General features: G+C 44.0%; 3 protein-coding genes across 4 annotated transcripts in view; 2 read left to right on the forward strand and 1 right to left on the reverse strand.

The window, feature by feature from the left end:
* LOC120055022 (cytosolic phospholipase A2-like) overlaps positions 1–3,782 on the forward strand; it is a 53,301-nt gene extending 49,519 nt beyond the window's left edge. The window contains exons 17-18 of the mRNA XM_039002866.1: positions 932–1,089; positions 1,797–3,782. Coding sequence (XP_038858794.1) covers positions 932–1,089; positions 1,797–1,934 — 296 coding nt within the window. The 3' untranslated portion in view covers positions 1,935–3,782. The remainder of the gene's footprint in view (positions 1–931; positions 1,090–1,796) is intronic.
* Positions 3,783–22,553: 18,771 nt separating this feature from the next.
* arpc5b (actin related protein 2/3 complex, subunit 5B) lies at positions 22,554–30,290 on the forward strand. The gene is made up of 4 exons (XM_039002015.1): positions 22,554–22,808; positions 27,693–27,765; positions 27,994–28,170; positions 28,588–30,290. Exons 1-4 carry the CDS (start codon positions 22,669–22,671, stop codon positions 28,648–28,650), a joined length of 453 nt encoding a protein of 150 aa, XP_038857943.1. The 5' UTR covers positions 22,554–22,668; the 3' UTR covers positions 28,651–30,290.
* A 1,893-nt stretch (positions 30,291–32,183) lies between these two features.
* On the reverse strand, positions 32,184–55,905 carry LOC120055023 (hemicentin-1-like). 2 transcript variants are annotated; one of them, XM_039002867.1, is made up of 22 exons: positions 55,829–55,905; positions 55,352–55,621; positions 54,310–54,480; positions 54,043–54,213; positions 53,727–53,897; positions 52,552–52,722; positions 51,727–51,897; positions 47,902–48,072; positions 47,636–47,782; positions 47,256–47,393; positions 46,899–47,020; positions 46,368–46,605; positions 45,413–45,475; positions 45,011–45,130; positions 44,509–44,643; positions 42,338–42,451; positions 42,001–42,126; positions 41,649–41,777; positions 37,062–37,403; positions 36,774–36,893; positions 35,914–36,040; positions 32,184–33,677 (listed from the first exon to the last, which is right to left on the reverse strand). In XM_039002867.1, the coding sequence occupies exons 1-22, from the start codon at positions 55,887–55,889 to the stop codon at positions 33,311–33,313; spliced, it is 3,645 nt and encodes a 1,214-aa protein (XP_038858795.1). In that variant the 5' UTR covers positions 55,890–55,905; the 3' UTR covers positions 32,184–33,310. The 2 variants fall into 2 exon arrangements, with proteins under 2 accessions (XP_038858795.1, XP_038858796.1); XM_039002868.1 differs by lacking the exon at positions 37,062–37,403.
* Positions 55,906–72,089: the final 16,184 nt, after the last annotated feature.

A 72,089-nucleotide genomic window follows, 5' to 3' on the forward strand; every position in this document is an offset into this window, starting at 1 on the left:
GATGCAGCCACCACCATGCTTGAAAATATGAAGAGTAGTACTCAGTGATGTGTTGTGTTAGATTTTCCCCAAACTTAACGATTTGTATTCAGGACATGAAGTTAATTTATTTTCCACATTTTTTGCAGTTTTACTTTAGTGCCTTATTGCAATCAGGATGCAATATTTGTATTCTGTACAGGCTTTCTTCATTTCACTCTGTCATTTAAGTTATTATTGGAGAGTAACTACAATGTTGTTGATCCATCCTCAGTTCTCTCTTATCACAGCCATTAAACTCTATAACTGTTTTAAAGTCACCATTGGCCTCATGGTGAAATCCTGAGTGGTTTCCTTCGTCTCTGCCAACTGAGTTAGGAAGGACTCCTGTATCTTTGTAGTGACTGGATGTATTGATACACCATCCAAAGTGTAATTAATAACTTTACCATGCTCAAAGGGATTTTGAAAGTCTCCTTTTTTTTTTACCCATCTACCAATAGGTGCCCTTCTTTGTGAGGCATTGTAAAAAACATCCTGGTCTTTGTGGTTGAACATGTGTTTGAAATTCACTGCTCGACTGAGGGACCTTACAGATCATTTTATGTGTGGAGTACAAAGATGAGGTAGTCATAAAAAAATTATGTTAAAAACACTTATCTGTGAGTCCATGACTTTTTAAGCACATTTTTACTCCTTAACTTATTTAGGCTTGCCATAACAAAGGGGTTGAATACTAATTAAACTAAAGACATTTCAGCTTTACATTTTTTATTAATTTGTAAAAATGTCTAATTCCACTTTGACATTATTGGGTGTTATGTGTAGGCCAGTGACACATCTCAATTTAATCCATTTTAAATTCAGGCTGTAACACAATAAAATGTGGAAAAAGTCAAGAGGTGTTGATACTTTCTGAAGTACATATCATCCTGTTGCTGTGTGTTTGAAGGAGTTCCTCGTGAGACGGAAAAGGAGAAGGAGATGGCTGACTTTGACATCTTCGACGACCCTGAGACGCCGTACTCCACGTTTAACTTCCAGTACTCCAACCAGGCCTTCACACAGCTCCACGACCTCATGGAGTTCAACACACTCAACAACATCGAGGTACATTACACCTTCAACTGCATCACCACTGGCTACTGTACATCCATTTCTAAATATGTTAGAAGGTCGGACAGTCTTTGGAAGAGTTAGATCGATTAGGAGCTCTAAAAAGGGGGATGTCGATATGGAATGTTCAAACATCAAGGTCAATTTGAATGCTGGAGCCAATGCTGGAGCCACATTCAGTTGTTCTGGCTCTTATGCACTGTGTGTGGCTGTCTAAAAAGATCCCACGAATCAAAAGGTCAGTTCAGTCGGTCAGAACTAATATGCCAATGACTAAAGGGGTTTCTCGAAATGACAGAAATACTGTATGTAGGTAGATACTGATTCCTGCTCCTGATTCCTGCTCAAACCACCCTCAACAAAGAGGTCAATTCGGTTAGCCAGAACTAATGTATGTAAAACAATATTCCAACAACGTAAATGTCAGTTCAGCCAGGCAGATGTAATGTATGTAAAACAATCCAGCAACATCAATGTTTGCTCAATTATCCGTCAGTAACTAGGGGTCCCCCGGACATGGAACGGACATGGAACTTCAAACATCTGTGTAGGCCTATGCTAATTGTTTTTTTATCTAACCTCTAACCACATTTCAATTAATTATGATTTCTTGTTAACGGTCAATTGACTAACCACTTGTGTAGGTTAATACAGAGTGTTTTATCCATTCCACCTCCTCCATCCACCTCTCTCTTGACCAGGTGATAAAAGATGCCATTAAGGAGAGCATCATGTACAGGAAGGAGAATCCATCCCGCTGCTCCGTGTCCCTCTCACTCAACGAGATCCAGAACAAAATGTTCCTGAAGCGGGAGACGCGGGAGAAACCCCGGAAGTGAGAGCCGGAATGCCGGGAAGAGCAAGGTCAAGCTATCAGACGAAACTGTGGCATTGGAGAGTGGAGATTTTCCTATATTTTTACATTTTTTCATTAGGGAAACTTTGTTGGTTTGTTTTGTCCATCTAATGTGAATGAAGAGGGTTTGGTGTAAACCATGGAAACCTGTGGTGGATATCACTGAACAACATGACAAAGACTTGTTCTGGACCCTAAAGTTGAGTGATATAAAGTCTGAAGAGATATCCCAATAGCAGTAAACTAAACTCAAGGTTCCTTAATTGACTTTCCATTTTTATAAGTGCTACTCATGTATGTATTATGTGTTTTTAATGTAGCAGGGTTTTCCTATAGTATAGTTGTAAACAGTTGTTACTGATCTAAACAAGTGATCTCATAGGAAACCATGGAAACCATAGAAGAAGAGGCGTCCTTAAACCATCAGGTTGTGTTCGATGCCAACTACTAAAACACAGCCAAGTGCAACCGTCTGAATTCCTCAAACATCTCAATTATGTTTATTCAACGCTGGGAGTGGCTCCAACAACAAACAACACTCAACACCATAGAAACGGCCTTTCTGTCTGCCTCCTTTATAGTCCTCTCTCACGTTAGAGTGTGTTTATTTTCCTGACTGTGTTATTTCAGGCTTCCCCTTATATATTCGGACCAAGTTTTTTTTGTTGGGGCAGAGTAGTTTCCTCCCACCGTGACCCCTCCTCACCCCCACCATCCTCCCATACACACCAGATATGGTCTGGTGTGTCTGTGCTGAGGTGGGGTGAGGGGGGTGGGGTGTAACCCTGGAGAGGGTGTGGTGTGATGGCTTCACGGCTCTTGTCGGCACACAATGGAATTTCAAACACTACACCTACACCTGCAGCAGCGTCTGAAGAGAAGTATCTGACATACTACACCTACACTTGCAGGGGTCAAAGGGTATCCAGTGTGCTGTGGAATTTTACACAGAACAGAAAACCCTGTCTGCTGACCATGGTCTGCCTGAGCTCACATTTCAGCCTAGTTTTTAAAACAATGTTATGTAAAAGAGGTGATTTTCTTAAGCTTTTATCACAGTAGCCCAAACTTAAATTATTTCTAGCTGGCAACTTGTTTTTTTGTGTGTTTTTACTGTGTATTTTCTTTTGTGCAAATTAATATTTCTGCATTCTTTGACCCTTTAACCTTATTGTTTATTACTTTTAGGTCACAAGAGGTTGGTGGCACCTTAATTAAGGAGAACGGGCTCGTGGTAATGGCTGGAGTGGAATGGTATCAAATACATCAAACACATGGTTTCCAAGAAACCTTGGTTTCCATGTGTTTGATGCCATTCCATTTGCTCTGTTCTAGCCATTATTAAGAGCCGTCCTCCCCTCAGCAGCCACCACTGCTTTAGGTCTCCCAGAGATTGTCATATTGTTGTTGGCTATTTTCAGACTGAATTGCATTTCATACTGAACTTTGTGCAACGTCGCACAAGCAATGACAGTCATACCGCTTGATCTTTTCAGGACACCTGTGTGGCACCTTTTTATTCAATGGATGTTATTCTCTTAGGTAGAATGAGTATATGGAGAGTAGGACATATGTCTTTTTTTCATGTAAAGCTGTCTTGGACTACAGTAAATAGTCTTGTTTTTTTTGTTTTTTTGCAATTTTTACAATTATGGGAAATAAAGTGTTAAAATGATTTCAAACTGAGAGGACCCAAGTAGTGTAGTCATACACTTCTGCTTTTCTTACTATGTCCTTTTTATTATTTTAACCAATAACATACACCATGTTTATGTACAACGTACATGTAATTGAATAAAAGTCCAAGTTGTCTTCTTTCTCGGTAATCCAACACCCACTATACATGTTATTGTGGCTTGGAAAAGGGAAGAATTCCTGGTTGTAGAAGTACTTGCCAACACTATTCATCTCATGCAATGTTTCCACTATAGAAATGGCAATTTGATGCTTGAATTCACGACCATGTAGACCCCGGAAATCAGAGGTTTAACACACACACACACACACACACACACACACACACACACACACACTGTAACTTTCACTGGACTGGAAAACATATTTTAGGCTTATGAAAGGAAATGCCTTGGCCAGGCCTAGATGACCTAGATCTGGCTGTGTCTTTTTCATAGGTCTGCTACTATGAGAAACCCCATCACAACAAGGACAATGTGGCCACAGTAAAATAATCCACCTGAAACCTTCATAAAATGAAGCCCAGGCAGTTTCTTAGCAGAATCTTCCTCCAGCTACAGAACTTAACCGTAGCCACCCACAGGCTGGTTAGAGACCTGTTGAAGCACATCGCACAGTAAATCATTACATTTTCCAATTAAATCATCATGCAAAAGTAATATTCCCATCATGTGAGAGTACTAATTATGTGCTTAGGATAGTTTGCTGCGGTGCACGTCTGAGGGTGCCTCCTCTCTGGCATGAAAACCACTCGCCTAACGCCCTCTGGATTGACTTTAACGTGCTCCGTTTACTGTAGCCTAGCTGCACAGCACAGCCATGCCTGGCAGACACAGACAAACATTCAGAAACCTTCAAGGCCTTTGAAGGCTACACTCAAAAGCCTTGTCGCCCTAGAGTGCTGTCTGCCTGTCTATCTTAATGTATGTGAGGTGAGAATGATTTCCATATTGGCGTGTTATTATGTTATTCTCACACACCACACGTAAGGGTCATGTATGTGCCTGCATGTTTTCTTCTTGATGTGCTGAGTCACTCTCACCGCACACAGACAGGCTGTGGTGCACCCCAGTAACCAAGACGGGGCTGCTCTGGAGGAACGCACGCAACCAGACACACACAGGCCTCTACCATCATACAGTGTGCTGTGTATCAACTATAGAACAAATATCATTATGGAGAACAATTTACTATAACCTATGTTAGGTTATAGTGTATATTTATTTCATAGTAAATCTAACATAGGTTATAGTGTATATTTATTTCATAGTAATTCTATGTTAGATTTACTATGAAATAAATATACACTATAACCTATGCACACTTGCAGGCATCAAACTGTGTCTGGTACATATCAGGTCAGTCAGACTGTGTGTGGTACATATCAGGTCAGTCAGACTGTGTGTGGTACATATCAGGTCAGACTGTGTGGTACATATCAGGTCAGACTGTCTGGTACATGTCAGGTCAGTCAGACTGTGTGGTACATGTCAGATCATTCAGACTGTGTGGTACATATCAGTTCAGTCAGACTGTGTGGTACATATCAGGTCAGTCAGACTGTGTGGTACATATCAGGTCAGTCAGACTGTGTGGTACATATCAGGTAAGTCAGACTGGTACATATCAGGTCAGTCAGGCTGTCTGTGTGGTACATATCCGGTCAGACTGTCTGGTACATGTCAGGTCAGTCAGACTGTGTGTGGCACATATCAGGTCAGTCAGACTGTGTGTGTGGTACATATCAGGTCAGTCAGACTGTGTGGTACATGTCAGGTCAGTCAGACTGTGTGTGGTACATGTCAGATCATTCAGACTGTGTGGTACATATCAGGTCAGTCAGACTGTCTGGTACATGTCAGGTCAGTCTGACTATGTGTGGTACATATCAGGTCAATCAGACTGTGTGGTACATATCAGGTCAGTCAGATTGTGTGGTACATGTCAGGTCAGTCAGACTGTGTGGTACATATCAGGTCAGTCAGACTGTGTGGTACATATCAGGTCAGTCAGACTGTGTGGTACATATCAGGTCAGTCAGATTGTGTGGTACATATCAGGTCAGTCAGAATGTGTGTGGTACATATCAGGTCAGTCAGACTGTGTGGTACATATCAGGTCAGTCAGATTGTGTGGTACATATCAGGTCAGTCAGACTGTGTGTGGTACATATCAGGTCAGTCAGACTGTGTGTGGTACATATCAGGTCAGTCAGACTGTGTGGTACATGGCAGGTCAGTCAGACTGTGTGTGGTACATATCAGGTCAGTCAGACTGTGTGGTACATATCAGGTCAGTCAGATTGTGTGGTACATGTCAGGTCAGTCAGACTGTGTGTGGTACATATCAGGTCAGTCAGATTGTGTGGTACATTTCAGGTCAGTCAAACTGTGTGTGGTACATATCAGGTCAGTCAGACTGTGTGTGGTACATATCAGGTCAGTCAGACTGTGTGGTACATATCAGGTCAGTCAGACTGTGTGGTACATGTCAGGTCAGTCAGACTGTGTGTGGTACTTCTATCTCAAGGCCATCAGACTGTTAACAGCCACCACTAACATTGAGTGGCTGCTGCCAACATACTGACTTAACTCCATTCACTTTAATAATGGAAAAATGTATGGAAAAATGTATCACTAGCCACTTTAAACAATGCCACTTCATATAATGTTTACATACCCTACATTACTCATCTCATATGTATATACTGTACTCTATACCAGCTACTGCATCTTGCCATCTTGATGTAATACATGTATCACTAGCCACTTTAAACAATGCCACTTTTATATGTTTACATACCCTACATTACTCATCTCATATGTATATACTGTACTCGATACCATCTACTGCATCTTGCCTATGCCGTTCTGTACCATCACTCATTCATATATGTTAATGTACATATTCTTCATCCCTTTACACTTGTGTGTATAAGGTAGTTGTTGTGAAATTGTTAGGTTAGATTACTCGTTGGTTATTACTCCATTGTCGGAACTAGAAGCACAAGCATTTCGCTACACTCGCATTAACATCTGCTAACCATGTGTATGTGACAAATACAATTTGATTTGATTTGAACAGAGTCACACACCCAACACAGTCACACACCCACACCCAACACAGTCACACACACACACCCAACACAGTCACACACACACACCCAACACAGTCACACACACACACCCAACACAGTGAGTAATCCTTTCTCACTGTGGACCAGGACTTGGCGGCCTGTCAGATACAGTGGTGTGTTCCATCATGTCTGACCCAGTGGTGAGATCCATCATGTCTGACCCAGTGGTGAGGTCCATCATGTCTGACCCAGTGGTGAGGTCCATCATGTCTGACCCAGTGGTGAGGTCCATCATGTCTGACCCAGTGGTGAGGTCCATCATGTCTGACCCAGTGGTGAGGTCCATCATGTCTGACCCAGTGGTGAGGTCCATCATGTCTGACCCAGTGGTGAGGTCCATCATGTCTGACCCAGTGGTGAGGTCCATCATGTCTGACCCAGTGGTGAGGTCCATCATGTCTGACCCAGTGGCGAGGTCCATCATGTCTGACCCAGTGGTGAGGTCCATCATGTCTGACCCAGTGGTGAGGTCCATCATGTCTTAACCAGTGGTGAGGTCCATCATGTCTGACCCAGTGGTGAGGTCCATCATGTCTGACCCAGTGGTGAGGTCCATCATGTCTTAACCAGTGGTTAGGTCCATCATGTCTGACCCAGTGGTGAGGTCCATCATGTCTGACCCAGTGGTGAGGTCCATCATGTCTGACCCAGTGGTGAGGTCCATCATGTCTGACTCAGTGGTGAGGTCCATCATGTCTTAACCAGTGGTGAGGTCCATCATGTCTGACCCAGTGGTGAGGTCCATCATGTCTTAACCAGTGGTGAGGTCCATCATGTCTGACCCAGTGGTGAGGTCCATCATGTCTGACCCAGTGGTGAGGTCCATCATGTCTGACCCAGTGGTGAGGTCCATCATGTCTGACCCAGTGGTGAGGTCCATCATGTCTTAGCCAGTGGTGAGGTCCATCATGTCTGACCCAGTGGTGAGGTCCATCATGTCTGACCCAGTGGTGAGGTCCATCATGTCTGACCCAGTGGTGAGGTCCATCATGTCTTAACCAGTGGTGAGGTCCATCATGTCTGACCCAGTGGTGAGGTCCATCATGTCTGACCCAGTGGTGAGGTCCATCATGTCTGACCCAGTGGCGAGGTCCATCATGTCTGACCCAGTGGTGAGGTCCATCATGTCTGACCCAGTGGTGAGGTCCATCATGTCTTAACCAGTGGTGAGGTCCATCATGTCTTAACCAGTGGTGCGGTCCATCATGTCTGACCCAGTGGTGAGGTCCATCATGTCTTAACCAGTGGTTAGGTCCATCATGTCTGACCCAGTGGTGAGGTCCATCATGTCTGACCCAGTGGTGAGGTCCATCATGTCTGACCCAGTGGTGAGGTCCATCATGTCTGACCCAATGGTGAGGTCCATCATGTCTGACCCAGTGGTGAGGTCCATCATGTCTGACCCAGTGGTGAGGTCCATCATGTCTTAACCAGTGGTGAGGTCCATCATGTCTGACCCAGTGGTGAGGTCCATCATGTCTGACCCAGTGGTGAGGTCCATCATGTCTGACCCAGTGGTGTGTTCCATCATGTCTGACCCAGTGGTGAGGTCCATCATGTCTGACCCAGTGGTGAGGTCCATCATGTCTGACCCAGTGGTGAGGTCCATCATGTCTGACCCAGTGGTGTGTTCCATCATGTCTGACCCAGTGGTGAGGTCCATCATGTCTGACCCAGTGGTGAGGTCCATCATGTCTGACCCAGTGGTGAGGTCCATCATGTCTTAACCAGTGGTGAGGTCCATCATGTCTGACCCAGTGGTGAGGTCCATCATGTCTTAACCAGTGGTGAGGTCCATCATGTCTGACCCAGTGGTGAGGTCCATCATGTCTGACCCAGTGGTGAGGTCCATCATGTCTGACCCAGTGGTGAGGTCCATCATGTCTGACCCAGTGGTGAGGTCCATCATGTCTGACCCAGTGGTGAGGTCCATCATGTCTGACCCAATGGTGAGGTCCATCATGTCTGACCCAGTGGTGAGGTCCATCATGTCTGACCCAGTGGTGAGGTCCATCATGTCTTACCCAGTGGTGAGGTCCATCATGTCTGATCCAGTGGTGAGGTCCATCATGTCTGACCCATGTCTGATGGAAATAATGTTTGTGTTATCTTTTCTCTTCAACAAGAGATAAAAGGCCAACAGTCTAGACACGGCCCATTAGAAATGTTACTCTTAATTCCCACTAATATTATGGTGTGTCCATTCTCATGAGTGCCACACCAAGGGGTGTAGTATTTTGATATCCAGGCTCTACCCGTAAGTGAAGTTTATTGTGAGTCAGGAATATTTTTCATGTGCAATTTTGGGGAATATGTGTATTTTGTTCTTTTAAACCTCTTATGGCTGAGATCGGCTAAGATCCCGTTAACGGGATCGATTTGACAACAGCCAGTGAAAGTGCAGGGCGCCAAATTCAAACAACAGTAATCTCAAAATTAAAATTCCTCAAACATACAGGTATTTCACACCATTTTAAAGATAAACTTGTTGTAAATCCCACCACAGTGTCCGATTTCAAAAAGGCTTTACGACGAAAGCACACCAAACGATTATGTTAGGTCAGTACCTAGTCACAGAAAAACACAGCCATTTTTCCAGCCAAAGAGAGGAGTCACAAAAAGCAGAAATAGAGATAAAATGAATCACTAACCTTTGATGATCTTCATCAGAGGACACTCATAGGACTTCATGTTACACAATACATGTATTTTTTGTTCGATAAAGTGCATATTTATATCCAAAAATCTCAGTTTACATTGGCGTGTTACGTTCAGTAATGTTTTGCTCCCAAAACATCCGGTGATTTTGCAGAGAGCCACATCAATTTACAGAAATAGTCATCATAAACTTTAATATAAGATACAAGTGTAATGCACAGAATTAGAGATATACTTCTCCTTAATGCAACCGCTGTGTCAGATTTCAAAAAAACTTTACGGAAAAAGCAAACCATGCAATAATCTGAGTACAGTGCTCAGACAACAAAACCATGTTGGAGTCAACAGAAGTCAGAAATAGCGTTATAAATATTCACTTACCTTTGATGATCTTCATCAGAATGCACTCCCAGGAATCACAGTTCCACAATAAATGTTTGATTTTTTCGATAAAGTACATAATTTATGTCCAAATACCTCCTTTTTGTTCGTACGTTTAGCCCCGTAATCCAAATTCATGAGGCGCGAGCAGACGAAAAGTCCAAAAGTTCCGTTACAGTCTGTAGAAACATGTCAAACGATGTATAGAATCAATCTTTAGGATGTTTTTATCATAAATCTTCAATAATGTTTCAACCGGAGAATTCCTTTGTCTTCAGAAATGCAATGGATTGCAAGCGAACTTTCACGTGAACGCGCATGGTCAGCTCATGGTACTCTGCCAGACCCCTGACTCAAAGAGCCCTCATTTCCCCCTCCTTCACAGTAGAAGCATCAAACAAGGTTCTAAAGACTGTTGACATCTAGTGGAAGCCTTAGGAAGTGCAATATGACCAATATCCCACTGTATATTCGATAGGCGATGAGTTGAAAAACTACAAACCTCAGATTTCCAACTTCCTGGTTGGATTTTTTCTCAGGTTTTTGCCTGCCATATGAGTGCTGTTATACTCACAGACATCATTCAAACAGTTTTAGAAACTTCAGAGTGTTTTCTATCCAAATATACTAATAATATGCATATCTTAGCTTCTGGGACTGAGTAGCATGTAGTTTACTCTGGGCACCTTATTCATCCAAGCTACGCAATACTGCCCCCAGCCAAAGACCATCTGTGGGGTTCATGATGACAAAGATAAAACCAGCTGGAAATGGGAAACTTGGTCTCTATTTCCTGCAAAACAAAAAATAGCACTTTCATCATCTGACGCTGTCCTGACATCATGGAGTGTATGCTGCACGCAGTTGCTCTGTTATCCTATATGGGGGACCACCATGGTCGACTGGCAGGCAGTTACCACCCGTGACCAGCACAGCATGTTCGGTAAAGTAAATACTTCCGCCATAGCCTTTTACGAGTAGTGAGTGTGGTGAGTCACACAGCGAACAGCTGTACTATGTAATCTGTTTAGATCCTCAGCTTCCTGAAGTAAACTATGCTCTCTATCAATGGAGGAAGTACATGTATCTTGTATTCAACTCTAATCCATTAAAGTGAACATATGATAGTAGTTCATTTGATCTAAAAGAAAACACTACAGTGGTTTAGAAATACATGCTCTCATTACCAAACATATGTTTCAGTAGATGCACTGCACATACATTCGTTTTTAAAATTTTATTTTATTTTACAAGGCAGGTCAATCAAGAACAAATTATTATTTACAATGAAGGCCTATTCAGTACCTTAATAGAAAATTACTTGTAAAAGTGAAAGTTGCCCAGTAAAATATAATTTCAGCAAGTGTCAGATTATTTGGTTTTAAATATACTTAAGTATCACAGGTAAATGTAATTGCTAAAATGTACTTAAGTATCAAAAGTAAAAGTATTAATCATTTCAAATTCCTTATATTATGTAAACCAGCGGTACACTATAACACTCTGACATTAGTTTACAAACAGTGTCAGGGAAAATGTATGGAGTAAAAAGTACATTATTTTCTTTAGGATTGTAGTGAAGTAAAAGTTGTCAAAAATGTAAATAATAAAGTAAAGTACAGATACCCAAAAAAACTACTCAGTAGTACTTTAAAGTATTTTTACTTAAGTACTTTACACACGGGTCTGTTTAACTCTTTTATAAACCTTTACTGTACTGCTTTTGATACTACCTAACTAATCTATTTCCTATGCTCTGGCGCCACCTGCTGAGTTTTTCAGCATGTTCTTAAAAAAATATAGATTTAGAGTTAGATAAACGTGGATTTTTTTTGTTCAGGGACATATACAGGATGCTACCCTCTACCCTTCACTCCAAATCAAAACTCAAAACCTACAACCTGATTTTGGACGGAATTACGGAATCACCTGGAAGGTTTACAACTACCAAAGATTATTATTCCAAAACTATACAGCAAATTCTCTGGAAAACAGAAACCTGAAAACACCATCCAACCTGGAACTGAGTGAGTCATGTTTAGTCTAAAGCTATATTTTATTTCCAAAAGCCAAGAAAAAAATACATTACGTTACTTTATAAGGACTGAATGCTAAGTTAAGGCTACCAAGCTTGATACAACTTCAATTAGCACTGACATGTCAAGTGAGTGGTGTCAAAGCCTTTTAGCCCAACAATAGCAGGAGAGTCGCACAGTGTACTCCAACCAGAAGGAGAGGCCTTAAAAGCTGCCTCCCGCTGTTCAGAGGTAATTAAAATACAGTACCCTGTGTATGTAAAGAATGATAAGACACGAAAAGAGCACAAAATGAAGCTCCTTATGGAAAACCAAGAGACACTTTTTGCTGACTATTATAAAAATGGGAACATCAGCAACCTCATCTTCCACACAGACCATCCCCTGGCATGGCACAGCGCTATATTAGCACAGATCCCTCTGTTAAGAGGGGGGGTGTTAATGAAGGGTGGAAACTCAGGATACTAGACAACGAGGAATCTGAGTCAGCTAATATAAATCTCTATAAGTCTGGAACAGTAATGGTACAGGGCAACCCCAAAGAGTTTCAGCTGGACTTTCACCTAATCAAAGAATTAGCTCTGTAGGAGAAGCTTTCCCTTGAGAAAAATATCCCCATCCCGAGCGGGTCAGACCAGACCTCTTCATTATATAACCCCACAGACGAGCAACCCAAACGGAAAGTCAACCTCCCAGCACAGAGTACTACTCCCTCATTGAAATTAAGGATAAATTCACCCAGCTGTAGGTAAGGTAGGTGGAGCTGGAACAGCAGGTGATTACACTCCAGTCAGCACAGACCCAGACAACAGTCCAGCAGCACAACAACACCCAACCCAGAGAGTTGGAGGTGGAGAGAGACATATCTGCACTCTGGTCTGAGACAACCTCAACAGGAGAAGGAGCAGGAGAAGAACAGAGCACTAGAGGAGAGGATCAGACTGCTGGAGGAGAGGGTGAGGGGGATGGCGTGTGACAGAGAACAACCCACTAGAGAGGTGGCCACCCCCGCAGAGAAGCTAGCAGAACAGCCCACCTCAGCTCCCGACAAAAGTCTCGACATCACAGCAAAACAGTCCCCCTCCCCCAGACCCTGACCATAGCCTCGACATCATAGCGGGACAGACAAATGAAGAACCCCAAGCCTAGGCGATTTCACCCCCTCTGAACTCCCTCCCTGTCAACCACCCTGATAACCCTCCTGACAACCCCCCCACACCCACTGAGGTCATACACAAGACACAGATTGGACTCAAATGTGAAATATATACAAGAAAAAAACGTTTTTCCCAAACACAGTGTGTCTAAACTCTGGTGTCCAAACACCCAGCAGACCTTCTGTCTGAGGACCAACTAGGTTCACCCAGCCACATAATAATTCACACAGGCACAAATGACCTGAGAGCACAACAGGAAAGGGTGGCCACAGCATTCAAGGGAGTGATTGAAAAAGCTTCTTCTACTTTTGTCACGACCGTCGTATGAATAATTAGACCAAGGCGCAGCGTGAGTAGAGTTCCACATTTTAATGATAGTGACATTTCCCCCCCAAAGGTGCGGACTCTGACCGCAAAACCTGAAACTAGTTGGGGAGGGTTAGGGTGGGCAGCTAGCATCGGTGGCGGCTCCGGTGCGGGACGTATCACCCGCTCAGACTGCGGATCCGGCCATGGAGCCGGACTGGACTGGGCACCGGCGCAGAGGAAGGCTCCAGCCATGGAGCGGGACTGGACGCCGTGCCTGGGCTGAGCACCGGCGCAGAGGAAGACTCCGGCCATGGAGTGGGACTGGACGCCGTGCCTGGACTGGTCACCGGCGCAGAGGAAGGCTCCGGCCATAGAGCGGGACTGGACACCGTGCCTGGACTGGGCTTCGGCGCAGTGGAAGGCTCCGGCCATGGCACCGGCTCAGGAAGCTCCGGGCCGTGGACCGTCACTGGAGGCTCTGAACTGTGAACCGTCGCTGGAAGCTCTGGACAGTAAACCGTCGCTGGAAGCTCTGGACTGTGAACCGTCGCTGGAGGTTCCGGGCTGTAGACCGTCGCTGACTTTTACTGCGGTCAGCTTAAAACAGGGTGCCTGGACACTCACTTCAGTCATCATGAAGTGCTTTGAGAGGCTAGTCAAAGACTCTTCCTCCCTTCCAGACACACTCGACCCTCTCCAATTCGTCTACTGCCCCAACAGATCCACGGACGATGCAATCACCATTGCACTGCACACTGCCCTCACCCACCTGGACAAGAGAAATGCGAGGATGCTGTTCATCAACTACAGCTCGGCCTTCAATACCATAGTGCCCTCGAAGCTCACAACAAAGCTCACAGCCCTGGGACTGAACTCCTCCCTATGCAACTGGGTCCTGGACTTCCTGAATGGCCACCTCCAGGTGGTGAAGGGAGGCAAAATTACCTCCTCCACACTGATCCTCAACACAGGGGCCCCACAAGGGTGCATGCTCAGCCCCCTCCTGTACTCTGTGTTTACCCACAACTGTGTGGCCACGCACGCCTCCAACGCAATCATCAAGTTTGCAGCCGACACAACAATAGTAGGCCTGATTACCAACAGTGACGAGACAGCCTACAGGGAGGAGATGAGAGCCCTGGGAAAGTGGTGCCAGAAAAATAACCTCTCACACAACGTTAACAAAACAAAGGAGCTGATCGTGGACTTCAGGAAACAGCACGCCCCTATCCACATCGACGAGACCGCAGTGGAGAAGGTGGAAAGTTTCAATTTCCTCAACGTAGACATCACTGATGATCTGAAATGGTTCACCCACACAGTAGGTGGCTGAAGAAATTTGGCCGCTAAAACCCTCAGAAACTTTAACAGATGCACAATTGAGAGCATCCTGTTGGGCTGTATCACCGCCTGGTACGGCAACTGCACCGCCCGCAACCGCAGGGCTCTCCAGATGGGGGTGCGGTCTGCCCAGCATATCACCTGGGGCAAACTGCCTGCCCTCCAGGACACCTACAGCACCCGATGTTACAGGAAGGCCAAAAAGATAATCAAGGACATCAACCACCCGAGCCACGGCCTGTTCACCCTGCTATCATCCAGAAGGCAAGGTCAGTACAGGTGCATCAAAAGTGGGACCGAGGCCATCAGAGTGTTAAATAGCCATCACTAGCTGGCTTCCACCCGGTTACGCAACCCTGCACCTTAGAGGCTGCTGCCCTATATAGACATGGGCCACTTTAATAATATTTACATACTGCTTTACTCATCTCATATGTATATACTGTATTCTATTCTACTGTATTGTGGTCAATGCCACTCCGACATTGCTCAATCTAATATTTATATATTTTACTTTTAGATTTGTGTGTATTGTTGTGTATTGTTAGATACTACTGCACTGTTGGAGCTAGGAAAGCAAGCATTTCGCTACATCCGCAATAACATCTGCTAAATATGTGCCCCATACAATTTGAATTGATTTGTGAGTCCAAACTTATGACTGGTACTGTATTTTTATTGACTTATTATTGTTTAATTCGCATTGTTGGAGCTCGGAGGGTAACGAGTTCACAGTGCATTCGGAAAGTATTCAGACCCCTTGAGTTTTTACACATTTTGTTACGTTACAGCCTTATTCTCAAATTGATTAAATAGTTTTACATACAATCTACATACAACACCCCTTAAATGACAAAGCAAAAACAGGTTATTATACATTTTTCCAAATGTATAAAAATATATATTTACACTACCGTTCAAAAGTTTGGGGTCACTTAGAAATGTCCTTGTTTTTGAAAGAAAAGCACATTTTTTTGTTGGCACGTTGTGTTAGCTAATCCAAGTTTATCATTTCAAAATGCCAATTGATCATTAGAAAACCCTTTTGCAATTATGTTAGCACAGCTGAAAGCTGTTGTGCTGATTAAAGAAGCAATAAAACTAGCCTTCTTTAGACTAGTTGAGTATCTGGAGTATCAGCATTTGTGGGTTCATTTTACAGGCTCAAAATATCCAGAAACAAAGACCTTTCTTCTGAAACTCGTCAGTCTATTCTTGTTCTGAGAAATGAAGGCTATTCCATGCGAGAAATTGCCAAGAAACTGAATATCTCGTTCAACGCTGTGTACTACTCCCTTCACAGAGCAAACTGGCTCTAACCAGAATAGAAAGAGGAATGAGAGGCCCCTACAGAATATGCATTGGCAAGATTTTGAGTGATGAAATAAATATAAAAATATTCTATATAAAAATATTTTGAGTGGCAAAGACTCCAGTGGTCATACATAGAGAATGGGATGGTGCAATATTGAATGAGTCATATTTTGATAAGGTGCATGCATGGGGATGTCCACGTCACCCAGAGATGTGTCCATGCTGTAGAGATACACCTAGTGGACTGAAACGTCACTGCTGTAGACATAATACAGCTAGTGCTATCTAGACTTAATAGAGACTTTTACCTTGAAAACCTGCAGGATACCTCTTCACGGTTTCCCTGACTTCAGTTTTCTTTAATACTGTGTTATGCTTGTTCGGGTAGCACTCCTCACAGGCCGTTTGGTGTACATATTTTTTGTTGGTGAGATGATACTGCCAAAACTCTGAAAGGTTTTATTGTATGCCAGAATTGCGACACAAGATTTGTTCAAGCCTAAAATGTTAGTCCGTAATCGTAACATGGTCTTTGTATGTTCACAGATGTAATTTCACGTTTACGTTCATGCTTCACTCTTTTCTTACGATTCTAACAATTCACCTATGGATTTTCTAACGATACGTACGTTCAACCTTTTGGCATGTATCTGGCTCCATACCATGGCAGCAATACTATCTGGATCCTATCAAAGATCATGAATAAGCTGACAAGATACATGTCTCTCCGTGAATCATTGTCCACAAAGCGGCATGGCGGGCTGTCTAGCTCCTGCCTATCCTTTCTTTGGTTTGGTGGATATATAATATTCAACGATGGTTGTTGACGTTAACCGCCTGTATCCAATGGAGAGAGATGCTATGCTACTAGCCTCATGTCGTGAATCAAATCAAATTTTATTTGACACATACACATATTTAGCAGATGTTATTGCAGGTGTAGTGAAATGCTTGTTTTCCCAGCTCCAACAGTGCAGTAGTATCTAACAATTTACAACAATACACACAAATCTAAAAGTAAAATAATGGAATTGAGAAATATATACATATTAGAACGAGCAATGTCGGAGTGGCATAGAATAAAATACAGTAGAACAGAATACAGTATATACATATGAAATGAGTAAAGCAGTATGTAAACATTATTAAAGTGACTAGTGTTCCATTATTAAAGTGGTCAGTGATTCCATGTCTATGTATATAGGGCAGCAGCCTTGAAGGTGCAGGGTGGCGTAACCGGCTGGTAGCCGGTTAGTGATGGCTATTTAACACTCTGATGGCCTTGAGATAGAAGCTGTTTTTCAGTATCTCGGTCCCAGCTTTGATGCACCTGTACTGACCTCTCCTTCTGGATGGTAGTGGGGTGAATAGGCAGTTAGCTCGGGTGGTTGATGTCCTTATTGATCTTTTTGGCCTTCCTGTAACATCAGGTGCCGTGTGTGTCCTGGAGGGCAGGCAGTGTGCACCTGGTTATGTGTTGGGTAGACCGCACCACCCTCTGGAGAGCTCTGCGGTTGCGGGCGGTGCAGTTGCCGTACCAGGCGGTGATACAGCCCAACAGGATGCTCTTAATTGTGCATCTGGCCTCCCGGGTGGCGCAGTGGTCTAAGGCACTGCATCGCAGTGCTAGTTGTGCCACCAGAGATTCTGGGTTCGAGCCCAGGCTCTGTCGCAGCCGGCCGCGACCGGGAGGTCCAAGATGGATTTCTTCAGCCTCCTGAGGTTGAAGAGTCACTGTTGCGCCATCTTCGAGAGGTTATTTTTCTGGCGCCACTCTGCCAGGGCCCTTACCTCCTCTCTGTAGGCTGTGTCATCATTGTTGGTAATCAGGCCTACTACTGTTGTGTCGTCTACAAACTTGATGATTGAGTTGGGGGCGTGCGTGGCCATGCAGTCATGGGTGAACAGGGAGTACAGGAGGGGGCTGAGCACGCACCCTTGTGGGGCCCCTGTGTTGAGGATCAGCAAAGTGGAGGTGTTGTTTCCTACCTTCACCACCTGGGGACGGCCCGTCAGGAAGTCCAGGACCCAGTTGCACAGGGCGGGGTTCAGACCCAGGGCCCTGAGCTTAATGATTAGCTTGGAGGGTACTATGGTGTCAAAGGCTGAGCTATAGTCAATGAACAGCATTCTTACATAGGTATGCCTCTTGTCCAGATGGGATAGGGCAGTGTGTAGTGCGATGGATGTGGATCTATTGGGGCAATATGCAATTTGAAGTGGGTCTAGGGTGTCAGGTAAGGTAGAGGTGATATGATCCTTAACTAGCCTCTCAAAGCATTTCATGATGACAGAAGTGAGTGCTACGGGGCAATAGTCATTTAGTTCAGTTACCATGCTCTGTGTGACGTGTTTAGGTAGGACTCAGGGGCAGAGAAGAGACCAGACGAGGAATCAGTGGTTAAGGATAAACATAATACTTTACTGAGAAACGATAGCCGCAGGATCACAGTACACTTGAAAAAACAACAAACACTAAGTCTTGAAAACTCACTCAAGAAACGAACGCACATGGTCAACAATTCAAGTTTCTACAAAGGACCACAGAAAACACATATATTTTAACAGGGACACAATCATGAAATAATAAGACACGTGAGTCCAATACAAGTCTCTAGGGCGGTCTCTGCCGCCCTTTGGTGCCAGGAGGAACCATGACACTCTGAGGACACAGCTAGGGATGCCGTCTGGGCCGGCAGCCTTGCGAGGGTTAACATGCTTAAATTTCTTACTCACGTCGACCACGGAGAATGAGAGCCCACAGTTCTTGGAAGTGGGCTGCGTCGGTGGCACTGTGTTATCCTCAAAGCGGGCGAAGGTGTTCAGCTTGTCCGGGAGCAAGACTTTGGTGTCCGCGACGTGGCTGGTTTTCCCTTTGTAATCCGTGATTGTCTGTAGACTCTGCCACATACGTCTCGTGTCTGAGCCGTTGAATTGCGACTCCACTTTGTCTCTGTACTGACGTTTTGCCTGTTTGATTGCCTTACGGAGGGAATTACTAAATTGTTTGTATTCAACCATATTTCCAGTCCCCTTGCCATGGTTAAATGCGGTGGTTCGCGCTTTCAGTTTTGCACAAATTCTGCCATCTATCCACAGTTTCTGGTTTGGGTAGGTTTCAACAGTCACCGTGGGAACAACATCCCCTATACACTTCCTGATGAACTCAGCCACCATGTCAGTGTATACGTCAATGTTTTTTCCATAGGCTACCCAGAACATATCCCAATCCGAGGGAATCAAAACAATCTTGAAGCATGGATTACGATTGGTCAGACCAGCATTGAATAGACCTTAGCACGGGTACTTCCTGTTTGAGTTTCTGCCTATAGGAAGGGAGGAGCAAAATGGAGTCGTGATCTGATTTGCCGAAGGGAGGGCGCGGGAGGGCCTTGTAGGTATCCCAGAACGGGGAGTAACAGTGGTCGCGTGTTTTTCCAGCACGAGTACTACAGTCAATGTGTTGATAGAACTTCGGTAGCATTTTTTTCTTCAAATTTGCTTTGTTAAAATACCCAGCAACAATAAATGCGGCCTCAGGATACGTGGTTTCCAGTTTGTACAAAGTCCAGTGCAGTTCCTTGAGGGCCGCCGTGGTATCGGCTTGAGGGGGATTATACACATCTGTGACTTGTCGTGGAATATTCTAATCAAGTGGGAGAGACTTTGTCATTTCTTCAAAAAATCATCTTAATTCAATATTGATTAATTATTGCAATAATGACGCTGGTTGACCCCACACCCTTGAGTGTTGGACTGAGTAACCTAACCTTTACACAAATGGAGAGTACTATATATAGCTGACACTACAAATGCTTAGTCATGGTTGGTTCCACCCATCCCATGCAGATTGAGGCATCATAAGCCACTCTGGGTTCATCTGGTTGTTATCTGCACAGTGTTGTTGTCTTAAACCCACACTGGCTTAGTTTCCCAGATGCAAGGATGATTTTGAGACAATGAGGGATTGGTCTACTCCTAAGCTATCCCTAGTAAAACACATTCCTGTCTATGTAATGCAGTCGTTAACTAATTTGCCAGCTCAAGCCATCTCTGGTGACCATATGCCCAGATTAGCTGCAGGGAACTAAAATGGAGACCATAAAAACACAGACAGTAGTAGGACAAAATGTCTTACTATTAGTTAAATATGAATTGTTAACCATGAATATCAAATAAATCAGGTAAATATGTTATTTTTCTCTCACAGACTATAACCAAAGAGAATTCTCTTGGGTGGTAATATGGTCGGTATTTGATTGTGAGGTATTCTAGGTCGGGTGAACAAAAGAACTTGAGTTCCTGTACGTTATCACAATCACACCATGAGTAGTTAATCATGAAACTGTAACGCTCGTCTTTATGTGGAAGAGAGGAGGACCAAGGCGCAGCGTGGTGAATGTTCATGATGTTGAATTTTAATGAATTATCCAACTAAACAGAACACTGACAAAATACAAAATAACAAAACGACGTGAACAGACCTGAACTTGAGAACATAAAACATGAACGCACGAACAGGAACAAACGAACGAACGAAACGAAACAGTACCATGTGGCGAACAAACACAGACACAGCAACAATCACCCACAAACAAACAGTGAGAACAGCCTACCTTAATATGGTTCTCAATCAGAGGAAACGTAAAACACCTGCCCCTGATTGAGAACCATATCAGGCTAATACAATGAACCCAACATAGAAACACATAACATAGAATGCCCACCCAGCTCACGTCCTGACCAACTAAACAAGGCTAAACAAAGGAAATAAGGTCAGGAACGTGACAGAAACATACACCACGCCTTTCTTCTTCCCAGAAAGTTCTTTATTCCTATCTCCGCGATGTGCTGAGAACCCAGCTGGCTGTGTGGATGGGGACAGTATATCCGGAGAGAGCCATGATTCCGTGAAGCAGAGTATGCTACAGTCCCTGATGTCTCTCTGGAAGGAGATCCTCGCCCGGAGTTCGTCTACTTTATTGTCCAGAGATATACTCAGAAGCGGTGGATGGAGAGCACGCCTCCTGAGTCGGACTAGAAGTCCCCCCCGAATACCTCTTCTCCGCCGGTGGTAGAGAGCTGCCATGTCTGTCGGCGCCATCCTGTGTATGCATAGCCATCTCGAGACAACTCCGATATAAGGTATTTTTCTCAAAGTTGCCGGGATGTCACCTGCCCTACTTATATCAGTACACTCATAACAATTTAACCCTCCTGTTGTGTTTGTTTCATGTTAATTAATTCTGTGTTCCCGGTCCAAAATGACCGCCCCATTATTGCTGATTATAAATCCATAATAATACATATATTATCACCTAATGTTGTGTTAACTCTTTTTATCAACTTAAGTTCTTGTGAACATTTCAAGTTTTGAACTTCTATTTGCTATTTATGGCCTGTAGGCCTCATTGACCTGAGCTCATACAACTCGTTTTTGAGTAAAAATGTAATGTATGGATTATTTTGACTAACAAATACTCAGATGAAACATATTGTGCAACTTATCACAGACTACTTTGTGTCAGAGTTTAACAAGGACTCTCCTCCTCACCAGTGTCATGATCAAAAATATGATCAAGAGCATACAGTATATCGTTTGGTCATTGTGCTTCCACAGAATGAATTGTGAGCAAGGCCTCAACAAAGCTTTATATACCAGAGATGCTAGAAAAGTTCTATATATTATTGAAACAATGTTGCAATTGTTTGTGAGAATGCCAACAGGTGTGGTTCCCGTGGGGGAAATATTCAATTGGGGAAAGGTTCCCGTGGGGATTGCCATGGAAGCCAAGAAGGGGAGTGGGGTGTGTGTGTGCTCAAACACACACGCATGTGGGGGTCTGGGAGAGGAAGTGTGTCCATCTGATGAATGGGCATGTGCCCGGGAACACCACAGGTAGACAAAAGATAAATAAAACACCCAAAATGTAATGAAAATCATCTAAATGTATTTTGTGTGTTCAGATCCCCTGTGTGGACAAAGTCATGGAACCTTATGACAATCAGATTACATTAACTACATTTTTCAGAGAGAAAACTTGTAAATCGGTCCAATTCGACCAGAACACAGCAGGAGGGTTAAGGATTACGAAAACTTCCATTCGATCAAATAAACTTCACGTAGCAAATAAGACATCATTTTTGTTGTTGACCAAATTCCACGCTCTCATTGACCTACATACAAAAACTGTTTGCTTGGTGGGCGAAACAACACAAAAACGCCACCTGCTGGATGGAGACAGATTTTCTGCCGAGTTGGTCCTCTCTCTTCCTCCTTTTTCTCTCTGATCTCATCCACATTAAGACTTCCGGTTTTCTGATTTTGCCTTTAAAATAAAAGTCCACAGTAAAACGTGAATATGTGTATGATACGAAATCAATAATTTATTTGACATTAGAACATGTTATAAAACCCAAATGTCACTTAAATATGAACAAATATGAATCATTGTTAATGTTTGGACAATTATTTTTCATATATCATGAATAAATACAGGATATTGACACTTTTATACTATTACGTGAGATACTTTTATTTAGAATATTGTCGTTTTTGTTGTTGCTGACGAGACGCTGGTGAGAGGCAGGGAGAAGGAAAGAAGGCTCTCAAACTAGAGCTGTAAACGGCAGATTTTATCACTAAATGTCATTATTTTGTATCTAAAGAAGGGACGTAAACTTAGCACAATGTCGAAGAATACAGTGTCTAATCGATTCAGGACAGTAGACGTTGACGAATACGACGAGAACAAATTTGTTGACGAGGAGGATGGAGGTGAAAATCAGCTGGGTCCTGACGAGGCAGAAGTGGACTCGCTAATCAGACAATATCCTTTTATCTAGCTAGCAAAGCAATGCTTTTTTTGCTCATTTGGCCAGTGTATCTGCCGGTTCGTTTGCATGCATTAGTGTTGGTGCTGCTGTAATTCTGGTGCCAAGCCAAGTGCCATCATGTCTCAACTGGCGAGGTGTAGTAGGGTTGGCAGCTGGCTAGCTTGTTAGCTTGTTAGTTGTCGGACTCACTGAGGTATAATAAGAACGGTCTGAGTTTATTAGGACTACTTGATATTGCTTGATTGTTAGATGCTGAAAACTGGGATGACATTGTTGACAATGGTTCTGCCTGTTTTGGAAACGATTGAAACAATTGATGTCAAACGTTAATACTCGCCTAGATTCAATTTGCCGGTAAGTGTGAATGTGCACAAGTAAGTGAACTCGCTGTTTCGTATGATTGAGGCTACTTATCTACAAGCATTGATAAGAAGGATTATTGTGGTCAATATCAATTAAATTTCAGCTCAAGATAACCTAAGTACCCCAATGAAGAACCCCAACCCTGTTTGGTAGTCACATTCCAGGGATTGTTTTACAACTCCTCAGAAAAGGGATATAACTAGCCGTTGGTTCCTTTAGATTCCCTCATATACCCTTCAGAGTAAGTTTCACGACAATGTCATCTGAGGCTTGTGATAAACATTGAATGGGGAAGTGGAGTTCAATGCCTTATAAGTCAGTAGCAACGGGACGAATCTCTCTGCAGCACTTCCTGTGTGAGTGTTGAGAACCCGGCTCCACAAGGGGGCAAAAGGGGCCTTGCTCCCTCAGTTCAAACTTTGTATACCCTCAGATTTTTGTTTTATGTCCCTAACGTTACATAAATAAAAAGTTCAAATGATTGAGTGACAGGTTGGGGCAAAACAAATATGTATCTGTGCTGTCAAATCATGCAGAATACAACAGGTGTAGACTTTATAATGAAATGCTTACTTACGAGTCCATTCCCAACAGTGCAGATGTAACGGATGTGAAATGGCTAGCTAGTTAGCGGTGGTCCGCGCTAATAGCGTTTCAATTGGTTACGTCACTCGCTTTGAGACCTTGAGTTGAAGTAGTGGTCAAGGGCCGCGGCTTTTGTGGAGCGATGGGTAACGATGCTTCGTGGGTGTCAGTTGTTGATGTGTGCAGAGGGTCCCTGGTTCGCGCCCGTGTCGGGGCGAGGGGACGGTCTAAAGTTAAACTGTTACACAGAGTTAAAAAGTAAGACACACATTTGCTAAATAAATAGGAAATAGTAACAATAATGCTCTCAATGGTGCAGTTGTAGAACTTTTTGAGGATCTGAGTGCCCATGCCAAATCTTTTCAACCACCTGAGGGGGAATAAGCGTTGTCGTGACCTCTTCTCGACTGTGTTGGTGTGTTTGGACCACGATAGGTCCTTGTGGACACCGAGGAACTTGAAACTCTCGACCCGCGCTATTACAGCCCCGTTGATGTGAATGGGGGTGTGTTTGGCCCTCTGTTACCTGTAGTCCACGATCAGCTCCTTTGTCTTGCTGATGTTGAGGGAAAGTTGTATTTAAAAAATATATATATATATATATATATTATATATATATATATTGTAGCGACCCGCACAGACAGCTGTGTGTTATGTGTTAGGCTAGTAGGTGGTTGTGTTGTACTGACCAGTACCCAGTGTTCGCGGGGTCCGACATGCCAATCAACCTGCTATCTGCCAATCACGGGAATGCCTGGAATGTTCTGATGCCGGGCATCCTGGCGGTTGGCGGAGTGGCGTGGAGGGGGGTTGGGCAGGGGGATGGAGCATTGGAAGTTAAGACGCGTCTCTCTCCCCTGTGGGCGCGTCCACATACTTTTGTATAGTGTATATTTGTAAATATCAGCGTAATCTTTGAAACACAGGTTCTGTGTAAATAAATCCAACACTTATTTGCACCTTTACCTGCCTGCCTCCTGCTAAATCTTTGTCCTTACTACTGCTAGAAGGCCCCTATGTTACGCTGATACAGCACAGCTTAGATGGGCTACCAATTTCTTGCCAACCTGTATTTTCAAAAGCACTCGGAGTCTCTGGATTTGAACTTTTGTTTATTGTGGTATAGTGTGATATAAGCAGAGTTCAGTATAATTCCAACGCAAGAAACCCAAAATGTTTTGTCCCCTGGCCGATTTCAACTGCCCCCTTAGTCACTGCTGTGTTGGTGGGTGTTGCCAGAGATAATGGATATAATGATGAGATGCTTGTGTCTCCGCTCTAACAATGGGATTTGTTGTCCATCGAGCGGAAGGGTGGGCTGTCAAGCTCTCACCTATTCCTCTCTTTGGATTGGTGGATACATCTCGTTATTTGAATACTTATTTTTCGATGAGCAGTGTTGACGTTAACCTTCTGTAGTCAATCGAGAGTGAGATGCTGTGCTAGCGTCATGAATATGCGTAGACTGCCTTGAATTTCGTCAGGGACAACAATGATATAAAGTTCTCAAAGTTACCAGGATGTCACATGTATCACCTTTATTAGGGATGCACAATATATCGGTGAGCATATCGGAATCGGACGATATTAGCTAAAAATGACAACATCGGCATCGACCTGATGTCTAGTTTAACGCTGATGTGCAAAACTGATGTCAAAGCTGACGTGCATACCTTTATAACGTAGGTAGATGACGTAATGACGACCCAAAAAATACAGCTCTACACAGAACAAAAGCAGAAAAATATTAAGCGCACACTTCCAACAACTAAACAAGTTGAAGTCCAGCAGTCATTTAAAAGAGTAAGAATTTCAGCGAGACAACTCAAAGGCGAAATCCATTAACGGCAAGATAATGGAAGTCATTATACTGCTTGCTATGGGCGTCACGACTGACATTTGGACGAGCGACGTCAGCACCATGAGCATGCTGAGTCTGACAGCACAGTGGGTCGAAGAGGATTTCCTACTGAGGAAAGCCGTATTGCATTTTTTTATTTTTTTCACCATTATTTAACCAGGTAGGCAAGTTGAGAACAAGTTCTCATTTACAATTGCGACCTGGCCAAGATAAAGCAAAGCAGTTCGACACATACAACAACACAGAGTTACACATGGAGTAAAACAAACATACAGTCAATAATACAGTAGAAAAATAAGTCTATATACAATGTGAGCAAATGAGGTGAGATAAGGGAGGTGAAGGCAAAAAAAGGCCATGGTGGCAAGGTAAATACAATATAGCAAGTAAAACACTGGAATGGTAGATTTGCAGTGGAAGAATGTGCAAAGTAGAAAAATAAATAAAAACAGTAGGGGAAGAGGTAGTTGTTTGGGCTAAATTATAGATGGGCTATGTACAGGTGCAGTAATCTGTGAGCTGCTCTGACAGCTGGTGCTTAAAACTAGTGAGGGAGATAAGTGTTTCCAGTTTCAGAGATTTTTGTAGTTCATTCCAGTCACTGGCAGCAGAGAACTGTAAGGAGAGGCGGCCAAAGGAGGAATTGGCTTTGGGGGTGACCAGAGAGATATACCTGCTGGAGCACGTGCTACAGGTGGGTGCTACTATGGTGACCAGCGAGCTGAGATAAGGGGGACTTTACCTAGCAGGGTCTTGTATATGAGCTGGAGCCAGTGAGTTTGGCGACGAGTATGAAGCAAGGGCCAGCCAACGAGAGCGTACAGGTTGCAGTGGTGGGTAGTATATGGGGCTTTGGTGACAAAACGGATGGCACTGTGATAGACTGCATCCAATTTATTGAGAAGGGTATTGGAGGCTATTTTGTAAATGACATCGCCGAAGTCGAGGATCAAACTTTTTGCTGTGTGTGTGTGTAACCTGTATTTAACTAGGCAATTCAGTGAAGAACAAATTCTTATTTACAATGACGGCCTACCCTGCCAAACCCGGACGACGCTGGGCCAATTGTGCATGGGACTCCCATTCACGTCCGGATGTGATAAAGCCTGGATTCGAACCAGGGACTGTAGTAGCGCCTCGTGCCTTAGACCGCTGCGTCCGTGTGTGTGTGTTAACTATGTAACTGTACTAGAATGCTTAAAAGGCCGCTAAAATTGTAAATATCGGTATCGCTTTTTTTGGGGGGGGGGGGGGGGGGCAAGGAAAATATCGGGTATCGGCCAGAAATGTCACATCGGTGCATCCCTAACCCTTATATTTCTACAATTACATAATTTAGCTGACACCAGCGAGTCTTACAGGAGCAATTAGGGTTAAGTGCCTTGCTCAAGGGCACATCAACAGATCTTTCACATGTCGGCTCGGGGATTCAAAACAGCAACCTTTCGATTACTGGTCCAATGCGGTTAACCTCTAGGCTTCCTAAGCATTATAAGACTTCTGTTAGATCAAATAACCCTCACGATTAAAAATATATATATTTTTTGTTGTCTTGACCAAATTCGCCACTCTCTCATTCAAGAATCCTCACTTTCCTAATAATTAATGATCTGCTTAACGTGGACAGATTTTGGGCGGAGTAAACTCTCTCGCTTCGCCTCTTCCTCTCTGGTGTAGCCAGGGGTGTTTTCATTCAGACCAAGACCTCAGCAAACAGTTTTAAAATGCTTTGCAGCGCAAAGTGCAGAATCCGTTTACTCCAAACGGAAAATGTTTTGCAGCGAAAACGAGAGTTTCTATTGGACAAATTCATTCTGTTGGCTTCTGTTTGATTCCTTTTGGTTTCTAGTAAATACACCCCAGATTGCTTGTCTGTTCAGTAGCTACATACACTGAGTTGTCAAGTGTCTGATTGGTAGTAAACTGTGACATTCAATGTATTGATGTGATTCTATTTTATTTTCAAAGACGAGGTTAGGTTTGATTGGACAGACTGTTGTTCTAGGACGGTGTTATAATCCAGACTACCAGATATTGTCCACGTTGCCTCCTTAACCCCTCTCTGCACAGGGAACCTGATGGAGGCCTTGCAGGCAGTCCTGAAGAACCCACCAATCAACACCAAGAACCAGAACGTCAAGGTGAGTCTAGACAACTCAATGGAAAAAGACTTACAATGAGCTGATATGTGTGTGACTTCCATTTAGGCCCACATAAACATTAGGTCCACCTAATGTATTCAGTAGAGACTTAGTCATAGGAACTATGAATGTAGGCTGTATCGTAGCTTCTTTTCACCTGTTACTAAGTTGGGTTCCCTGGAGATTTCTTTGCGTACATAATAGGGGAACTTTATTGTGTTTTGTCAGGACTGTGCCGAGGGCCTTGTGTTGAAGGTGCTGAGTGCCTTTAAGAGCAGTGACGTAGAGAAGGGGGTCCAGTCTCTGGATAAGAACGGAGTGGACCTGCTCATGAAGTACATCTACAAAGGCTTTGAGACGCCATCGGATAACAGCAGTGCCGTCCTGCTGCAGTGGCATGAAAAGGTACTGCCATCGACACACCATATGTTTTACTGTTCTTGTGGGGACCAAACAATTGATTTCCATTGAAAGTCCTATTTTCCATAAAACCTAAACCTAACTTCTAAACCTAACCACTAGTCCTAACCTTAATTGTAAACCTAAACCCTAAGCCTAAAATAGCAGTGAAGTATCCCCACTTGTCTGAACGTTCCTTGCTTTACTATCCTTGTGAGGATAACAAAAAACACACACGTAAATTAGACTTGATAAAAGTACTGCCATCATACACACACACACACACACACTAATTAGACTTGATAAAAGTACTGCCATCATACACACACACACACACACTAATTAGACTTGATAAACACAGTTGCATATGATAAGGTATGTAAGTTACATGCTATCCCTTTATTTCCTTCCCCTCTGTCCCAGGCTCTATCTGCAGGTGGCCTGGGATGCATCGTTAGAGTACTAACGGCCAGGAAGACTGTCTAACTAACAGAGGAGGAGAGGAGCCATGTTCTTCACAGCGACCGTCTGGTGCACATTACAACACAAGGATGATATCCAGTAGATCACAGCGTGTCACAGAGGAGATCCCTCCTATCTGTCTCTGCTTCTTTTCAGATCTCACTTCCCTATGTCTCCGTACACAGACACACACACACTGATACAGCTGGTTCACACATTCACCCAAACACATAACACATGCCAAGTTGGAATCGTTTTTAGTATTTTTACTCCATTCCTTTCCTTCCCTAGACCCTCAAAAACACACCAACACAATGCTACAGAGCTCTCTATTCCTTTCCTTCCCTAGACCCTCAAACACACACCAACACAATGCTACAGAGCTCTCTATTCCTTTCCTTCCCTAGACCCTCAAACACACACCAACACAATGCTACAGAGCTCTCTATTCCTTTCCTTCCCTAGACCCTCAAACACACACCAACACAATGCTACAGAGCTCTCTATTCCTTTCCTTCCCTAGACCCTCAAACACACACCAACACAATGCTACAGAGCTCTCCATTTCTTTCCTTCCCTAGACCCTCAAACACACACCAACACAATGCTACAGAGCTCTCTATTCCTTTCCTTCCCTAGACCCTCAAACACACACCAACACAATGCTACAGAGCTCTTCTTAGGTATGGCTTTGTTTCTCTCAGGAAAAATCTATTTTATAACAGTCAGCTCATTTGTCTACCCTGCTACTCTTTTTTAAAATTAAAGCTCTGATAGGCCGGTGTCTTTGTTAAAAAGCTGATCAGAAAATTCCTGATGGAACAAAATCTTATAATTCCACAGAAAATCCCTAATTTGCCCTTCTGTAACCCGTGGGGGCAGAGGGAGGGAGGCTCCTGAAAAGCACAGCCACAGATGGAGCGGGGTGGATTTGCGGGTGGGGGAAGTTTTCGCCAGCAGGGGTGGTCCAGCCATCCTGCCTGCCCTAGTTAGGGATTAATACCCACGATGCATTACGGCCCCCCTTTACTACTAGCACCACTGTTATTAATCCTAGACTGTGTTCCTGTAAAAACACTACCTTAGCTAATGTAAAGGGCATGCAGTCTAAGTGGTGTCCTAGTATGGGTTTAGTGAGATCTATGCCTATTCCACAGTGTTCTCTCACTCACTGAATCATGTACAGGGAATTATCATGTCAGACTCTGTTGTAATATTGTTTAGTAAGGGATGCATTTGTAGTGCTTCCAGGACATAAGAATAGTTTCACTAAGGACTAGGGTTGCAAACTTTCAATACATTTCCTGGTTTTCCAGAAATCGTGTTTGTAGGATTCCGAAATTTATTCCCTCTTGATTCCGGGAATCGGCCAATCGGTAAAACTAGGGAATATGTTTAAAGGGTCCGGAATCTTCCAACCCTATATCTATGATTATTAGTATTTTGACTAACAGAGAATTTGCCTTGGATGTATTCCGTCTCTGTCTCTGTTGGGTCACATTCCCTCACCAGTATATTTTGTATGCCATCACTGCTAGTCAATCATGGTGTCTCTTTCTTGACGTATTTTTTTATTTAACTAGGCAAGTCAGTTAAACAAATTCTTATTTACAATGACGGTCTTCCGGGGAACAGTGGGTTAACTGCCTTGTTCAGGGGCAGAACGACAGATTTATACCTTGTCAGCTCGGGGATTCGATCCAGCAACCTTTCGGTTACTGGCCCAACGCTCTAACCGCTACCTGCCACCCCCACATTTAACCTGTGTTTGTTAAAGTATCATGGTTTTTCTATTGTGATTTGTAAATGGCACTTTGGGTCTCTTCCTGATAATTGATCAGTATTTTAAAAAGCCATCAGTGGACAAAACATTAAGAACACCTTCCTAATAATGAGTTGCACCCTCAGAACAGCCTCAATTCGTCAGGTCAGGGATTCTACAAGGTGTTGAAAGCGTTCCACAGGGATGCTGGCCAATGTTGTCTACAATGCTTCCCACAGTTGTCAAGTTGGCTGGATGTGCTTTGGGTGGTGGACCATTCTTTATACACGGGAAACTGTTGCGTGTGAACAACGCAGCAGCGTTGCAGTTCCTGATACAAACCGGTGCGCCTGGCACCTACTATCATACCCCGTTCAAATGCATTTACTATTTTGTCTTGCTCATTCACCCTCTGAATGGCACACATACACAGTCCGTGTCTCAGTTGTCTCAAGGCTTAAAAATCCTTCTTTAACCTGGCTCCTCCCCTTCATCTACACTGATGAGTGAAGTTGATTTAACAAGTGACTACAATAAGGGATCATAGCTTTCACCTGGTCAGTCTGTCATGGAAAGAGCAGGTGTTCATAATGTTTTGTACCCTCAGTGCGCTTACATTTATTTTGTATAAGACCAAGTATTTGAAATATGAACCCAGGAAATGTGTTTGGTTGAAATACTAGCATGCATTAGGTAGGATAGTATTTTGTGGTGCACAACCAAACACTTTCCCTGGCTTTTGTGTCATTCATTGTGGGACCCTGAACTCTGTCTGCTTTATCTGCCTTTACTGGTAGATCACATTTGTTGCCAAAATAGCTGATTGCTTTTGTGAAACTGCTACTTACATCCATGTTGTGAGCCCTTGGCAGGGGTTTAGATTGCTCCGTTCAGTTGACATGGGTTATCAGGACTTGCAGATAATGGTGAAATATGTACTGTATCATGTTTTTCATGATTGATGACATAAATTAGCCCTGTTTTTAATATATTGAGATGAAATTATGGCTTTTGATCATTCTCGCTCTAAAACAAAAACCTTGCTACAGTTTCATGGACTAAAACAGTGTAATTGATGAGAAGTAAAAATTGTCCATATGTTTTTTTTTTAAGATTTTTTTTTTAATGTTCTAATTATTTTTTCTATTATTTATGTTCAAATCAGTGTCTTCTGTTCATTCCTCCCAAGCCCTTATTGTTTGAGTCACAAATGGCAGCCTATTCCTTATAACGCTGCACTACTTTTGATCATAGGCCTATGGACCCAGGGAATAGGGTTATGGGCCCTGGTCAAAAGTAGTGCACTATATAGGGATAGGGTTATGGGCCCTGGTCAAAAGTAGTGCACTATATAGGGTTATGGGCCCTGGTCTAAAGTAGTGCACTATATAGGGAACAGGGTGCCATTTGTACTATATAGGGAACAGGGTGCCATTTGTGATGCAACCTGTCTCTGTAATAAATAATTTATGGGGAAACCACATTTTGATTAATGATGACCATTTCTTTTTTATATAATGTGTGGATTTCTTCTTGTTTTAATAATCTCATCAGTGGTAATACATTAGTAGCTGTTTTTATAATTATGCAGTTGATATGTTAAAATGCTCAATTGCAAAACAATTCAAAGGAACATATCAAACTGGTGTACAAACTGCCTTACTCCATAACAATATTCCTTTATGTTTGTGATTTAAATAATATAAAAGTTCTGAAAACAGATTTTGAAGTTCTGAGTTATTTACTGGTGAAAAGTTCTATTGTGGTACAGCAGATAACTAGTCACAGAAACACCTCTATCATGATTGTATATCTTTTATTTTTTATAAAAATGTAATACAGTAAAATACAGTATAGAAATACATTACAAGAAAAACCAAACACTTCTATACAAATCATAAAAATAGAATACATCTTGGTAACTGACTATGGATGAAGTGGTTAAAAGAATCCTATGAACCTTTAATGTTGTGATTGTATTGACTGTAATGAAGCAATGACTACTACTGTTCCTATCGGACACACTGCTAATGGAGGACGAGTGTGTTGGGTACTCTGGGGATGAGGAAGAGGGGTGATTACCTGAGGTGGGCAAGAGTTTGACCATAGAGATTATGTGATACAATGATGCAATGTCTATCTAAGTCTGAGTTTGACTGATAGACAGCCAAACTCCTCTCGCCAACAAGTCTCTACAGGCACCATTTCGGACCAATCAAATGACTTGCTCTGTTCTCCGGGTCTGATGTCACAACATTCTGCGACCAACCAGCCAAGAGTTGAGCAAAGGAGGGAACTGACCCTTTTTTTTGGTATTCAAGCACTTCCCAATAAGTTAATAGGTAGATGTAAATAAAGGCTAGCTAATGTTTCTTGTCTCTACCACTTTAAGCCTGAGGAGGAGGGGAGGAAGACTACATTCTGGGCCAACGGTGGACTCATCATGGGACCTGGAGAAGCAGTCTGAGTCATCTGTAAAGATCACCTTGTGGACGGGAGAGGGCGTTGTAAAGTACAAGAGGGTCAAACAATTCATTCTAGATCCACAAAGCACCTTAACATTGGAGAGAACAGGATTCTATTTAGGATATCTGGCCAATAAATAGATGTTTACTTCCATCCGAGGGGAACTCGCTATTCTTTAAACTCTTTGGTGTGCACCAGGTGCAAGTGTTGAGTCATTTCCTAATCTGCTTCTTGGGATTGCAGTGCTGTTCTCCTGTCCCACCTTAGTAGTTCTCATATACGAACAGTCTTTTTCTACTAGTTCCCATTTACTTATGTTGCAGCTTTACCAACCAACCAACCACACACACACACACATACATACATCCACGCACATGCTCGTTCGCAGTGGTGCTGCATACAGAGGTCGCAACCTTTTCAGTGCCCCCCCTTTTACACCGTCGTTTTAAAGTGCTCTCAGTAGGGGTAGGCGGAGACGGCGATGTAGACGATGAAGGTGGTCTGGTACTCGATGCCTCCGTCAGCGCTGTAGGACAGGGAGCGCACCTTCATCCTGAAGGTGTGGGGCTCTCGGAGGGCCCTGGTTGTGAACAGCACCCCTTTCAGGTTTTCGTCTCGCAGTGCGAAGGGTAACGTCACGTCCTCGTCCACCACCAGGAAGGAGGTACGGGGGTGCACCACGCCGTCCTGCGTGTACGCCACCAGCCGGATCAGGTCCTGATTGGCCGCAATGCCAAAGGGGAGGGACAGCAGCTTGTACTCCAGTGCGTAAGGGCTTAGTGCACACTCCAGGTCGTTGGGAGGGCATTTCTTCAGACAGAACCTACAACACAGAACACACAACATGGACACTTCGCTAGGGTATTCTGTACTTAGGGCTCTATTCAATCAGATCCGCTTTAGCCGACATCCGCATAGCGTTAGAGCCGTCAAATGCACAAGTGGCTCCTGAAATTATACCTAAAGGGGACATTGCCATTGGTTGCACGGAGTCACATTAACAGAAATCTAATGCAGTCTGTTTACAAGTTGGAACACAGGAATGTGAGATGTAATCTACACCTTGATAAGGCTGATAGAAATCCTTAATTTCGCTGAATGATTTTCAATTTGAGCAACATTATTTCTATATAGGCTACACCTTCTCATTCTGAGCTTCTAACGTGAGTGGGACGGGTGTGGCTTTGTGAAAATGATCACAAGAGCAACTGCTTGCCAATTTTACAGCTCCAACACAGCTCCACCTCCGACACGGCCAAAACATCAGCTATGCGGGTGTCGGCTGTCCCCGGTTAACGCTTGATCTGATTGAGTCTAGGTCTTAAGTGTGTATACTGCATGATTCTTCAATCAAAATGCAACAAATGTATAGTAAACAAAGTGCTGGAGAAAGTACCGGTATGCAAGTGTGTGTTAGTGGTTGTGTGTATGACAATACGGTGCATTCGGAAAGTATTCAGACCCCTCGACTTTTTCCACATTTTGTTAAGTTACAGCCTTATTCTAAAATGGATTAAATAAATAAAAAATCCTCATCAATCTACAAACAATACCCCATAATGACAAAATGAAAACCTTTTTTTTTTTTTTTTTTTGCAAATTCATAAAAACAAAGAAACTGAAATACCTTATTTACATAAGTTATGAGACTTGAAATTGAGCTCTGGTGCATCCTGTTTCCATTGATCATCCTGAGATGTTTCTACAACTTGATTGGAACCTGTGGTGAATTCAATTGATTGGACATGATTTGGAAAGGCACACACCTGTCGATATAAGGTCCCACAGTTGACAGTGCATGTCAGAGCAAAAAGCAAGCCATGAGATCGAAGGAATTGTCCGTAGAGCTCCGAAACAGGATTGTGTCGATGCACAGATCTGGCGAAGGGTACCCAAACATTTCTGCTGCATTGAAGGTCCCCAAGAACACACTGGCCTCCATCGTTCTTAAATGGATGAAGTTTGGAACCACCAAGACTCTTCTAGAGCTGGCCGCCCGGCCAAACTGAGCAATCAGGGGAGAAAGGCCTTGATCAGGGAGGTGACCAAGAACCCGATGGTCACTCTGACAGAGCTCCAGAGTTTCTCTGTGGCGATGGTAGAACTTTCCAGAAGGACAACCATCTCTGCATCACTCCACCAATCAGGCCTTTTATGGTAGTGTGGCCAGACAGAAGCCACTCCTCAGTAAAAGGTACATGACAGTCCGCTTGGAGCCAAAAGGCACCTAAAGACTCCATGAAACAAGATTCTCTGGTCTGATGAAACCAATATTGAACTCTTTGGCCAGAATGCCAAGCGTCATGTCTGGAGGAAACCTGGCACCATCCTTACGGTGAAGCATGGTGGTGGCAGCATCATGCTGTGGGGATGTTTTTCAGCGGCAGAGACTGGGAGACTAGTCAGGATCGAGGGAAAGATGAACAGAGCAAAGTACAGAGAAATCCTTGATGAAAACCTGCACCAGAGTGCTCAGGACCTCAGACTGGGGTGAAGGTTCACCTTCCAACAGGACAACAACCCTGAGCACACAGCCAAGACAACGCAGGAGTGGCTTCAGGACAAGTCTCTGAATGTCCTTGAGTGGCCCAGCCAGAGCCTGGACTTGAACCCGATCAAACATCTCTGGAGAGACCTGAAAATAGCTGTGCAGCGACGCTCCCCATCCAACCTGACAGAGGTTGAGAGGATCTGCAGAGAAGAATGGGAGAAACTCCCCAAATACAGGTGTTCCAAGCTTGTAGCGTCATACCCAAGAAGACTTGAGGCTGTGATCGCTGCCAAAGATGCTTCAACAAAGTACTGAGTAAACGGTCTGAATACTTATGTAAATGTATTATTTCTGTTTTTTATTTTTAATAAATGTGCCAACATTTCTAAAAACCAGTTCATGCTTTGTCATTATGGGGTATTGTGTGTAGATTGATAAGGGGGGGGGGGGAAACAATTTAATCAATTTTAAAAGAAGGCTGTAACGTAATAAAATGTGGAAAAAGTCAAGGGGTCTGAATACCCGTAATACACATAAGAGTGTGAGTCAATGTGTGGTTACTATTTACCCTGTTGCTGGGTCTCTCTGGTAGTTAGGTGGGCAGGGTGTATCGATACACTGGTAACTTCCTCTCATGTTAAAGCACATCCTGTTGGTCCCGCACTGGACATTCTGCTCCAGACACTCATCTATATCTGCCCTCACAATACAGGAGGTAGTTATACAACGTATAGCAATACATAACACCACAATACAGGAGGTAGTTATACAACGTATAGCAATACATAACACCACAATACAGGAGGTAGTTATACAACATGTACCGATACATAACACCACAATACAGGAGGTAGTTATACAACATGTACCGATACATAACACCACAATACAGGAGGTAGTTATACAACATGTACCGATACATAACACCACAATACAGGAGGTAGTTATACAACATGTACCGATACATAACACCACAATACAGGAGGTAGTTATACAACATGTACCGATACATAACACCACAATACAGGAGGTAGTTATACAACATGTACCGATACATAACACCACAATACAGGAGGTAGTTATACAACATGTACCGATACATAACACCACAATACAGGAGGTAGTTATACAACATGTACCGATACATAACACCACAATACAGGAGGTAGTTATACAACATGTACCGATACATAACACCACAATACAGGAGGTAGTTATACCAATACATAACACATGATGCAGTTATTGATTATACTGTACCTGCAACTTTTACATAGATACATTTTCCTCATCAAATTATTTCATTGAATGTATTTTCTTATAGTAGAATATAGGGATGCTCTCTGAGCGATGACGAATGGATAGATATATAAATAACGTGAACAGCTGATTAATCGATTGACTGACAGGTGGAGGTGTCCTGCTCACCTTGGCAGGTCTTTCCGTTGGTCATGAGGCGGTAGCCGGCCGGACACTGACACCTATGGCTCCCTGGAGTGTTCATACACTCATGCTGGCACGTGTCCCTCACCTCACACTCGTTGATGTCTACACACACACACACAGGAAACATTTATCAGTTGAAACATGTTATAAAGGTGTATTAGAAAACAAGGGGAAGCCAACCCCAGGTAGCACAGCCATGCAGCCAGACCCTCCACCTCTCCTTTCAAACTCCTCCCCCTCTGCCTGTCCCCCTGCCTCCTCCATAGTTACCTAGGCAACGGCCACCCCTGGCCTCGTACCCCTGCGGACAGGCCAGGGCCTCCCTGCGTCTACGCTGCCTATAGCGCCCCCCTGTGGCAGCGTAGGAGGGGTAGCTCTGAGAGGCCAGGCTGTGGTACTGGCGCTGGAAGGCGCTCCGCTCAGGGGAGTCCTGGGAGGAGCTGTAGCCGTATGAGAAGCTCTGGTAGCTGGGAGGCAGCTTCTCCAGCCCCGCGCAGGACTTTCCATCCCCAAGCAGGTGGCGCCCTGGCGGGCACACACACTTGAAGCTGCCGGGGGTGTTGAGGCACTGGTGCGCGCAGGGCTGGGGCGCATGCTCACACTCATTACTGTCTGGTGATGTCACAGCACCACAGAGAGAGGGGGGAGGGAAGAGAGAGAGGGAGCAGGAGGGAGGAGAGAAGGGAGGGAAGGGAAAAGAGAGAGGGGGGAGGATGGAAGAGAGAGAGGGGGAGGAGGGAAGAAAGAGAGGGGGGAGGAGGGAGGAGAGAGGGGGAGGAGGGAAGAGAGAGAGGAGGGAGGGGGAGCAGGGGAGAGAGGAGGAAAGAGGGAAGAGAGAGAGGGGGGAGGAGGGAAGAGAGAGAGGAGGGAAGAGAGAGGAGGGAAGAGAGAGAGGAGGGAAGAGAGAGAGGAGGGAAGAGAGAGGAGGGAGGAGGGAAGAGAGAGAGGAGAGAGGAGGAGGAGAAAAGGAAGAAAACAGGCAAGAGTAAAAGTTGAGTAAAGAGGGGGATATGGAGCAGGGGAAACATACAGATAGACAGAGGATAAGGCAGTTAAGAAAGAAGCAGATGAAGTGGAAGAATAAAGTGGTGTGAGGAAGACAAGAGGATGAGAAAGGAAGAGATGGAACACAATCACCCCAACGTACAGGAACAATCACCCCAACGTTTGACAATATATATCATGTCCCTAAGGCATAAGTGTATTCATCTAAAAAGTGTCTTTTAAAACCTCTACCGACCACCTAACCCGGATCCGGGATCCCCCCCAGCATAAAAGCTGACTAGCATAGCCTAGCCTAAAGTTACAGGGATATCATAAAAAAAAATGTTCATGAAATCACAAGTCCAAGACACCAAATGAAAGATACAGATCTTGTGATTCAAGCCATCATCTCTGATTTGTAAAATGTTTTACAGGGAAGACACAATATGTAAATCTATTAGCTAACCACTGTTAGCAAAAGACAACAATTTTCTTACTCCACCATTTTCTTACTGCATCAGTAGCTATCACCAATTCGGCCAAATAAAGATATTGATAGCCACTAACCAAGAAAAAACCTCATCAGATGACAGTCTGATAACATATTTATTGTATAGGATAGGTTTTGTTAGAAAATTGTGCATATTTCAGGTATAACTCATAGTTTACAATTGCACCCACCATCACAACTCGACTAGAAAAAATACAGAGAGCAACGTGTCTTACCTAATTACTAATCATAAAACATTTCTTAAAAATACACAGCTCACAGCAATGGAAGACACAGATCTTGTGAATTCAGACAATATTTCAGATGTTCTAAGTGTTTTACAGCGAAAACACAATAAATCGTTATATTAGCATACCACATGTGCAAACGTTACCAGAGCATAGATTCAAGCCAAAGAGAGCGATAACGTAATCATCGCCAAAATATATTATTTTTTTCACTAACCTTCTCAGAATTCTTCCGATGACACTCCTGTAACATCATATTACAACATACATATAGAGTTTGTTCGAAAATGTGCATATTTAGCCATAAAAAACCGTGGTTATACAATGACAATACTAGCAAAACTAGCCTGAAAATGTCGGGCGCCATATTTGACAGTGATCTTGTCTCATGAAAAACTATTCATAAACTTGACTAAAAAATATAAGTTGGACAGCTATCGAAAGACAAATTAGTTCTTAATGCAATCGCTGAATTACATTTCTAAAATTATCCTTACTGTGCAATATAGGGTTCGCCAAGCGAAGCTATACCAAACAAAATGGCGGAATATGCGTTTAAAATTTTTCGACATAACAACGATTTATCATCTTAAATATTTCTTACTATGAGGTGATCTTCCATCAGAATCTTGGGCAATGTATCCTTTCTTGGGTCTAATCGTCTTTTGGTCGAAAGATGTCCTCTGTCCGTCGAAATGCCCACTAACGTTCGACCGGGACCCCGAAACGTGCCCGGCGCTTCAAAGAGCATCACATAGAAATGCCTCAAAATCGCCCTAAACGGATATAAATTGCTATAAAACGGTTCAAATTAACTACCTTATGATGCTTTTAACACCTATAACGAGTAAAAACATGACCGGAGAAATATTACTGGCTAAACAACCATTTGGAAGGAGGCAAGTCCGATGTCCATCTTGCGTCAGGCGCAGCCAGGGAAAGAATGCTACTTCCACGTTTTGGTGTTTTATAGAGGCTCTGATTGCGCAATCGACTCCATTCAAAGCGTCATCACGTACTGACATCCAGAGGAAGACGTAGGCAGTGTCTGTTTCTCCATAGCATTTACAGGGACTTTAAAACTGACCTGGGACCAGAGGCCAACATTTCTGAAATCTCACTCCCTATCAGGAAAAGTGCTGTAGAAGGAGTTCTGTTTCACTCAGAGACAAAATTCCAACGGCTATAGAAACTAGAGAGTGTTTTCTATCCAATAATAATAATAATATGCATATTGTACGAGCAAGAATTGAGTAGGAAGCCGTTTAATCTGGAGCCCGATTTATGCTAAGTCGAAACAGCACCCCCTATATTGACAAGAAGTTAACGATTTATGTTGTATTTTACCCCCTTTTTCTCCCCAATGTCGATCTTGTCTCATCGCTGCAACTCCCCAACGGGCTCGGGAGGTGAAGTCATGCGTCCTCCGAAACATGACTCGCCAAACCGCGCTTCTTAACACCCGCCCACTTAAACCAGAAGCCAGCCGCACCAATTTGTCGGAGGAAACACCTTTTAAACTGACGACCAAGGTCAGCCTGCAGGCGCCCGGCCCGCCACAAGGAGTCACTTGAGCACGATGAGCCAAGTAAAGGCCCCCTGGCCAAACCCTCCCCTAACCCTGACGACGCTGGGCCAATTGTGCGCAGCACTATGGGACTCCTGATCACGGGCGGTTGTAATACAGCACGGGATCGAACCCGGGTCTGTAGTGACGCCTCTAGCACTGCGATGCAGTTCTTTAGACCACTGCACCCCTCGGGAGGCCCGCTTTTTAACTTTTTCAATGAGAGAATGAATACATTACATCTCACACCAAACAAGAATGCTTGAATTAAATCAAATCCAAGGTCTCTATTCAATCTCTGAAGCATTACAGATTGTGTGATAGAAATGTTAAGGTAATTTCCTATTGAGCCGATATCTGCAGCGTTTACCATGAAGCAGTCTCCGCTAACGTGGGAACAATGCCTTTAAATTCCAATCATGCTGTAACGTGGAACTTGCGCAATACGGATTGGATAGAGACCTACATCTGTATATATTGTAAATACATACTTTTTCAGGTTTGCCAAATAGTCTCTTAACTTACTATGGTGCTCAGTTAAAGTGTTGCCACTTGAAATTTAAATGAAACATACTGTATATCCATTTTAATGCAACAAAATATTCAAATTGTACAGGTAAGTAGGTACAGAGTAGACATCAGTGTCCAGTGTTGATGATGTCATAGGGGATACCGACAGAGACAGTGAGTGTATGCCATTACAAAGCAAAGCGACCCCAGGTCGGGTGCAACCCGGTCAAAAGGTCAAAGGTGGAAACTCAGGTGTAAGAGTGACAGAGCCAAGAGGGAGAGAGAGAGATGCTGGCCTTGTGATGACAGACAGACAGGTTAATTCCAGGTCCCTTTCCTGTTGTCCTGTCTGTGGCTCCTTACCTTTCTGTTAACCCTCTGTTTAAACTCTAACTACACAGCCACTCAGTACCTAGGGCTCATCTTCTCTTTGTGATAGTTATGAGAAAGTAAGGGATTTCCACAGAAGACAACAGTTCTTTAGCTACATTAGCATTAGAAAGGCAGAGGGAGGATGTGATGCCACAGCTGGCTGGGGTATTACTGCAGCTTAGAGCAGGGACTGGGAGAGAGATGGAGAGAGGTATGCATGCAGAAGCAGGTCAGCTGACCCCCTGAGGTGAGGTTTAGTGGCTGAGGTGTAGTGGGTTAGGGGTATTGGGTAAGGGGTAGTGGGTAGTGGGTGAGGGGTAGTGGGTTAGTGGTAGTGGGTAAGGGATAGTGGGTGAGGGGTAGTGGTGAAGGGTGAGAGGTAGTGGGTGTGGGGTGGTGGGGTAGTGGGGTGAGGAGGAGTGGATAAGGAGTGAGGGGTAGTGGGTGAGGTATAGTGGGTGAGGGGTAGTGGGTGAGGGTTAGTGGGTAGTGGGTTAGTGGGTAGTGGGTGAGGGGTAGTGGGTGAGGGTTAGTGGGTAGTGGGTTAGTGGGTAGTGGGTGAGGGGTAGTAGGTGAGGTACAGTGGGTGAGGGATAGTGGAGGTCTGCGTGCAGAAGCAGGGCAGCTGAGGGGTAGTGGGTGAGGGGTGGTGGGTGAGGTGGTTTGGGGGTAGAGGGGGTACGTACCCACACAGGGGCGTCCTACACCCTGAGAGCGATAGCCTCTGGGGCAGGTACAATGGTAGCTCCCTCTGCTGTTCTCACAGATCTGGTTGTATCTGCACTGGTGGGTCCCGTCTCTGCATTCATCTATATCTATAGGGAGAAGACACATGGAGATGTTTTATATTGAATATAGATATTTGACATTGAAACCATTACCCCACCAAACAGAAAGGGCTGGATATAAAATCCACCCCAACCTTTTCTTTAACCATTTAGAGTAGGTTATCCACAGATGTACTGGACACAGAATCCTCCTTTCAGTTGGCTGAGGGTGAGTTATGAAGGGGCTGATGCCCAGTTCTGGCACACTCACCCACACACGTCCCGTTGGCACCTTTGGTCATGCCAGCAGGGCAAAGGTCAATACAGGTGTAGCTTCCCCGCATGTTCTTACACTGCTGGTCTGAACGACACACCCTCTGTCTGCACTCATTTATGTCTGAGGAGAGAGAGAGAGAGGGCGAGAGGGAGAGAGAGGGCGAGAGAGAGAGAGAGGGCGAGAGAGAGAGAGAGAGAGAGAGAGAGAGAGAGAGAGAGAGAGAGAGAGAGAGAGAGAGAGAGAGAGAGAAGCAGGTCAGGTCCAGAACTGAAACCATCAAAACACGTTTCACACTATTGTGCCGACCCAATCTGTAGTGTACTGTGCTCACCTATACAGCGGCGGTTCCTGAGTTGGTACCCGGGCTCACAGGCACAGCGGTAGCTACCGATGGTGTTCAGACAGTGCTGGTTACACGGGTTAGACTCCTGGCACTCATTAATATCTTGAAAATGAACCAAAATCAAATAAACAATAATACAATTACAGCTTAGAAATAGCTTTATACCTATATAGGGCTGTGGCGGGCGTGACATTTTGTCAGCCGGTTATTGTCATGCAACAGACTGCCGGTCTCACGGTAATTGACCGTTACTTAACATAAACACGTTTAGCATCTCCAGGCCACCATACATAAAAGCTGATGATGCGCGCTTTTGGAACATCTACATTTAAAAAAGTATAATAAATCAATGTAATATAAAGCATCACAATAAATCCATTCTTTATTTTAGGTCTAAAGAAACATTCTGATATGAAGAAAATGTATTTCAGAAGAACAGAATATGAGTTGACCTACTGTATGTTATCTGGTTATGCACCCTGCCATAGGCTCTAGGATTGTTCATTTAGCTGACAAGATATACTTATAAGTCCCATTCCATTATTTTATATGATATGATTTTATAGTAAGACAATTATAATTGAACTTAATTGAATAAAATAGATAGGATATTTTTCGCATTCCGGAGGAGCGTGCCCATATGAAGTGGCTATATTGAGCGTAAAAGTGATCATTTGAAACAGGTCCTATATGCTAGATTTAGAGTTATTTGGCAACTTTAGTATAGTGTATGATACAAACCTTAGAATGCCTTAGAAATCAAACATACACTATATATACAGAAGTATATTGAGGAGAGGTGAGTTTTAAAAGAACATCCTGTTTTGATAAGTGTTTGATGTGATTTTTGATCGCATTTGCATTGATGTCAGAGTGGACAATAGAGCCCTGAGTACCAGACCATTAGGACCTGATGAGGGACAATAGAGCCCTGAGTACCAGACCATTAGGACCTGATGGAGGGACAATAGAGCCCTGAGTACCAGACCATTAGGACCTGGTGGAGGGACAATAGAGCCCTGAGTACCAGACCATTAGGACCTGATGGAGGGACAATAGAGCCCTGAGTACCAGACCATTAGGACCTGATGGAGGGACAATAGAGCCCTGATTACCAGACCATTAGGACCTGATGGAGGGACAATAGAGCCCTGAGTACCAGACCATTAGGACCTGATGGAAGGACAATAGAGCCCTGAGTACCAGGCCGTTAGGACCTGATGGAGGAACAATATAGTCCTGAGTACCAGACCGTTAGGACCTGATGGAGGGACAATAGAGCCCTGAGTACCAGACCGTTAGGACCTGATGGAGGGACAATAGAGCCCTGAGTACCAGGCCATTAGGACCTGATGGAGGGACAATAGAGCCCTGAGTACCAGACCAGTAGGACCTGATGGAGGGACAATAGAGCCCTGAGTACCAGGCCATTAGGACCTGATGGAGGAACAATAGACCCCTGAGTACCAGACCGTTAGGACCTGATGGAGGGACAATAGAGCCCTGAGTACCAGGCCATTAGGACCTGATGGAGGGACAATAGAGCCCTGAGTACCAGACCATTAGGACCTGATGGAGGGACAATAGACCCCTGAGTACCAGACCATTAGGACCTGATGGAGGAACAATAGACCCCTGAGTACCAGACCATTAGGACCTGATGGAGGGACAATAGAGCCCTGAGTACCAGGCCATTAGGACCTGATGGAGGAACAATAGACCCCTGAGTACCAGACCATTAGGACCTGATGGAGGAACAATAGAGCCCTGAGTATCAAGCCGTTAGCGACCTGATTTTTTATTTAAACTTTATTTAACTAGGCAAGTCAGTTAAGAACAAATTCTTATTTACAATGACGGCCTACACCGCCCAAACCCGGACAACACTGGGCCAATTGTGCACCGCAATATGGGACTCCCGATCACGGCTGGTTGTGATACAGCCTGGGATCGAACCAGGGTCTGTAGTGACGCCTCTACCACAGAGATGCAGTGCCTTAGACCGCTGAGCCACTCGGGAGCCCTGACTCCTGACTGCCGGTGTGACGGTAATGCGGTCACCGCAACAACCCTACACTTAATATACCCTACACAACTGTAATGACACTTAATATACTGTATTAACTACTGCCAATCTTGAAGATGGAAACGAGTGTAACCTTGGCAACTGTGTCCATCGGCTGTCCTTCTGAAGCCCCGCCCACAGCGCATCACACAGCGGTAGGAGCCAATGGTGTTCTCACAGTCCTGCCCGTCATGGCACATGTGCCCACCCAGAGAACACTCATCAATGTCTGAGAACATAGAGAGAGGGAATCATTAGACATTAAGTCTTTAAACAGAGGCAGAGATTCTATGTGAGTAAAGGTGGTTTTATGGAGGTATTAAATAGGTATTTGTTTTTCAGTGTACATAGGGCTGGATTCAATCCGTATGGCAGAAATATCGCAGAAGATCCGTTTTATAGCTCGATTGAAATGTAAAGGCAATGTTCCCGCGTTTGCGGAGACTGCATTCACAGTAAACGCTGCGTATGTTGGCTCAATTGGAAATGACCTGTACATTTTTACACGGATCTCCCGTGATACTTCCGCGATCCGGATTGAATCCAGCCCATAGTGTGTGTGTGTTTGTGTTTGTGTTTGTGTGTGTGGGGCGTACCCTGACAGGTCCTGCCGTCAGCTGAGATGGTGAGTCCTCGGGGACATGAGCAATAGTAGGTTCCCATGGCATTGTGACAGACATGAGAACAAGGGCTCCTCTCCTTACACTCATCCTCATCTGAATCATAACACAAACAATAACAGTCTTATACTCAATGTGGATATTGACATGAGCTAGGACTTATACTCTGCCATTTTACCCCAAACACCGTTTTAAATCATGTTTCTTATGGTTTCTCAAGACAAATTATGCATTTAAGTGAATTTAAAATGTGCATTTAAGTGAATCTCCACTGAACATAACGTAACAAAGTAAACTGCTCCAACATGAACAGAGGTGTGGACAAACTCCCCATGTTGAGAAGACAGACCACCAAAATAAGAGGCTTGTCATGATTACCTGCACAGTAGGGTCCTGCAGAGTCCAGCCTGAAGCCAACGGGACACTGGTTACTACGATCACCTGACAGAATATGGATAAGGTTGTTACGTTAAAGAGAGTGAGATATACAAAAGTATGTGGACACCTTTAAACTAGTGGATTCGGTTATTTCAGCCACACCGGTTGCTGACAGGTGTATAACATTGAGCACACAGCCATGCAATCGCCATAGACAAACATTGTCAGTAGAATGGCCCGTACTGAAGAGGTCAGTGACTTTCATCATGGCACCGTCATAGGATGCCACCTTTCCAACAAGTCAGTTCATAAAATTTCTGCCCTGCTAGAGCTGCCCCGGTCAACTGTAAGTGCTGCTATTGTGAAGTGGAAACGTAATGTAGTGTATAGATAGTGTATACACTGAGTGTACAAAACATTAGGAACAGTCTGTCTTTCCATGACATAGATTGACCAGGTGAAAGCTATGATCCCTTATTGATGTCACTTGTTAAATCCACTTCAAATCAGTGTAGATGAAGGGGAGGAGACAGGTTAAAGAAGGATTTTGTTGAGCCTTGAGACAATTGAGACATGGATTGTGTATGTGTGCCATTCAGAGGGTGAATGGGCAAGACAAAAGATTTAAGTGCTTTTGAACGGGGTATGGTAGTAAGTGTCCAGAACTGCAACACTGCTGGGAATTTCACGCTAAACAGTTTCCCGTGTGTATCATGAATGGTCCACCACCCCAAGGACATCCAGCGAACTTGACACAACTGTGGGAAGCATTGGAGTCAACATGGGCCAGCATCCCTGTGGAACGCTTTCGACACCTTGTAGAGTCCATGCCTCGGCGAATTGAGGCTGTTTTGAGGGCAAAATGGGGGTGGGGTGCAAATTAATAGGGAAGTACAGTATAGAGAGCAAGAGAGAGAGAAAGAGAGAGAGAAAAACAAGGACTTTAAAGTCTCACCCTTGGTGATGGTGGCGTGGAGCTTGTATTCCAGGACTTCCTCTAGGGGGTGGTAGTGGGCGCTGATGGCCGAGGCATGGAGCGTCTCCACCAGGTAGGGCATCTTTCCCTTGTCAGGGTCGTAGGTGATTGTGTGGTTCCAGGAGTAGGGCACACTGACCCGATCAATACTGAACATCCGGGTGGATAGAGCATACAGCTGACCTGGACCAGTCTGAATGTAGTCCTCTGTGTAGTCCTGGGTCAGATGAACAACAGCCAGCATGGATAAGCCTCAGCCAACAAGTTCTGCACCTCATAACCACCTTTCATTGTCTTTTTGTAAGTCATTTAAACTGTTTGATCGTGATCTGTAGTCTGGTTATCATAGTTTGTCATTATGGGCCAAACTTGAGATCTGTTGTGTATGTTACACAAAGATTGTCTTCAGCACTGATTTCAGTTACACTTCAGATCTCAAATGAGGAGAGTATGATAGTATGGAGTATGTAGTGTAGGGTGTAATACGTCTGGAGATGTGTTTCCTGTTACCTTGACGCTGATGTCAGCATTAGACGGCAGCTGCAGAACGTGTCCATTCAGCACGATATCCAATAGCAGTGCTCCGTCTGAGTCCAGCCCCCGAGCCACATGGGTCATCCTCAGGATCTCACCTGGTGGACAAAGAGGTCGCTTTATAAAGGCTGAAACCCTTTATTCTCTGGTCTTCATGGTAATACCTGGTATCCCATTTAGGGATATATATATATATATATATATATATATATATATATATACATACACACACACACACACACACACACACACACACACACACACACACACACACACACACACACACACACACACACACACACACACACAGATCCAAATTCTTCCCCTTCTCACCTGTGGCGAACTCCACCTGCGTCTCCCTCCTGAACACACCTCTGGTCAGAGAGTAGCCGTTCACTGCCTCCCCTAGCTCCTGGGCCGTCGTCCAATAGATGGAGTTCAGGATGGAGATCAGCTTCCTCATAGCGGGGCCTGCATGGGGTCAACAGGTGAGGTCAGGTCAGGGGTCATTCAAGAAGATTTTGAAACAGGGTGATTCGTTTGAACTGGGGTCAATTAGTGCAGCTCTTCCCTTCGTGACAAAATAAACCTGAATCTGTTATCTGATCTGTGCTTAGAAACAACTACAGCCTACATCTTTATAAACTTAACACACCATAGATAATCTATTAGGGTACATATTGAACTCAATGTCATAATGTCTATTAACTAACCCAGGCTCCGGGGCACATTGGAGATGGTGGCGTGTATAACCCTGCCTCCTGATTGGTTGTCAGAGATGGTGGCGTTGAGGATGGCAATTCCAAACTCCACGTCGTTAATGTTTCCTATGATGCTGCCTCTCGCCTTCTGAGGCCCGCCTAGGAGAGATGGAGAGAAAACAGGTTTAGTGCACACACATGCCAAACACACGCACACACATGCCATGCCACGCACACACATGCCATGCCATGCACACACACACAAACACACACCATACCTGGACACGTTTGGCCGTTACACCTGGACACCTGGGTGGAGTCTCCTGGGCAGAGGCGGCCCTCGTTGCTAGGCGACGGGTTATTACAGAGTCTGACTCGAGTTCTCTCTCCGCCCGCACAGGAGACGGAGCATTCTCCCCAGGGCTGCCACGCTCCCCAGTTACCATCCACTGCAAACACACACAGACATATAAAAATACATAGTCATGACAGAGTACGCATCGACCCGCACACACGCTTACTTAAGGTAGTCCATCGTATCCGATGATGACTTCCACTACTGCTTGTGGGTTCACTGATTGTGACTCTATAATCTGATGCGGGATGCACACTGTCTGCCACAGACAGAGCTCACAAAGGCCTGTCCCGTTGAGGCCGGAGCAGGCGTGGTCATATTCCTTCTCTGCCGCTTAGCCAGGCTACGTTCCAGCCTTTTTTCCTTGGCCAACTGCACTCCACAGCAACAGTCTGGAGGGAGGCAGTGTTCATCCCACACTTCTTTAGTGATGTCTTCAGTTTGTCCTTTAGCTGCTTTTTTCTGCCCACCTGCAGAGCGACGGCCCAGTTGTAGCTGTCCTCAGCCTCTTTCGCGGCAAGCGATCCTCTGGCACCTGGGAGGCATGGCCGAGCCATCTAAGCTGGTGGAGTGTGATGGACGCCTCAATGCTCCAGCAGTTTGGTTCTCTGGAGAATCTCTAAGTGCGGAACATGGTCCTGCCAGATCACTTTCAAAATGTGTTGGAGGCCTTTTATGTCAAAGGATTCCAGTTGTTTTATGTCAAAGGATTCCAGTTGTTTTATGTCAAAGGATTCCAGTTGTTCTATGTCAAAGGATTCCAGTTGTTCTATGTCAAAGGATTCCAGTTGTTCTATGTCAAAGGATTCCAGTTGTTTTATGTCAAAGGATTCCAGTTGTTCTATGTCAAAGGATTCCAGTTGTTTTATGTCAAAGGATTCCAGTTGTTCTATGTCAAAGGATTCCAGTTGTTCTATGTCAAAGGATTCCAGTTGTTCTATGTCAAAGGATTCCAGTTGTTCTATGTCAAAGGATTCCAGTTGTTCTATGTCAAAGGATTCCAGTTGTTCTATGTCAAAGGATTCCAGTTGTTCTATGTCAAAGGATTCCAGTTGTTTTATGTCAAAGGATTCCAGTTGTTCTATGTCAAAGGATTCAAGTTGTTCTATGTCAAAGGATTCCAGTTGTTCTATGTCAAAGGATTCCAGTTGTTTTATGTCAAAGGATTCCAGTTGTTCTATGTCAAAGGATTCCAGTTGTTCTATGTCAAAGGATTCCAGTTGTTCTGTCAAAGGATTCCAGTTGTTCTATGTCAAAGGATTCCAGTTGTTCTATGTCAAAGGATTCCAGTTGTTTTATGTCAAAGGATTCCAGTTGTTTTATGTCAAAGGATTCCAGTTGTTCTATGTCAAAGGATTCCAGTTGTTCTATGTCAAAGGATTCCAGTTGTTCTATGTCAAAGGATTCCAGTTGTTCCATGTCAAAGGATTCCAGTTGTTCTATGTCAAAGGATTCCAGTTGTTCTATGTCAAAGGATTCCAGTTGTTTTATGTCAAAGGATTCCAGTTGTTCTATGTCAAAGGATTCCAGTTGTTCTATGTCAAAGGATTCCAGTTGTTCTATGTCAAAGGATTCCAGTTGTTCTATGTCAAAGGATTCCAGTTGTTCTATGTCAAAGGATTCCAGTTGTTCAATGTCAAAGGATTCCAGTTGTTCTAAGTGTCGGCTGTAAACTGGCCATGTTTCACATCCATAAAGGAGTGTAGACACACTGCCTGGTAGACTGCAGCTTTGGTGTGGAGGTGCAGGTAGGTTACTGTTAAAAGCCCTCTTCCTTAGCTGGTCAAAGGAGGAAGAGGCCTGTTTGACATGATTCTGGATATCCTGGTGGATGTTGCAGTCTTCCTAGAGGATGCTTCCAAGATATTTAAAGTGAGGTACAATGGCCAGTGAGGAGTCTGAGAGTGGAGGGTCAGGTGACTACTGACATAGGACCTCTGTTTTTGGGATGTTAACATTCTGCTGTATGCTCTCACAGCTGCTGTGAGAGAGGCACAAGAGGGCAATCATCCACATACTGGAGCTCATGTACCCGTTCAGATTTGGAGCATCCTGATTTTGAAGAGGTTTCCATCCAATCTGAAGTCCCGGGTCACCCCCACTCTCTGTTTCAATGTCCTTGTGCAGGAGTGTTGTGACACACCCTTGACTCACACCAGTGCCAACTCCAAAGGTTTCAGACTCCTGTCTGCCACTCTGGCCACCATCCCTTCATGGAACAGTCCACCCTCCCCTCATGTTCACACATTTCCCAGGGCATCCATACTGCAGGAGGACCTTCCAAAGGAGTTAACGGTGTACTATGTTGAAGGCTTTGGAGAGGTCCACAAAGGCCATGAACAGGTCTTGTTTCTGTTCAAGGCACTTTTCCTGCAGTTGGTGTGGACTGAAGATAATGTCCACCGTGCTTCTGTTCTTTCTGAAGCCGCACTGGGACTCCAGTAGCAGGTCTTCAGTGAGGATGTCGATGAGTCTGTGGAGCATGACCTTCGCCAGGACTTTGTCAGCAACTGCAAGGAGGGATATGCCCCCTGCTGTTGCAGCAGATTTATTTGTTCCCCTTGTTTTGTGTTGAGACAATGTACTGTATGTATCCCTCCTTTGATGGTGGATGCTCTCGTCTCCATATCTCATAGATGAACAGGTGAACTGGTCTGGTACAGAGATAGCCCGCCTGTTTTAGGATCTCAGCAGGGACGCAGTCAGGTCCAGGAGTTGTGTTGTTATTCAATGAACTGATGGAGGCACAGATCTCAGAAAAGGTGGGTGGGAGATTAAGGCTCTGGATGGTAGGCAGGGTTTATGGGTACGTCCAGGACTGAGTAGTCAACTTGGTACGGCTGGTTTAAGAGGGCTTCAAATTGTTCACTCCACCTCTGGACTAACATAGTTTGGTCCTTTATAAGAGTGGACTCATCTGCACTTCTGAGGGGACAGGGGAGAGCAACTCCCTGGGCCGTGGGTGGTCTTCAGGGCATCATAAATGCTGTACCTGTCATATCTGTCCGCAAAAGATTGGATTTCTTGTACTTTGGAGATCCATCACTCATTTTGTAGATGCCGTAAAGCACTGTGCCTCCCTCTGCTGCTCATGCAATTGCTTTTGGAGGGCCTCAGACGTAAGGCTGTTGAATGTGTCTTTATGTACCTTGTGTATGCTGTCAAGTAGGGTGGAGATATACGTGGAGTTTTCATTGAACCGGTCCTGATGTTTCTTACTGTTGTAACTGATGGAGTGGGCTGCTGACTCAGAGTGATGTGTTTAGAGAGGACCATTTGTCGTGAATTGGACCCCTCTGCATTCAGGAGTCTCAATGTTCTCTAGTTTTTCTGCTAAAGAGCGACATAGGTTGTTACGTGCCTCTGTTTTCTGAAGTCGAGCACAGTGCAGATTGTTTTTGGTGGACTTATTGAGGCGGATGGCTGGGCGAACTTTCATTCTGAGCTTGGTTAAGATCATCCAACGATCTGTCCAGCACTCTGCTCCTCTCACGGCTCACGTAATGAGGATATCCTTGATATCAGAGCGCCTGACAATCACGTAGTCTATGAGGTGCCAGTGCTTTGATTGTGAGTGCATTCAATAGGTTTTGTATTTGTTTTAATTTTGGAACATGGTGTTGGTAAGTTCATGTTCAGCACAAAGGCTTAGCAATCTCAATCCATTTGCGTTGACATGACCAATGCCGTGCTGTCCTATCACTCCATTTCATATCTCACACACACAAACACACAAACACACACTTACCAGGGCAGCTGGCTGTGCTGCACCTCTGTATCTGTGAGTCTGCCCCGGCACATGCTCTGCCCCCATTGGCGGGTCTGGGGTTGTCACATGTTCTGTAGCGCTTCATCTGTCCTCCATTACACGTCCTGCTGCAGCTGCCCCAACTACTCCACAGACCCCAGTTACCATTAACTAATAGGGTGAGGTAGAGGGGAGAGGGGAGAGGGAAAGGGAAAGGAGAGAGAGAGGGAAAGAAAGAGATGCATCTCAGTCAGTACACACAACATGTCTGCAACACTTGATCAATGCAACTCACTGTAGGTGAGACAGATGACCCAGGTGAGATAAGAGTTACTGTAAGAGGATAAGAGTTAGTGTAAGAGGATAAGAGTTAGTGTAAGTGTAAAGGGATAAGAGTTAGTGTAAGAGGATAAGAGATAGTGTAAGAGGATAAGAGTTAGTGTAAGAGGATAAGAGATAGTGTAAGAGGATAAGAGATAGTGTAAGAGGATAAGAGTTAGTGTAAGAGGATAAGAGATAGTGTAAGAGGATAAGAGTTAGTGTAAGAGGATAAGAGATAGTGTAAGAGGATAAGAGATAGTGTAAGAGGATAAGAGATAGTGTAAGAGGATAAGAGTTAGTGTAAGAGGATAAGAGATAGTGTAAGAGGATAAGAGTTAGTGTAAGAGGATAAGAGATAGTGTAAGAGGATAAGAGTTAGTGTAAGAGGATAAGAGATAGTGTAAGAGGATAAGAGATAGTGTAAGAGGATAAGAGATAGTGTAAGAGGATAAGAGATAGTGTAAGAGGATAAGAGATAAGAGGAGTAAGGATGTCACTACTCACCAGGGCACGGGTCACTGTTGCAGAAGTCGATGTGCACGTCGTTACCCTCACACTGCCTGCCCCTGTGCTGCGGGGCGGGGCTGGCACAGAGGCGTGTCCGTTGTCTGGTTCCACCCCCACAGGAGACACTGCAGGCCCCCCAGCTCACCCACGATGACCACTTCCCATCCACTGGAGGGCAAGAGTCAGAGTCAGGCCCAATCTCAAATCAACCCTAAACCCCTACACTCTAAACACTTGAGTTCTGAGAAGATTTGATAGGTATAATCAATCTGGTAATAGTCCCTCCACCTTTCAATCTGATAGGCCAGGTGAAAAAGAGTACAGCTCATCTTAAACTATAGTAGCACTGTGCATGTCCACCCTTAGTTGACAAACCATTTACCAGGACAGTGTCTTAGTTTCCAAACCATTTACCAGGACAGTGTCTTAGTTTCAAACCATTTACCAGGACAGTGTCTTAGTTGCCAAACCATTTACCAGGACAGTGTCTTAGTTTCCAAACCATTTACCAGGACAGTGTCTTAGTTTCAAACCATTTACCAGGACAGTGTCTTAGTTTCAAACCATTTACCAGGACAGTGTCTAAGTTGCCAAACCATTTACCAGGACAGTGTCTTAGTTGCCAAACCATTTACCAGGACAGTGTCTTAGTTTCCAAACCATTTACCAGGACAGTGTCTTAGTTTCCAAACAATTTACCAGGACAGTGTCTTAGTTTCAAACCATTTACCAGGACAGTGTCTTAGTTTCCAAACCATTTACCAGGACAGTGTCTTAGTTTCCAAACCATTTAACAGGACAGTGTCTTAGTTTCCAAACCATTTACCAGGACAGTGTCTTAGTTTCAAACCATTTACCAGGACAGTGTTTTAGTTTCAAATCATTTACCAGGACAGTGTCTTAGTTTCCAAACCATTTACCAGGACAGTGTCTTAGTTTCAAACCATTTACCAGGACAGTGTCTTAGTTTCAAACCATTTACCAGGACAGTGTCTTAGTTTCAAACCATTTACCAGGACAGTGTCTTAGTTTCCAAACCATTTACCAGGACAGTGTCTTAGTTTCCAAACCATTTACCAGGACAGTGTCTTAGTTTCAAACCATTTACCAGGACAGTGTTTTAGTTTCCAAACCATTTACCAGGACCGTGTCTTAGTTCCCAAACCATTTACCAGGACAGTGTCTCTCCTTGCAGAGTTGTGTCTGTGTGTCGGGGCCCTCACACGGTGGCCCGTGGAATGAGGAAGGGGGGTTGTTACACAGACGCACTCTGGTCTGCATTCCTTTACCGCACGTCTCACTGCATGAGCTCCATGGCAACCACGCCCCCCAGTTACCTGCCACTGGGATAAGATAATCAATATGATCAGTGCTTGACCAATCATAATCTTTAATAATGTCTGATTCTATTGATTCTATCATTCTATGGTTGTTTGTCCAATGAGTGGAATGTACAGGAGTAGAGTGCTTGCCATGACCAGTACTCACCAGGGCAGGGCCTGATGCTACACATGATGGCCTCCACTGCCTTGCCCTCACAGGGTCTGCCCCCATGCTGCACGGAGGGGTTGGTGCAGGTGCGCACCCTGGTCCTGTTGCCCTGGCCACAGGTACGAGAACACTCTTCCCACGACGACCACTCTGACCAGTTACCATTCACTGTATGGACAGACACACAGGATACAGAGAGTAACACACACACGTGCACACATACACACACACACACACTCACTCACACACCGTGACTGGACTGACCTGGACAGGGCTTGCCCTGGCAGCTGCGTGTCTCTGTGTCTGAATTGGTACAGTGGCGACCCCCGTTGGCAGGCAGGGGGTTGTTACACTGCCTCAGCCTCCGCTGGGTCCCGACACCACAGGACACACTGCAGGGGCCCCACTCCATCCACTCTGAGAACCCTCCGTGCACTGGGACAGGGCCACAGAGACAGGGTTAGACATAGTCAATCATACTGTGTGCATCCCAGATAGCACCATATTCCCTCAAATAGCACCCTATTCCCTCAAATAGCACCCTATTCCCTTAAATAGCACCCTATTCCCTCAAATAGCACTCTATTCCCTCAAATAGCACTCTATTCCCTCAAATAGTACCCTATTCTCAATTTACCACACTCCTTTTTACCAGAGCCCTATGAAGCATGAGATCTGACTTCAGTATTCTTGTGGACTGGAGAACAGATATCAAAGCTATTTTGCTGTGCATTCTGGTATTTTAGCATAACCAGAGAGATAGACTGAAAACCTTTTTCTAATCCAGTGTTTCTTAATCTATGGGTCGGGACCCAAAGAGGGCCCTGGGCAGGTGAGAGGTGGGTCGCGAGTTGTGAAAATAAGCATTATTTTATTTTATTTAAAAAAATACTTTTTACCTCTTTTTTAAAATACTTTTCCCCCCTTTTCCCCCCCAATTTCGTGATATTCAATTGGTAGTTACAGTCTTGTCCCATCACTGCAACTCCCGTATGGACTCGGGAGAGGCGAAGGCCGAGAGCCATGCGTCCTCCGGAACACGACCCTGCCAAGCCGCACTGCCTCTTGACACACTGCTCGCTTAACCCGGAAGCCAGCCACACCAATGTGTCGGAAGAAATCAATCGAACCCGTGTTTGTAGTGACACGAGTGCCTTAGACCACTGAGTGCCTTAGACCACTGCGCCACTCGGGAGGCACAAAATACGCAGTCTTTAATCACACACTATAACTATAAGTTTAAGAACCCCAGGAAACCTCCCCACAAAATTTGGTTGTGTTGACGTACAGTAGATAGCTAACTCACCTCTGACAGTGAGAGTGACTCTGACCAGCACAGAACCCAGGAGGTTCCTGGCCACACACTGGTACTCGGCCGTGTCCTCCTTCTGGGCGCTGGTCAGCCTCAGAGAGCCGTTGGACAGGGTGGTGAAGCGCTCGTTGCCCAGGAGAGGGCTCCCCTGGCGGGACCACTCGATGACAGGAGTGGGCTCCCCTTCCGCCCGGCAGCTCAGTAGCACCGTGGTGCCAGCGTCTACCACCGTCTCTACCGGCTCTACTGTGATAGAGGGAGAGCCTGGTGGAGTACAGGGAGACAGAACATATTAGCATAACACATGAACTTTACTGTAATCTTTTTAACATCTATGTGTATCTTCTCTCAGAAAACTACACGGGTGGAGGGAGAACCTGACAGAGGAGAGGTGGGGCATTACGGCATAGAACTGAATAGGATTACCATAAAGGATAACTATTTAGTTTAGTTCATCTACTGTATACTCACTCTGCAGGGTGAGAGTGACACTCTTCTCCACCACCCCAGCATCGTTGGTGGCCACACACATATAGTTCCCTGCATCTTCATTCTGAAGAGACACAACAACAGTTAGCACTATCAACAAGATTCATCTAGACAAGAACAGACTACAACGAATGTTCTGGGGAGAAGTATAGGGTGGCACACAATTGGCCCAGCATCATCCGGGTTTGGCCGGGGTAGGTCGTCATTGTAAATAAGAATTTGTTCTTAACTGACTATATATAGATATACTAGATATGTGAACTCTGTAATAGTGCTGTACCACAGTGTTGTAGATATAGATATACTAGATATGTGAACTCTGTAATAGTGCTGTACCGCAGTGTTGTAGATATAGATATACTAGACACAGTGTGTGAACTCCGTAATAGTGCTGTACCACAGTGTTGTAGATATAGATATACTAGATATGTGAACTCTGTAATAGTGCTGTACCACAGTGTTGTAGATATAGATATACTAGATATGTGAACTCTGTAATAGTGCTGTACCACAGTGTTGTAGATATAGATATACTAGACACAGTGTGTGAACTCCGTAATAGTGCTGTACCGCAGTGTTGTAGATATAGATATACTAGATATGTGAACTCTGTAATAGTGCTGTACCACAGTGTTGTAGATATAGATATACTAGATATGTGAACTCTGTAATAGTGCTGTACCGCAGTGTTGTAGTTATAGATATACTAGATATGTGAACTCTGTAATAGTGCTGTACCACAGTGTTGTAGATATAGATATACTAGATATGTGAACTCTGTAATAGTGCTGTACCGCAGTGTTGTAGATATAGATATACTAGATATGTGAACTCTGTAATAGTGCTGTACCACAGTGTTGTAGATATAGATATACTAGATATGTGAACTCTGTAATAGTGCTGTACCACAGTGTTGTAGATATAGATATACTAGATATGTGAACTCTGTAATAGTGCTGTACCACAGTGTTGTAGATATAGATATACTAGACACAGTGTGTGAACTCCGTAATAGTGCTGTACCGCAGTGTTGTAGATATAGATATACTAGATATGTGAACTCTGTAATAGTGCTGTACCACAGTGTTGTAGATATAGATATACTAGATATGTGAACTCTGTAATAGTGCTGTACCGCAGTGTTGTAGATATAGATATACTAGATATGTGAACTCTGTAATAGTGCTGTACCACAGTGTTGTAGATATACTAGATATGTGAACTCTAATAGTGCTGTACCACAGTGTTGTAGATATAGATATACTAGATATGTGAACTCTGTAATAGTGCTGTACCGCAGTGTTGTAGTTATAGATATACTAGATATGTGAACTCTGTAATAGTGCTGTACCACAGTGTTGTAGATATAGATATACTAGACACAGTGTGTGAACTCCGTAATAGTGCTGTACCGCAGTGTTGTAGATATAGATATACTAGATATGTGAACTCTGTAATAGTGCTGTACCACAGTGTTGTAGATATAGATATACTAGATATGTGAACTCTGTAATAGTGCTGTACCGCAGTGTTGTAGATATAGATATACTAGATATGTGAACTCTGTAATAGTGCTGTACCACAGTGTTGTAGATATACTAGATATGTGAACTCTAATAGTGCTGTACCACAGTGTTGTAGATATAGATATACTAGATATGCGAACTCTGTAATAGTGCTGTACCACAGTGTTGTAGATATAGATATACTAGATATGTGAACTCTGTAATAGTGCTGTACCACAGTGTTGTAGATATAGATATACTAGATATGTGAACTCTGTAATAGTGCTGTACCACAGTGTTGTAGATATAGATATACTAGATATGTGAACTCTGTAATAGTGCTGTACCGCAGTGTTGTAGATATAGATATACTAGATATGTGAACTCTGTAATAGTGCTGTACCACAGTGTTGTAGATATAGATATACTAGATATGTGAACTCTGTAATAGTGCTGTACCACAGTGTTGTAGATATAGATATACTAGACACAGTGTGTGAACTCCGTAATAGTGCTGTACCGCAGTGTTGTAGATATAGATATACTAGATATGTGAACTCTGTAATAGTGCTGTACCACAGTGTTGTAGATATAGATATACTAGATATGTGAACTCTGTAATAGTGCTGTACCGCAGTGTTGTAGTTATAGATATACTAGATATGTGAACTCTGTAATAGTGCTGTACCACAGTGTTGTAGATATAGATATACTAGATATGTGAACTCTGTAATAGTGCTGTACCGCAGTGTTGTAGATATAGATATACTAGATATGTGAACTCTGTAATAGTGCTGTACCACAGTGTTGTAGATATAGATATACTAGATATGTGAACTCTGTAATAGTGCTGTACCACAGTGTTGTAGATATAGATATACTAGATATGTGAACTCTGTAATAGTGCTGTACCACAGTGTTGTAGATATAGATATACTAGACACAGTGTGTGAACTCCGTAATAGTGCTGTACCGCAGTGTTGTAGATATAGATATACTAGATATGTGAACTCTGTAATAGTGCTGTACCACAGTGTTGTAGATATAGAATATACTAGATATGTGAACTCTGTAATAGTGCTGTACCGCAGTGTTGTAGTTATAGATATACTAGATATGTGAACTCTGTAATAGTGCTGTACCGCAGTGTTGTAGTTATAGATATACTAGATATGTGAACTCTGTAATAGTGCTGTACGACAGTGTTGTAGATATAGATATACTAGATATGTGAACTCTGTAATAGTGCTGTACCACAGTGTTGTAGATATACTAGATATGTGAACTCTAATAGTGCTGTACCACAGTGTTGTAGATATAGATATACTAGACACAGTGTGTGAACTCCGTAATAGTGCTGTACCGCAGTGTTGTAGATATAGATATACTAGATATGTGAACTCTGTAATAGTGCTGTACCACAGTGTTGTAGATATAGATATACTAGATATGTGAACTCTGTAATAGTGCTGTACCGCAGTGTTGTAGTTATAGATATACTAGATATGTGAACTCTGTAATAGTGCTGTACCACAGTGTTGTAGATATAGATATACTAGATATGTGAACTCTGTAATAGTGCTGTACCGCAGTGTTGTAGATATAGATATACTAGACACAGTGTGTGAACTCCGTAATAGTGCTGTACCACAGTGTTGTAGATATAGATATACTAGATATGTGAACTCTGTAATAGTGCTGTACCACAGTGTTGTAGATATAGATATACTAGATATGTGAACTCTGTAATAGTGCTGTACCACATTGTTGTAGATATAGATATACTAGACACAGTGTGTGAACTCCGTAATAGTGCTGTACCGCAGTGTTGTAGATATAGATATACTAGATATGTGAACTCTGTAATAGTGCTGTACCACAGTGTTGTAGATATAGATATACTAGATATGTGAACTCTGTAATAGTGCTGTACCGCAGTGTTGTAGATATAGATATACTAGATATGTGAACTCTGTAATAGTGCTGTACCACAGTGTTGTAGATATACTAGATATGTGAACTCTAATAGTGCTGTACCACAGTGTTGTAGATATAGATATACTAGATATGTGAACTCTGTAATAGTGCTGTACCGCAGTGTTGTAGATATAGATATACTAGATATGTGAACTCTGTAATAGTGCTGTACCACAGTGTTGTAGATATACTAGATATGTGAACTCTAATAGTGCTGTACCACAGTGTTGTAGATATAGATATACTAGATATGTGAACTCTGTAATAGTGCTGTACCACAGTGTTGTAGATATAGATATACTAGATATGTGAACTCTGTAATAGTGCTGTACCACAGTGTTGTAGATATAGATATACTAGACACAGTGTGTGAACTCCGTAATAGTGCTGTACCGCAGTGTTGTAGATATAGATATACTAGATATGTGAACTCTGTAATAGTGCTGTACCACAGTGTTGTAGATATAGATATACTAGATATGTGAACTCTGTAATAGTGCTGTACCGCAGTGTTGTAGTTATAGATATACTAGATATGTGAACTCTGTAATAGTGCTGTACCACAGTGTTGTAGATATAGATATACTAGATATGTGAACTCTGTAATAGTGCTGTACCGCAGTGTTGTAGATATAGATATACTAGATATGTGAACTCTGTAATAGTGCTGTACCACAGTGTTGTAGATATAGATATACTAGATATGTGAACTCTGTAATAGTGCTGTACCACAGTGTTGTAGATATAGATATACTAGATATGTGAACTCTGTAATAGTGCTGTACCACAGTGTTGTAGATATAGATATACTAGACACAGTGTGTGAACTCCGTAATAGTGCTGTACCGCAGTGTTGTAGATATAGATATACTAGATATGTGAACTCTGTAATAGTGCTGTACCACAGTGTTGTAGATATAGATATACTAGATATGTGAACTCTGTAATAGTGCTGTACCGCAGTGTTGTAGTTATAGATATACTAGATATGTGAACTCTGTAATAGTGCTGTACCGCAGTGTTGTAGTTATAGATATACTAGATATGTGAACTCTGTAATAGTGCTGTACGACAGTGTTGTAGATATAGATATACTAGATATGTGAACTCTGTAATAGTGCTGTACCGCAGTGTTGTAGATATAGATATACTAGATATGTGAACTCTGTAATAGTGCTGTACCACAGTGTTGTAGATATACTAGATATGTGAACTCTAATAGTGCTGTACCACAGTGTTGTAGATATAGATATACTAGACACAGTGTGTGAACTCCGTAATAGTGCTGTACCGCAGTGTTGTAGATATAGATATACTAGATATGTGAACTCTGTAATAGTGCTGTACCACAGTGTTGTAGATATAGATATACTAGATATGTGAACTCTGTAATAGTGCTGTACCGCAGTGTTGTAGTTATAGATATACTAGATATGTGAACTCTGTAATAGTGCTGTACCACAGTGTTGTAGATATAGATATACTAGATATGTGAACTCTGTAATAGTGCTGTACCGCAGTGTTGTAGATATAGATATACTAGACACAGTGTGTGAACTCCGTAATAGTGCTGTACCACAGTGTTGTAGATATAGATATACTAGATATGTGAACTCTGTAATAGTGCTGTACCACAGTGTTGTAGATATAGATATACTAGATATGTGAACTCTGTAATAGTGCTGTACCACATTGTTGTAGATATAGATATACTAGACACAGTGTGTGAACTCCGTAATAGTGCTGTACCGCAGTGTTGTAGATATAGATATACTAGATATGTGAACTCTGTAATAGTGCTGTACCACAGTGTTGTAGATATAGATATACTAGATATGTGAACTCTGTAATAGTGCTGTACCGCAGTGTTGTAGATATAGATATACTAGATATGTGAACTCTGTAATAGTGCTGTACCACAGTGTTGTAGATATACTAGATATGTGAACTCTAATAGTGCTGTACCACAGTGTTGTAGATATAGATATACTAGATATGTGAACTCTGTAATAGTGCTGTACCGCAGTGTTGTAGTTAAAGATATACTAGATATGTGAACTCTGTAATAGTGCTGTACCACAGTGTTGTAGATATAGATATACTAGACACAGTGTGTGAACTCCGTAATAGTGCTGTACCGCAGTGTTGTAGATATAGATATACTAGATATGTGAACTCTGTAATAGTGCTGTACCACAGTGTTGTAGATATAGATATACTAGATATGTGAACTCTGTAATAGTGCTGTACCACAGTGTTGTAGATATAGATATACTAGACACAGTGTGTGAACTCCGTAATAGTGCTGTACCGCAGTGTTGTAGATATAGATATACTAGATATGTGAACTCTGTAATAGTGCTGTACCACAGTGTTTGTAGATATAGATATACTAGATATGTGAACTCTGTAATAGTGCTGTACCACAGTGTTGTAGATATACTAGATATGTGAACTCTAATAGTGCTGTACCACAGTGTTGTAGATATAGATATACTAGATATGTGAACTCTGTAATAGTGCTGTACCGCAGTGTTGTAGATATAGATATACTAGATATGTGAACTCTGTAATAGTGCTGTACCACAGTGTTGTAGATATACTAGATATGTGAACTCTAATAGTGCTGTACCACAGTGTTGTAGATATAGATATACTAGATATGTGAACTCTGTAATAGTGCTGTACCACAGTGTTGTAGATATAGATATACTAGATATGTGAACTCTGTAATAGTGCTGTACCACAGTGTTGTAGATATAGATATACTAGACACAGTGTGTGAACTCCGTAATAGTGCTGTACCGCAGTGTTGTAGATATAGATATACTAGATATGTGAACTCTGTAATAGTGCTGTACCACAGTGTTGTAGATATAGATATACTAGATATGTGAACTCTGTAATAGTGCTGTACCGCAGTGTTGTAGTTATAGATATACTAGATATGTGAACTCTGTAATAGTGCTGTACCACAGTGTTGTAGATATAGATATACTAGATATGTGAACTCTGTAATAGTGCTGTACCGCAGTGTTGTAGATATAGATATACTAGATATGTGAACTCTGTAATAGTGCTGTACCACAGTGTTGTAGATATAGATATACTAGATATGTGAACTCTGTAATAGTGCTGTACCACAGTGTTGTAGATATAGATATACTAGATATGTGAACTCTGTAATAGTGCTGTACCACAGTGTTGTAGATATAGATATACTAGACACAGTGTGTGAACTCCGTAATAGTGCTGTACCGCAGTGTTGTAGATATAGATATACTAGATATGTGAACTCTGTAATAGTGCTGTACCACAGTGTTGTAGATATAGATATACTAGATATGTGAACTCTGTAATAGTGCTGTACCGCAGTGTTGTAGTTATAGATATACTAGATATGTGAACTCTGTAATAGTGCTGTACCGCAGTGTTGTAGTTATAGATATACTAGATAGTGAACTCTGTAATAGTGCTGTACGACAGTGTTGTAGATATAGATAGACTAGATATTGAACTCTGTAATAGTGCTGTACCGCAGTGTTGTAGATATAGATATACTAGATATGTGAACTCTGTAATAGTGCTGTACCACAGTGTTGTAGATATACTAGATATGTGAAACTCTAATAGTGCTGTACCACAGTGTTGTAGATATATAGATATACTAGACACAGTGTGTGAACTCCGTAATAGTGCTGTACCGCAGTGTTGTAGATATAGATATACTAGATATGTGAACTCTGTAATAGTGCTGTACCACAGTGTTGTAGATATAGATATACTAGATATGTGAACTCTGTAATAGTGCTGTACCGCAGTGTTGTAGTTATAGATATACTAGATATGTGAACTCTGTAATAGTGCTGTACCACAGTGTTGTAGATATAGATATACTAGATATGTGAACTCTGTAATAGTGCTGTACCGCAGTGTTGTAGATATAGATATACTAGACAGTGTGTGAACTCCGTAATAGGGCTGTACCACAGTGTTGTAGATATAGATATACTAGATATGTGAACTCGTAATAGTGCTGTACCACAGTGTTGTAGATATAGATATACTAGATATGTGAACTCTGTAATAGTGTGTACCACATTGTTGTAGATATAGATATACTAGACACATGTGTGAACTCCGTAATAGTGCTGTACCGCAGTGTTGTAGATATAGATATACTAGATATGTGAACTCTGTAATAGTGCTGTACCACAGTGTTGTAGATATAGATATACTAGATATGTGAACTCTGTAATAGTGCTGTACCGCAGTGTTGTAGATATAGATATACTAGATATGTGAACTCTGTAATAGTGCTGTACCACAGTGTTGTAGATATACTAGATATGTGAACTCTAATAGTGCTGTACCACAGTGTTGTAGATTATAGATATACTTTACCACCAGTTCAAATAAGTAGATGAAGAGATGCCAAAAGAAGTGTTCACTTCCTGACTGAAAGCCCCTGGGAGGTGTTTGTTACAACAATTCATCATGACAATCCCAGCCTACACTGCTGAACCTTATCAGTGTTTACCTCATTCTCTCATTTAGCAAAGGGCTCTGGTCAAAAGTAGTGCACCATGTAGGGAATAGGGTGTAATTTGGGACGGCTAGATTAGGGCTCAATAATCAAACATCTATTTTTCCATCCTGATTTCCATTTATTTGGCTGAACTTCAAACTGACATCTTTGCATTTTAGTACATATTACACATCATATTGCTCGATTACAACATAAACTAACCCACTTCTTTAATAAAATATCATTTTGTGGAATTACTATCAAAATACAGGCATTTATAGGCCACCAAATCCTGTTGCATTTCAAAGTATTCACTTTTGAAACTCAACTTACAGACCAATTATGTTGAACCAGAAACATTTGATCCTGCTTTCACAACTGCCAACCAACCAACACAGACTGCCCAGACAAGCTCAGTTAAGACTAAAATACAAAAAGCCTGGTTATTTTTGGGCAAGATATTTCACACATTGAACCTAACCACCACTTCAAACATATCCCCAGTATCAGAAAGAGCACGACACTGAAACACACCCTGGGAATGATAGACAGGGAGACGAGACAGAGGGTGGGATGTGTGGTGAGTCAGAGAGAGTGAGAGAGAGAGACAGAGGGTGGGATGTGTGGTGAGTCAGAGAGAGAGAGAGAGAGAGAGTACACAGAAGTGCAACCCCCTAGTCACCCTACCACTATCCCCCTCCTCCTCCCACCCCTCAGTTGGTCATGAACATGACATGGCGCGCTCCACACACCCCTGCCACCTGCCTGTGGAATGTTCCGTCTGTGCAGCTGGGTTTCAGCCCCGGCCCAGATTGGCAGCTCTGCACTCTAATTGATTGGTTCTGACCCTGGGGTGGGGGCTGGGGGCTCATTAGCCCTGAGCTGCAGTGGCCCGTGACCAGCAAGACTGAGGGGTGAGGGATGGTGAGGAGGGGGAGGTCAGGGGGAGGAGGGGAAGGGAGCTGAGGGTCATAACCAGGCTGTGAGGTAGGGTTAGGAGCGGCAGGGCGGGAGGGAGGAAAGGAGGGAGGAGGGGGTGGCAGAGGGAGGTGAATGCAGGGAGGAGAGAGGGGTGGAGGGAGGCTGAAGGTCATAAAGGGGAAAGGGTGGTGTGCTTGGGCGGTATAGCATATATACCGTATACCGGGGTATTTGGAAATAGCTACGGGACGGTTTTTCAATACTGACTTCCTCTGAGTTCCCCACTCTTTCCATCCCTTTCTCTCTTCAACTTTATTCATCAGAAAATATTGCAAAATGTTCACGAGCCAGCCAGCGAACCTAGAATCTTCTGATCCGTAGTCAGACACGTTATCCATTGTGCCACTAGCCCGCTATAATAATAATATAATATAATCATATATAATATAATAGAATATAATGAGAACTTGTTCTCAACTAGCCTACCTGGTTAAATAAAGGTGAAATAAAAAATAAAAATACAGCAGCCAATATGGTGTGTAGATTTGAGCTGTAGACGCTCATAACCTAGCTCTCATGCTTCTCCTGTTGGTCCTACTGTTAGGAGGGGAGAGGGAGGTGAAAAATACACACCCATGGCTATTGGGGAGGAGGATGTTTTTCTCTCTCTCTCAATTCAATTCAATTCAAGGGCTTTATTGGCATGGGAAACATATATTAACATTGCCAAAGCAATCTCACTCTCCAAGACAAACCTTCTCCATCTGTCTTTCACCAGTGCCATATCTCTCACTCTCTCCTCTCAGTGTTCAACACTCTGTGGCCTGTAAAGGGAAGCATGTCTCCTTTCTCTGGCCCATTTGCCACAGTCATCTTAGAGATGAACAACAGAGATTCACACACGCAACACACTCATCCATGTTTGATGGATGGGAAAGAGCAGGGACTCAGGAGATGCAAAACACACACACAACCCTTTTGGGATCCAGGTAGAAACCTTTCTACAGAGGGTTCTACCTGAAACCCAAAATATTTCTATCTGGAACCAAGAAGGGTTCTCCTATGGGGACAGCCAAAGAATCCCTTTGAACCCTTTTTAATAAGAGTGTATGAATGAAGTCTCTGTGGGCTCGGGATCAGTAATGACACGCAGATAAAAGGACTGAAGCCACAAATGACAACACAAACATTCAGGCTTCATGTTGCTCCGCCTCAGCTGTCAGTCAGCAGTAGGAAATTGCTCTGAGCCGTTTCAACTCCTCTACAATACGTCATTAACAGTGTCAGCAAGCATCTCAAACGTCAGTTACTGTTTGACTCAGGCTTTTTTAGCTGAGTCACTTTGAATATACTGTATAGCCTTCACAGCGATCTGGCTAGACAAGAGTACATTAAATATCATTGAAGTGAAAGAAAAATAAAACAGTATTTTCTTATGTAAGATTTAACATTGGCATTGCTATTTAAGATGTGCTTTGGTTTGTTGACAGGCTGTGGTAGTTTGTTACTCCAAATATGGTTTTATGTCCGGTAGGCAACAGCGGGTCTTTAACCCACATTCTGAACCACCCAAAATGGGTGGGTGCAATGGGTGACACCACCACGTCAACACCCGGACCACAAATCTTCATAGCAACCACAAATCACCATGGCGACAACAGCCTGCGGAGAACAGCCTGTGGACAACAGCCTGCGTCTCTGTGTAACATGTGTGCAACACTGTGTGTGCAGGGCACCAAAGCTCCTCCCAGCCAACCCAGAGCTATGGAACCAATTAGGACCAGTGCCATTGTATCATTTTCCACTTCAGAGTAGAAACATTTAATTGTGATGGCCCTCATTTATGACTTCATATAACTCAATGAGAATTTGTTCCAGAAATCAGTGCCACATGCCTTATCAGTAAAAGCCCTGTGGAGAACTGAACAGAGAGAACGGTTTTATATGACCTTGTTATTGAGTTTAGTGAGTTAGTGAGTCACACAAATATCCTCTTTTAAGATAATAAGATGAATCTGTTTATTTTAATGATGCCAGTGTGTATTTGATGTGTGTCTGTGTCTGTGTGTGTGTGTGTGTGTGTGTGTGTGTGTGTGTGTGTGTGTGTGTGTGTGTGTGTGTGTGTGTGTGTGGTGTGTGTGTGGTGTGTGTTGTGTGGATGTGTGTGTGGGTGTGTGTGGATGTGTGTGTGTGTGTGTGTGTTGTGGTGTGTGTGTGTTGTGGTGTGTGTGTGTGTGTGTGTGTGTGTGTGTGTGTGTGTGGATGTGTTCTGTGTGGAGTGTGTGTGTGTGTGTGGGATATGGATGTGTGCGTGCGTGCGTGCGTGCGTGCGTGCGTGCGTGCGTGCGTGCGTGCGTGCGTGTGTGTGTGTGGATGTGTGTGTGTGTGTGTGGTGTGTGTGTGTGTGTGTGTGTGTGTGTGTGTGTGTGTGTGTGTGTGTGGTGTGTGTGTGTGTGTTGTGTGTGTGTGTGTGTGTGGATGTGTTGTGTGTGGATGTGTGGTGTGTGTGTGGAATGGATGTGTGCGTGCGTGCTGCGTGCGTGCGTGCGTGCGTGCGTGTGTGTGTGTGTGTGGAGTGTGTTGTGTGTGTGTGTGTGGTGTGTGTGTGTGTGTGTGTTGTGTGTGTGTGTGGTGTGTTGTGTGTGTGGTGTGTGTGTTGTGTGTGTGTGTGGATGTGTGTGTGTGTGTGTGTGATGTGTGTGTGTGTGTGTGATGAGCCAAACTCAAATGCTGGTCCAGCAGTCAGAGGGAAAGGAGAGGAAATGCCATTCTTATTGGGGAGGCTCTGCTCTCCTCTTCTCAGCAGCTCTAGAGGGTCTTATTCCAATCACACACGCATGTGTGCACATACACACACACACACACACACACACACACACACCACACACACACACACCACACCACACCACACACCACACACACACACACACAGTCTTGTACAGCTAACCTTGTAACAGTTCAGTCCCATTCAAAATCCTATTTTCCCTAACCCCTATTCCTAACCCATACTCTAACCCTAATACTAACCTTAACCCGAAAACCTAAACCTAGCTCCTAAACCTAACACTAAAACTAACCCTAGCTCCTAACCCTAACCCTTGACATAATTCTAACCCTAACACTAAATCCCCAAGAAATAGCATTTGACCTTGTAGGGACCTACAAAATGTCCCCAGTTGGTAAAATGCTTGTTTGTTTACACACACGGACCCCGCAAACGGAGGGAACCAAAGAACCAAATAACCCCTTCTCTTCCCACCAGGCAATAATGGTTCTGTTATATTCTAGAGCTGGTCTGCCTCTGGTGATGAGTCCTGTTTCCTGGCCACAACGCTACTCTACTCTGTGACTATCACTTTACTTCCTGCTAAATACTTAATCTGTGCTTAAATCAGCTTGCTTGGCTTAATGGGCCAATAAATTAGTACCAAAATGGCAAATCCCGCCCACCTGGCATTCCAGGCAGATTATTGTAAGATTTTAAACAGTATTTGAACCCAATTCTGCTCTGCTCTGCCTGTGTACTAGCTCCACAGAGTTGGGCCTGGACCCCTTTCCTTTACTCTGCCATTATATCAGTAACACAACCTAAGAAAAAAGTCCTGCGATTAACTGATAATTGTTCATTTGAATTTAAGGCAGGCAAGCAACGTTTAATCTAAATACGTTTCTGTTTATGCATGATTTTTTCTCTCTGTTCTTTTTAACTTGGCTGGATGTTAAGCTTAGACTGTTAACCTCTATGTTTAGGAAACCACAGCAAAGGTCAATTCTAACCATAGCCAGCCATGTCCTTAACCACTAAGACTTTAATATCTCTAAAACTCTTTTGTGAAAGCATTTTGTGAAAGCTGTGTAGTAACCAATTACAGTGTATTCAGAAAGTATTCACACCCCTTGACTTTTTCCACATTTTGTTACATTATAGCCTTATTATAAAATGTATTAAATATTTTTTTCCCTTCAACCTCATAGCTTGGTTTTTGCTCAGACATGCACTGTCAACTGTGGGACCTGATATATACAGGTGTGTGCCTTTCATGTACAAATCATGTACAATCAATTGAATTTACCACAGGTGGACTCCAATCAAGTTGTAGAAACTCTCAAGGATGATCAATGGAAACAGGATGCACCTGAGCTCAATTTCAAGTCTCATGGCAAAGGGTCTGAATACTTTAAATGTGGTATTTCAATTTCTAAAAACCTGTTTTTGCTTTGTCATTATGGGTTATTGTAACGGCTATCGTCATATTCCTCCTCCTCGGACGAGGAGAGGCGAGAAGGATCGGACCAATACGCGGAGTGGTTAGTGTTCATGATGAATGATTTATTATAACGGAAAAACTGAACACTGAAAATACAAAACAAATAAACGAAGTGCAGAAAACAGATACAGTACCGTGTGGTGAAAAACACAAACACGGAAACAAACACCCAAAAAAACACACGTGAACCCAGGCTGCCTAAGTATGATTCTCAATCAGGGACAACGATTGACAGCTGCTTCTGATTGAGAATCATACCAGGCCGAACACAAAAAATCCCAACATAGAAAATCAACCATAGACAAACCCACCCAACTCACGCCCCCTGACCAACTAAAATAAATACAAGACAAAGGAAAACAGGTCAGGAACGTGACAGAACCCCCCCCTTAAGGTGCGAACTCCGGGCGCACCACCATAATTCTAGGGGAGGTCTGGGTGGGCGTCTGTCCACGGTGGCGGCTCTGGCGCGGGACGTGGACCCCACCTTACAATGTCTTTGTCCGCCTCCTTACTCGCCCCCGTGGCCTTCTCCTAACAACCACCCTCCATGTACGAAGCACCGGACTAAGGGGCAGCTCCGGACTGAGGGGCAGCTCCGGACTGAGGGGCAGCACCGGACTGAGGGGCAGCACCGGACTGAGGGGCAGCACCAGACTGAGGGGCAGCACCGGACTGAGGGGCAGCACCGGACTGAGGGGCAGCACCGGACTGAGGGGCAGCACCGGACTGGCGGGCTCTGGCGGATCCTGGCTGGCTGGCTCTGGCGGATCCTGGCTGGCTGGCTCTGGCGGATCCTGGCTGGCTGGCTCTGGCAGATCCTGGCTGGCTGGCTCTGGCGGATCCTGGCTGGCTGGCTCTGGCGGATCCTGGCTGGCTGGCTCTGGCGGATCCTGGCTGGACAGCTCTGGCGGATCCTGGCTGACGGCACTGGCTGCTCCTGGCTGGCGGACGGCACTGGCTGCTCCTGGCTGGCGGACGGCACTGGCTGCTCCTGTCTGGCGGACGGCACTGGCTGCTCCTGTCTGGCGGACGGCACTGGCTGCTCCTGTCTGGCGGACGGCACTGGCTGTCCTGTCTGGCGGACGGCACTGGCTGCTCCTGTCTGGCGGACGGCTCTAGCGGCTTGGGACAGACGGGCAGCTCTGACGGCTCGGACAGACGGGCAGCTCTGACGGCTCGGGACAGACGGGCAGCTCTGACGGCTCGGGACAGACGGGCAGCTCTGACGGCTCGGGACAGACGGGCAGCTCTGACGGCTCGGGACAGACGGGCAGCTCAGATGACGCTGGGCAGGCAGGCAGCTCATACAGCGCTGGGCAGGCAGGCAGCTCATACAGCGCTGGGCAGGCAGGCAGTTCAGGCAGCGCTGGGCAGGCAGGCAGTTCTGGGCAGACTGGCAGTGCAGGCGGCTCTGGGCAGACGGGCACACCTGTAGGGAGGAGACGGAGAGACAGCCTGGTGCGTGGGGCTGCCACAGGACCCACCAGGCTGGAGAGAACCTACAGGAGGCTTGATGTTAAGAAGAGGCACCTGAAGGACCGGGCTGTGGGGGATCACTGGAGCTCTGGTGCGCAGCCTTGGCACCACTCCCCCAGTGGAATACTACTCCAGCCCGTACCCTCCAGAGTGCAGAGCACAGGTTGAACCGGGCTGTGGATGAGCACTGGGATCTATGCCTACTACGCGCACCTCTCCCTTAGGCTCCACTCCCACATTTGCCCGGTACGAGCGGAGCGTAGGCATAGGACGCACTGCACCCTCCCACGCCCCGGAGACACAGCACGCAGAGCCGGTGCAGGATACCCTGGACCGAAACTGCGTACCGGAGACCAGACCCGCTGAGCAGGCCACAATACGCCCCGGCTGGATGCCCACATCACATGACACTTTCGGGGGGCTGCCCTATAGCGCACCGGGCTATGGGCACACACTGGCGACACCGTGCGCTTAACCGCATAACACGGTGCCTGACCAGTAACGCGTTGCTTATGATAAGCACAAGGAGTGCGCTCAGGTCTGCTACCTGGCTTAGCCACACTCCTCTCTAGCCCCCCCCCCCCCCCCAAAAAACATTCTGGGGTTGCCTCTCGTACCTGTCGCGCTGCCGTGCTGCCTCCTCATATCGCCGCCGCTCAGCTTTCGCTTCCTAGCTCAGCTTTGGGGCGGCGATACTCCCCAGCCTGTGCCCAGGGTCCTTCACCGTTCAAAATCTCCTCCCATGTCCAGGAGTCCTGGGATTTCTGCTGCTGCTGTCGCTGCCCTTTTTCACTCCGCTTGGTCCTTTGGTGGTGGGTGTTTCTATAACGGCTATCGTCATATTCCTCCTCCTCGGACGAGAGAGGGGAGAAGGACAGACCAATACGCGGAGTGGTTAGTGTTCATGATGAATGATTTATTATAACGGAAAAACTGAACACTGAAAATACAAAACAAATAAACGAAGTGCAGAAAACAGATACAGTACCGTGTGTGTGAAAAACACGGAAACAAACACCACAAAACACACGTGAAACCCAGGCTGCCTAAGTATGATTCTCAATCAGGGACAACGATTGACAGCTGCCTCTGATTGAGAATCATACCAGGCCGAACACAAAAATCCCAACATAGAAAATCAACCATAGACAAACCCACCCAACTCACGCCCTGACCAACTAAAATAAATACAAGACAAAGGAAAACAGGTCAGGAACGTGACAGTTATTGTGTCTAGATTGATTAAGAAAAACATTTATTTAATACATTTTGGAATAAGGCTGTAACGTAACAAATTGTGGAAAAGGTCAAGTGGTCTGAATACTTTCCGAATGCACTGTATGTAAATAAATGTGATTGCTGTCTAACTTTGTGGACCCCTTCTATATGTTGGATCCCACCATTAACATGAATATAAAGTAAGTAATCAAGAAGGTTAGGCATAAGGGGGAAAGGAGGATTACATAATATACTGTAGTGTAGCTGGACTGGCTGGAGCCACACCACAGGAAGTTGCTGGCACCTTTATTGGGGAGAACGGGCTGGTGGTAATGACTGGAGCGGAA

The sequence above is a fragment of the Salvelinus namaycush genome, chromosome 10 (assembly GCF_016432855.1).
Source record: "Salvelinus namaycush isolate Seneca chromosome 10, SaNama_1.0, whole genome shotgun sequence".
In the NCBI taxonomy this organism is placed as follows: Eukaryota; Metazoa; Chordata; class Actinopteri; order Salmoniformes; family Salmonidae; genus Salvelinus; species Salvelinus namaycush.

Bases quoted from the DNA above. Each gene is read 5' to 3' on its own strand.
- arpc5b (XM_039002015.1), top strand. From the start codon at position 22,669: ATGTCGAAGAATACAGTGTCTAATCGATTCAGGACAGTAGACGTTGAC. The intron at 22,809-27,692 runs ATATCCTTTTAT...CCCTCTCTGCAC, and splicing joins GTGGACTCGCTAATCAGACA to AGGGAACCTGATGGAGGCCT. The intron at 28,171-28,587 runs GTACTGCCATCG...CCTCTGTCCCAG, and splicing joins TGCTGCAGTGGCATGAAAAG to GCTCTATCTGCAGGTGGCCT.
- LOC120055023 (XM_039002867.1), bottom strand. From the start codon at position 55,889: ATGTGTGTGGCCACCAACGATGCTGGGGTGGTGGAGAAGAGTGTCACT. The intron at 54,214-54,309 runs GTCAGTCCAGTC...CTGTCCATACAG, and splicing joins CCAGGGCAAGCCCTGTCCAG to TGAATGGTAACTGGTCAGAG. The intron at 44,644-45,010 runs GTACGCCCCACA...CTATGTTCTCAG, and splicing joins TGACGGCAGGACCTGTCAGG to ACATTGATGAGTGTTCTCTG.